The 72,089-nt window shown below is 42.2% G+C and overlaps 3 pseudogenes; 1 reads left to right on the top strand and 2 right to left on the bottom strand.

Moving 5' to 3' along the window:
- Positions 1 to 2,374: 2,374 nt before the first annotated feature.
- Positions 2,375 to 7,252, bottom strand: LOC124975200 (epithelial membrane protein 2-like; annotated as a pseudogene).
- Positions 7,253 to 34,611: 27,359 nt separating this feature from the next.
- On the top strand, positions 34,612 to 55,407 carry LOC124975201 (uncharacterized protein C11orf98-like; annotated as a pseudogene).
- A 5,457-nt stretch (positions 55,408 to 60,864) lies between these two features.
- On the bottom strand, positions 60,865 to 62,501 carry LOC124975206 (polyadenylate-binding protein-interacting protein 1-like; annotated as a pseudogene).
- Between the last annotated feature and the right edge of the window lie 9,588 nt (positions 62,502 to 72,089).

A 72,089-nucleotide genomic window follows, 5' to 3' on the forward strand; every position in this document is an offset into this window, starting at 1 on the left:
GTCCTCACGGCCAGTTAACACAAGGCATCCTTGGGTCAGCCTGGCCACAGGAGGCGTGCACAGGCCCAGAACCCAGGCAGAGCGGGAGCAGGGCCGTCTCATTCTCCTGTGTTCAGACGTGCACGGCGTCCACGCAGAGCGACACGCCACGCGTGCTCCAGACTCATTTGAACAGAGACCCGAAATAATTTTAATGCAAATAACAAGTTAGTCTGTCCCCATCACGTGCCCCCTTGAAAGAATTACAGTACTTTATAAAAATGTCGTAAGATGCGCAAACTACAGTTCCTTCAAACACAGTCATAGATTTGGTCCTAATACTTGCTTCTTGGATGTCCTAGCTAAGTTTTTGTTGTTCTTGAGCAAATGACAGCGAGCACCGGGTGGGGGCTGCTTCTACCTGCGGGAGGATGGCTGGCGGCCTCAGCTGGCTCCCCAACGTCCCTCTCACGCCTCACGACAGTCGGTATCACAGGTGGATGTGCACACTGGAGCGCTGGACCTGGTGGCTGCCCGCTGGGGAAACCCGGGGCTGCTCCAGATGGCGTGTGACAGATCTCTGTGGCCCCCAAGTTCTTTTGTGGAGGGATTCATGCCTTGCATGGGGGTTGGGCTGTCCACACCTCTGGTTCTAAGGCATTTTGTTTGTTTCTTTTGTGGCTATCAGAAAATTCTAGAAAAGCCACGTGGGGAGAAAGCGTGGAGGAGGGAGCCCTAGACCCCGCTTCCTACAGCATCCTGCCAACCGCAGGGTGTGGTTCACGCTCTTGCCCACAGTGAGCCTGAGGAGTTTTCCATGGGGTGAGGAGGTGACCGTTAGTCCTGTCTCTGGCCCCATGTCCCTGGGCTGGTGACCTCCCCACAGGCAGGGGGTCCTGTTTCAGAGTCAGCAAACTCCACAAGGGGGTCTGATTGCCTCTCTGCTCTCAGAGCCTCATCCAGTGCCTAGGAGCATGGAAAACACTTAATACTATTTGTGGAAAACCAATGAATGAATGAGGAGGCGCTGTTCTGCACTGAAGAGGGGTCCATGGTGACCCTGGAACTACTCCGCCAGACGTCTCCCTGGCTCCACTGTAGCCAAGCTGATGGCAGACCACGCCGTCAGGAGCAAAAGCGTTTAAATAGCCCAAGGTCCCATGCACCATCCCAGGGTCACCTCCCTGGCCTGATGCTGAGGTACACAGACGGGCTGTCCTGCGTATTTCCCAGGCCTCCGGATGGCGCGGCTCCACCCCGCATCCGTGCCTCTGGACACACCAAGTCGCATGGGGTGCTCGTTCACCCAGACCCTGATGCCCAGGAAAGCTTAAAAACTACGTGGGGGATGCGTCTCTGCCTCGTTGACAGGCACAGCCCGAGAAGCCCCGTGTGTCTGAGCTGTGTTTTCAATAAGCCGAAGTCCCGGAGCGTTTAGAGACAGGCGGGCACCAGACTGCCTCCCGCCCCTGGGCCCGTTTTGAATCCTCGGTGGTGTCTGGAGCTCCACCACGGATGGCTTGTAATTAGTGCTCCTAATTGGTTTCTAGAACCACGATCCCTGTGGGGAAGCAGGTTGTCTGGACAGGGTGTTCCCTGCACCTGCCACGCGGCAAGCATGCCCTCATTTATGTGGATGAATGAAGGACCAAATGGTGGCAGGGCCTCTGAGCCCTAGGATAGGGGTCCACGGAGGCCAGCCAGCCTTAGAATGCAGGGCAGGAAGGGAGAGGCCTTCAGAGGGAGGCTGGGGAGGAGGCTGCACAGCCTCTGGAGGTGTCGGTGGCCTGGGAGTGGGGCTCTGTGACCCAGATGTAAACAGCTGTGGAAGAGAGTGACCAAGAGCTGGTGGAGGCTGAGGCCCGGCCTGCAGCTGGGCCGTGTGGACGCGACCAGGCTACTGACATGTCCAAGGCAGCTCTCCACCAGCTCTGGGATGGACGTCCCCGCTCTAGCCTATCTAAGCATCTTTGTGGGAGCTTTCTAGAAATGCAGATTCCCAGGCCCGACCACTGACCGCTGACTCCACGGGCCGGGGGATGGATCAACAGCCTGCACTTGAAGATGCTCTAAGGAACTTCTTGCAGAGATTCTCTGCCTAAGTCTGACACCCAGTTAAGGATCACTGTCCCTGAAACAAGCAGAGGTGCTATCAGCAAATCTGGGCTGCGACCCGGTGCGCTGCAGGGGGCTGGGCCTGGTTCACCTATGGACAGAACACCAGCGTGGGGACGCTGGTTTCCCACGCAGAGCTTGGACCCAACACTGAGGACACAGTCGCCCCTCACCTGAGCCCCTGCTCAGCCCTCCTGGAAGGAAGCTGGGAGGAGCCCAGCCGCCCCTGAGGAAGGAGGTCCCGGGGCTCCCTTTCTCCCTCCCTGGCCACACCCCACCCCGCCCCGTTGAGGAACACCCGCCCGCGTCTCCTGGGTGTCTGCGGCTGGATTTGGCCTTTGTCTTGCTTGGCGTTCGGGTGGGCAGCAGTTCTGAATGCCAGCCGGAATGCCAGTCTGTTCTCTCATCCCAAAAATGCAAAAACGCTTCTCTCTCTCTCTCTCTTTTTTTCTTTTTTGGCTTTTAAAGGAAACAATATGTTTGCTAGAAAAACCACAAAAAAAATGATTATATACAAAATGGTTATCTGAGTGTGGATTCTGCACCGCAGGGAACGACGGTGCCGGGAGTCTACTTGCGCTTCCTCAGTATCAGGTACATGAGGCCACTGACGAAGGTGAAGGCGAAGGCCACCCAGGCCAGGATGAAGGCATAGCCGTACCTGCCCTCCGACGTCAGGGAATAGAACTCTAGGTTGCTGTGGTGAAAGTCCTGGCACCGGTCTGTGTAAATGGCAGCCGCGATCATCACACACAGACAGGACATGAGCTAGATGATGGAGGTCAGCACGAACCTCTCTCCCTGCTTCAGGCGGAAGAGCTGCAGCAGGAAGATGAGGAAAGCGATGCAGCAGAGGATGGTGGACAGGATCATGGTGGCCTGCACCGCCTGCAGCGTCGAGTAGCCTGTGGACAGAGGTGCAGGGCTAAGGACCGCGGCCTCCAGTCACCAAGGGAGCTGCAGAGTGGCCGGACAGGCTGCGGCCGGGCCTCTGGGCCTAAATAAAACTTTTAAAACTGCTGGAAGTGTTGGTTAGTGGTTAAGTGCCCCTGGGTTCAATCCCCTGTACAAAAAAAAAAAAACAATGTGTCTAATTTAAAATCCCAAAAACCTCCACTATACCACATGACTCATACAACTTTTCTTATTATGTTAGAACTTGGTTAGTGGCTCTTATTAAATAAAAGCAGAATTTCTAATGGTGTGTGTGTGTGTGTGTGTGTGTTTAATTTTATTACACTTTGCTTGCTTGCTGTTATCTGGAATGGAATGGACCATGGCCAGCATTTGGAGGGAGAAAACCTAACTCTGGAAGCTTTCTGCTTAAAGCTCCCTGCTTTCATTCAGGACAGTGTCTCTCCAGTTTTTGAACCTGAGAAGAATTACAGATAAGGAATTTTATTACTCACGTGAAAGAAAAGCAAGTAAGAGAATTGCCTGAACCTTTGTGCATATATAGAATATACACATATATTCCATATAAAAGAAACCTTTTTATATACCTGATTGTTTTGGGAGCCCTTTTCTAGGACCTGGGAAAATCCTGGTTCAGTTTATAAGAAGGAATGACTCCAGCAGAAGAAATCCAAACCCTCCTGTACAAATCAGCAAAAAATACATGTTTCTATGTCATTTTCTAAACATAGCTGATAGAGGCATGCATGGAGCACACAACCCTTTTATTGGGGACATAAATAAAAGCAGTGCAAGGAAACACAATTAGTTGTACCCCCTTGAACTACCAATGAATTGGAAATTGGAATTCAGGCAAGAAAGATAAAACCTTTTATGCTGGGAATGTGGATGACATTGGTGCCTACAGTGAAAAGGTTATTACAAACTTTGGAAATAAAATTCAGGTGAGTGGCAAATAATGGTTAAACAATTAGTATTCACAGTGTTTTCCAGGTGGTTTGTCAACTTTGGTCACAGCACATACATGTATAACTTGCCTCCATGAAAACTATTTTCATCTGTGTTCTCTAAAATTATTTCTCATTATAGGGATGAGTAAACACAGGTTTCTGGATATTAAATGGCAACTCAGTTGCACAAAGAGAGCTACCCAGAGACAAAACTATATGAAATCACTTCAAAGTTCCTCAAAGGCTGATTTGCTCCTGATGTGGAGGATGTGTCTGAAGAAATATTTTCACTCCATTTTTAAGAGAGTACCTAGGGAATACATCCCAATACCAATACAATTTTTTTTCTTACTTTCATTTTAAGTAAATCTTCAAAAACTGAGCTATCAACCTAGGTTCCTTATGAGGTAAGTGTGTGGAGATTCAAGAGTGCAAAAAAGCACATCACAGGTGCAGAGTCTGAGTATGACTAAGAAGAGAATTAAATCTAAAGAATCATAAATTTTAAAGAAAATATATGTAACTGTTTCAAAAAATAAATGTCCATTTATTGATATCTCTACAACATATCATTCAGATTATATCAATAGATTATAATGCATATTTATTGGAAAGACAAATCTTATCCTATTATGATTTTCTATTAAGATCCAGATTCCAGATAAGACAATCCATGATTCACTGTTAGAAACATTAAAAAAAATCTTCAAGGAAGGAGTGGATGTTTTTGTGAATGTGTCATTCAACATTTACTTAACAAATGATGTTGAGAAAATATATTTATTTTCCTGCAGCCATAGGGAAGTGAGATTTTTCTTATTTATATTTTCTGTTAGAATTTCAAAAGATAAGCCTTAGAATTCCATTTGAAATAATCTCCAAATACAAAACATATAAGATATCTACAATACAAACTCAGGGGAATAAAAATGTAAAATTTTTTTACTAATTAAAAGCAAAACCTTTTATTTCTTGAAATCCAATTCTATCTGCCTTTTTAATACATTTTCTTAACTTTGAAGACAGAAACCACAAAAGAAATTCAGGCAAATGCCTTAAACTGCCAATTAATACAGTGGATATCTATGTCTAAGCCTTCAATAATCATAAAAGTATCAATATCTAAAGGAATATTAAAAATATTTAGAGAAATATAGAATTTCATCACAGGCATAATAATATTGATGATGATATAAAACAAATGAATACTAATAAACTCAAAGGGTTTATTATTATTTGTGGAAAATCTTGCTATTGAAGATATATGATGCTCATTGTCACAGACTTCCTAAAATTACAGCATTTGTAACCATGATAACAGGAAAGAACACAACAGTACTCATCCAAACACCAACCATACAACCCCAGGGGCATGGTTCAAGTGAATGTAAATTTTGGAAGAGAAAAATAATTTTCTGTGGGAAAAATGATTACTAGGAGCCAGTCAAATTTTTAGTTATAGTATAATCAGATTAAGAAATAGTATAAAACACTATGCTTAAGTTTTATATGTGTGCAATATGCATGTGATATTTTACATGTACACATGTTTAGAAAGAAAATATGTAGAACTTATGAGAAAATAAGTATCAGCAGAAGCACATGAAACACTTAAATATCTCATGTGTAGATGATAAAACTCATCATTACAAGGAAGACAATTTTTCCCTAAATTTACCTACAATATACCCAGTAAAACTTCTATCTGCCTATATGAATATATCACAATAAATTCTACTTTTATGTGTATCTATAAAGCAGTAATATATAAAACTATAAATAAATGGAAGAGAGGAGAAAGTAGGAGGAGAGGAAAAGAGAAACTACTGGGTAATAAAGAGGAGCAAATTAAATTTCATGCTTCTGAAGCCAGAATTAAGGACAGGTAGTTAGTGTAGAAATAGGGAATCGGGTCAATTCGAGGAAACGAAGCCATGAAGCCATCTGCCTTTGGAAGTTGGAGACTGCCCCTGGAAGAACAGAATGTCAAGGATCTCCGGAGCCCATTGATTACCAAATTTACCTGCCTTTATCAAGGACTGCAAGCAAGGAGATGCTAATTAATGCCCCCTGGGCCCTTACCTACCTGAATCACCTTGGCCCTCCCCCTGCCCATGGTTTCTCAGTAATGCAAAGCCAGGCCTAGTCACGTAGGCAGGAAGGAGAGAGATAAGGGAGGAGAGAACTGGAGAACAAAAGAGACTTTAACCTATAAAAGATGTAGGGTGCACTCACTTCTTGGGACTTTTAGAACATCAGCCATGGCCCCCTTCTCCCTGCCGGGAGAAGTCTGTATTATTCCCTTTAAATAAACCTGCTTAATATGCTTGCCTTGGCGTGCTTCTCTAGTGTTCAATCTTCAACATTAGAAGGAGCAGAACTCGTCACCGGTAAATGGCGGCATCAGATTTGGAGGTCCCACTGAGACTTCCTCCAAGGTAAGTAAGGTTCTCTCTCCATGCACCCCACATCTGTTTGAGGTGCATCTTTCTTTCTGTCTCTTTATTTTTGGAGGGCAAAATAGGTACCCGTCGGCTACTTAAATGCAGTTAGTGCAGCCGCCATCCTTAAGACTTGGGTGAGAGGTTTCCCGGCCCAGGCAAGTTTCCAATCCCCTGCTCTGCAGGCATGTTGGGGCTCTGCTGAAGCCGTTTCCTACTTTTCTGTCCAGGCCCGGAGCGCAATTGCCGCGAGTACACAGTGTCCCTAGTCCTGATCTGCCCAGAATGCATGGAGGTGGAGGAAGGGTTGGAGCAACTGCGGGGTTCTCGGCCCGGGCTACTCTCGGGTGGACCCCAAAGGTTCCTTCTCCAGATGCCCCCTCCCGACAGCCCTGAAGGGTATCCAGGGTGATCGGTAGACAATGGCACTGAGGGAAAGCGCCAATCACCTTTGCCTCCATATGGGCCATACAGTGCACAACACTCCCGCACATCCACTCCCTCCTGGATGCTCCCCTTCCCTTGCCGGTCAGACATTAGGAATTCAAGCTGTAGGATTAAGGCCTGGAATGATTAGTATGAAAATGCCCAGGTTCCCTTTGTTCGCATAGTTAGCCTTCACTAGTCTAGACACTAGAGTCTCCCCATTACTGTTCCCATGCTTAAATGTGCTCACTGTGTTCTCTTTAAGCTGCAAGAGGGAGGCATTTAAAAACCCCTCCCGTGAGACCCTCCAAGCGTTATACGCCTAACAACCAATAGATGTCCCCTCACCCTCCAGAGATTCCTTTAGTCTACAGGGTAAAAAGATAGGCAAAAGGCACACTTTTTACTTTCGTCGTCGCTTTTCATAATTAGGAGTTTATAGTGGCAGGAGGAAAGCAGTAATGCCCTTAAGTCTGAATCCTCCCAGGGTCTCTAGCACAGGGCAAACTAAGACCCTCGCACTTTGCCAAAGAAGGCCAGAAATAACTTTGGCAAAGCCAGGTGGTGAGAGATGGGTTTTTCTGGACCATAAGGAAGCTCAAAGTTAGGGAGACATCCCTAATACTTCTAACTCAGAAGGGAGCTTCTCTCTCAACAGTATTGCCAGGTTCACCACTAGCCTGCATACTGCTAAATTGCAAATGATCAAGAAAAGTGCTTTTCATATGTTACCATGCTTGACAGCAATAATCTCTACCATAAGAGGAGAAAGCCTTGAGGAATCGCCCACTAAGGGAGGAAAATCGAGGGAACCCTCCCAACTTAAGCCCGACAAAAATAAATTTAAGGAGGCTTTTGGAGGATCCTAATAAATATTGAGATGTTTCAAAACTTATGCCAGGTATTTGATCTCACCTGGAAAATTATGCTATTAACCATCTAGAGAACAGGCAGTTCCCAGAAACCATCCTAACTGGGATTTGAATAATGTGTAGGATGCCTAAAAAAACTATTATGCAGCCTTCAGGAAAGCCCTGCTATTTTCATGGAGAGACTTAAGAAAGCAATAAGAAAGCACACCACTCTGAATCCTGAATCCATAAAGGGCCACCTACTTTTAAAGTATAAATTTATCATTATTCAGCCCCAAATATTTAGAGGAAATTACAAAATTGGCACGTGGCCCTGATCAAACCTCAGATGATCTTCTCCAGCTTGCATCTTCCATTTTTAATAGACATCAAAAAGAAAGAAAAGGGAACATATAGGCAAGAAAAAGGACTTATTAAAGATCATTCAAACTGATAGAAACTTTTAATGCCTTGTAATAGTCCATGCAATTTGCCCATTTTAGGAGCTAACTGCCTAGTCCAAGACCTTAGAATAATGAAGCAGTAATTTCCCCCATCCTGTAGTTCTTAATCCATACGCTTTTATCTTGGATTCCAACTGCTGCTTGGTTTACTAAGTTAGATTTAAAAGATGGCTTTTCCTGTTTATGCTAGACTCTGAATAGCAATTTGTTTGCCTTTGAAAAACCAGATACTGTATCTCAACTAACCTAGACTGTATTGCCTCAGGATTTACATGGCCCTCACCTGTTCTGGACAAACCTTTGCTAAGGACTTAACAAAATTCAAAGATAAAACATTCTGTGATTGTTCTCCAGTAAGTAAAGTACATCCTTTATGTGCCTCCACCCAGGAGGAATATCAAAAGGCCATTGCAGAACTCCTAAACTTCTTAGCTAATAGGAATTAAAAGATCTCAAAAAATAAAGCTTAATTATGTCATCAACAGGTTCAATGCTACAGGAAATAGTCACCATAGGACAATATTCTGCCCCAGGAAGGGGCCTTACTTCAAACTCCTGTCCTCAGCTTACCTATGAAGCAAGATTTAACCTGTTTGTCACAAAGGGGGAAAATAAATCCTGGATAAGCAACCATAGACAGCTCGTAACCAATGGCATATCTCAGTGAGGAACTTAGCAAAGTAGCTTCATTCTCAAAAGTAATGGAGAATAAGGTCTCATAATTTTCTTTGACATCCAACCTCTACTGATGAGATGATTAAATGCCCTAGGCACAAGGTTTCTGTTAAAACCTGTTAGGTCCTTCCAGATCTCAGACAAGTCTTACATTGAAATGTAAATAAAAGAAGCCTAAAGGCTCAGTAGGAGACCGGTCTCAAATCCAAGGGAAAAAAAGGTTAAAAAGAGTCTTACCTAAACTCCAGCAAAAGTGAATTTTATGGCGCTTTACTGAAGTAATTAACAGCCGTATCATTTTTCCAGGACTCTTGTTTTTTTTTTAATTCTATATTTTTTTGAGCTCATGATTTTTTTGATCAGTTCTATTTTTTATTCAACTAGAGTTTTTGAACATCAGTTACATTGCAATGGAGATTCACCTATAAAGTTACAAGGCCTTTGATTTTGTGTTATTTGTATGTCGTGCTGTCTGGTGTCATGTTTTGTCTGTATCAAAACTGAGCACTCCTAAAATTAAAATTTAAAAATGGATCCAAATACTTTTAATTCACGTGATTTAAAGGTTCAATTAAAATTGGGTAAACTAATGAAAGTAAAATGTCTTTGAAAATAACTCACAAGTCTCTAGGTGGTCAAGCTAATAAAATAGTGATGTTAATAAAATGTCTAATATCAATTGTTTCTAGGACTTTTCTTCAACAGGAAAGAGACAACAAAAACCGTTCAGGATATTTGTTTGATATCTTGGTTTTTGCAGAATAAGTGAATTAGAGTTAACATGTATGGGATTACTCAAATGTGTTTGTAGAGACATCTGATTAATTTACAAAGTTAAAATGCTAATTGTTAAATAACAGCAAGTACTCTTAACTCCTTAAATTCCATGACATTATTGGTGTTTTCATAGGTTGGTAAATAAAAGGGTTTAAACTTGCTTTGTGTCATCACTAAACTAAAAACAAGGTTACTAAGAGTTATGTCCTAACAAGTGGAATTCTATATACAAAGGGTCCCAAAAGTTTCAACTGTGTTTCAATTAGAGTACTATAAACAACAAAATATTTAATCTTATTAAAATAGAGTAATTTATTTAAATTCAGAAATTTTATAAGAGTTGTTTCAGAATGTGAACAAAAAGGGGTCAACAAATAGGAAAGAGAAAATAAAAGGTTCTGGGTATGGAAATATATTTAGTAAAAGGGAAAAAGGAAATGTTTCTGGGTAAGAAAGTGCTTGTGTGATGAAATACATGAGGGTCTAAGTAAGTGCTAAGAAAGTCTGTGTAAGTAAAGGGCAAGTTTCAACAAGTTTGCGTTTAACTAAGTTGGTTGTATGTATGTGAAACAGCTAAAGCTATTTAAGGTTTTTCCTAAGGTGAAATACTAATGTTCTGAACAATTAGTCTTAAAAATTTTGGTGTATACAATTATGGTTAAACAACTGTTAGAGTATTGTACTGTGTTACAGAGTCTACATTTTTCTTTAAAAACTAAATTTGGTAAGATAAAAGTGTCAAGGTAATTGTGAAATGGTTTCTAGTTGTATATTAAATGTGTTCATATTTTCCAGGTATACAAGTTTTTAAAGCAGGGAATTTATCAAGCTGCTATTCTCCAGATTAAACTTGCCTGTAATGGTAATCTTAAACTTATAAAGAGTAAATTTTAATTGGGGATTTATTTCTATCATTTAATGTTCTATTATAGGACCTGCTATCAAAAAGGTATATGTAAAATTTGTTACTTTTTACACTAAGATAAAGAATTTCAATTATAAATGTATTTATAAAAGTTAGAGCCTGACTTGTTTAAAGGTTAATTTTGTGAAACATGAAGGTATTTTGCCACTTTATCACACAAAAGGAGAGTTAAAAGCTCTCTCAGCCTTTCTTTGATTCATGTTTTAGATACAATGTTAAATTGTGTTAATAATAAAGTTCATATAGACCCAGGAAACAATATATGTAAACTTCTTAAAATGATATTTAAGAAAGAAGCAAAGATCAACATCAAAATTAGAACACTTAAGATTTGTAAGGAGCCACACCTTACCTGAGATAAGGCTCTGCCTCCCACCTTACTGATTGTTAGAGTGACTCCAAAATAAGTCAGACTTCAGCTTATTTAAAGTTATAATCAAAAGATTGTTTTTGTTGTAAAATTACTATGATCTCAAATAGGGAATATAATGTGGTTCTCAGTCAAAATTCAAGATAGCTATTATACAAGCTGAATATATTTTTACTCTTGCTAATTTCATTTTGTAAAACTGTTACCTGTTAATGTTTTGCAGAAGTAGCTGCTTCAAGAACACACAACCTAGGTAACTTTTGATAATAAGCCATCACCTATAGAACAGATAGTGGTAACTTCCAGTACTAATGCAGACTCCAGTTAGATAAAAAGGTAAATAATCATAAAGTTATGGACATTGAAGTTAAAGCCCAGTACTCTTACTTTATGACTGGTGAGACTGGCTTGCTGGATGGTTAAGATCAAACTTAGAGATTGGAATTAAATACAGAAGGCAAGATAGACCAGTATTTGGAACTTTTGCCCTCAGTCAGCCTGAACCCAGGGAATAAGAGGACTTCTCTAAGGAGCGCTGCAACTCTGGGTCACACAACCTCCTGATCAAGGAGATTGTTGAGACTAGAGGATGAAAAATCACTCAGTGCATCTGCTGCAAAGGAGGGTCATGGAAAAAGGGAGACATCCCTTTATGCTTCCAAAGGATGTCACCTCATCAAGGAGACCCTGCCTAACCAATGGCACTGGTGGAGCTAAGAAGCTGCTCTTAAGTTCTCTATGAGTGGCCCCTGTGGGAAATCAGCTGACTCTTTAACAAAACAGGAATCAGGTCAATTTGACCAGCTTGATCTTAGACACCCAGCAAAACAGTTAAAACCAAAATATAATCATTCTTGGGCATTTAAGAGAAATAATAGTTAAATGTAACTTAAGATGTACACTTGTATTAGCCCACTAGAATAAAGACTGGAAGCTACAAATAAAAGATTCTTCAGCAAATGTGCCTGATAACTATCAAGAGAAACTGCCAGAGTCAGAAGTTTTTAGTCAGTTTAAGGCCTGCAGACCTTCCTGAGCTACACAGGTAGACTTAATCTATGTTTGATCATATGATTATCTAGCCCTAAGTAACAGAAGTATAGAGCTCTCTACTAAACACAGGTTATACCAATAAAGGGATATTTTACAAGAATCAAATGACATTAAGTAGCTTAACTATATTTTCTGGGGACCCCAATGACATTAAGAGTTAAATGTTGTGTTTACATTCCTGATAACCTGGACAATATTAAAGTTCCCAAATAAAGGCCTTGTCCTTTCCAGCCTTTGCTAGGTCTAGTTATGGGAACAATTTCTCAGTTCTTCCACCGCCTGGTGAGAGATTGACTTCTGTCATTTTCATGATACTCAGTGGCATGCTCCAGATGCTGCAACATTTACTTTGTACTAATCCCATTTCAGTACTCATGTCTTTTTGTTCTTCTATCATAGAAGCACCCACCCCCAGATGACTTTACAACTTGCTCTTCCCCAACCAGACTTCTACCTTGGACCCCTCGATTGACCTGATTTTTAAAAAAAGGAACTCCAAACTGCTTTGCCCCTCGCTGCCCCCTTTCAGCTTCGAAGCAGCCAGAATGACCGACGCCCCCTTTTCCCTAAAGCAGTTAGGAGTTCCTAAAGCTAAAGGGGGGAATGAAGCCAGAATTAAGGACAGGTAGTTAGTGTAGAAATAGGGAATCGGGTCAATTCGAGGAAACGAAGCCATGAAGCCATCTGCCTTTGGAAGTTGGAGACTGCCCCTGGAAGAACAGAATGTCAAGGATCTCCGGAGCCCATTGATTACCAAATTTACCTGCCTTTATCAAGGACTGCAAGCAAGGAGATGCTAATTAATGCCCCCTGGGCCCTTACCTACCTGAATCACCTTGGCCCTCCCCCTGCCAATGGTTTCTCAGTAATGCAAAACCAGGCCTAGTCACGTAGGCAGGAAGGAGAGAGATAAGGGAGGAGAGAACTGGAGAACAAAAGAGACTTTAACCTATAAAAGATGTAGGGTGCACTCACTTCTTGGGACTTTTAGAACATCAGCCATGGCCCCCTTCTCCCTGCCGGGAGAAGTCTGTATTATTCCCTTTAAATAAACCTGCTTAATATGCTTGCCTTGGCGTGCTTCTCTAGTGTTCAATCTTCAACATTAGAAGGAGCAGAACTCGTCTCCGGTAAATGGCGTTATCACTTCTATGATTATGTAAAAATGAACCCCAATATTATGTATAACTATAGTGCAATAATAAAAAAAGATCAATATGCTTTACTTTTAATGAAATACAATACCATAATGAAATACAATAACTTAATGAAATACAATAATTTCATCTACAAAATTATATATAATTTTAGCCAGGAAATTTTTCAATTATAAGACCAAAAGGAGTACTTCTCATTACCTGATATTCATGTATATTGTGAAACTACACTACTACAATAATCAACAAGGAATCATAATATAAACTAAATCCATATATGAATCCATATGTATGTAAAAATCATATACTTAATTGCAATAAAAAATCTAGATAAATCAGACAAGACACTCTTAGCAAATAAGCTATACCCTGTCTTGAAATAAAAAATAAAAATTACTAGAGATATATCTCAGGAGTAAGGTATCCCAAGGATCAACTTCCAGCCCCCCACACACAAAAATAAAGAAAAAGAAAAAAAGAATGAAAAGGAAAGGAAGGGAAAGGAAAGGAAAAAGAAAGAAAGGAAAAATGAGAATTAGCTAGCTCAGAAGGAAACATGGTCCCTACAGACCACAGCTGCTCTCCTGCAGGAAAATGGCATGTGGAGATTTGATCACAATAATGGGACCCCCTGTCAAAAACCAACATCTGGGAAGATGCTGGGCCACAGGCACACACCTGTGAGACAGAATTTGAGAATATCTTGCAAGGCAGTGAGCGTTCTCTGCCACTGACATGTTATCCACCTGCATGCCTAGTAAAATGGAGGGTGCACTGCCCCACAGGAGGGCTAAGACCTGCAGTCTCCAGAGACTGTGGAGAGTTCCAGTTTGTCAGGCCTGGTTTCTGCTACAAGAAGTCCCATGGTTCCAACAGCCTCCATCCCCAGGCTCGTGATGCCACTGCCCACTCACCATTTCCGGATGTTCAGGAGCCAGTCCTTCTCCCTAGGGTTCTTCAGCCCCTGCACAGTAGGGCAACCTGGGGTTCCTAAGGAGGAGAGTGAAGTCTAGATTCAAATGACCTATATGGCGGACTCAGGAGAAAAGGAGAAAACAGTGGAAGCCCACGCCCAATTCCCTGTCAGCACACAAGATTGGACCATGGCTGTGGGGTATGAGACTAGGGAGCCTTCCCTGTGAGTGACAGTGAATAATAGCCAATGCACAAGAATAAGAACAGAATGGTAGGTCCTTTGTTGCAGCTTTTTTTTTTTTTCTCTTTTGAGGTCTCAGAATTGCCCTGCAGAGCCTCAGGCTGCTGCTATTTTAAGACAATATTTTCTTCTAGAAGTTGGATCTAGTCCAACCAGCAGAACATTTGCATTAACCTGGTGCACTTTGCCATTACATTTTATGGATTATGTACACCTGTATATTATTCATGAATAAAAATAATATAATGACTAATAATATAAAATGTTATTTAACTATTCTGCTCTCTGTCCTTGTTAGGAGACAGACTAAACTTTGAATGGAACGACCCCTTAAGGCAACAATATCTGATGAAAACAACACCTAAGGTGCATGGGTAATTTAAATATTTCTAATACTCATGTTGATAGCATAAAAAGAAACAGTTGGAATTGATATTAAAAAACATAATGCAGCCTTTTGAGTATATTACCTTCAAGTGCTTTATAAAATACTACCAATGAAGAACATGTGCTTTTGGAACTACACCCTAAAGTTTGACTCTCTCCAGCATACTTTATTTTATCCTAGCCACATGCCAAGTTTGAAGGATATGGGTGAATCCAGAATTGGGGACAGGCAGTTAATGTAGAAATAGGAAATCGGGTCAGATCAAGAAAATGGAGGCCATGAAGTCATCTGCCTCTGGAAGTTGGAGACTGCCATGGGAGAATGGAATGTCAAGGACCTGCAGAACCTATTGACAACCAAATTTACCTGCCCTTGTCAGAGACTACAGGCAGGAAGGTGCTGATTAATGCCCCCTGGGCCCTTGCCTGTCTGAGTAACCTTGACCCTCCCCCTGCCCCATCTGCTTTTCACTTTTTACATCTCACCTGCAAAACCAGGCCTAATCCGGTAGGCAGGAAAGGAGGAGATAAGGGGGAAAGAATGGGAGAATGAAACCCATAAAAAGGACGAGATTTGCTCATCCCATGGATTCCGCCTTTGGGTCCCCTTCTTCCACCTGGGAGAAGTCTGCTTTTACTTTTCTTTAATAAAGCTGCATTTTCCACTCTACATTTGCCTCGGCGTGCTTCTCTGGCGTTATACTTCAACACCTGAGGAAGCAGGACTCGTCACCGGTAAAGAGCGGTATCATGGGTCCCCTGATGTCAGAAATTTAAAGGGCCTGGTCTATCACTTTACTAGTTTTGAGGGATAGTGTTCCCTATAATATTTCTCCTCAGGTCCAAAATTAGAAGAAACAATACCCTGAATGGGAGCAGAAAATTTCAACCAGGAAGTGTCAAAAAGTAGATCATTTATTCCACTCCATACTGGCCACAGGTTTTTCACATTGCAGACATCATACAGGAGAAAAACGAAGATGCCTAGGGGTTACAGACACATAGCCTGCAATTTTTACAGCCCTGAGTGTTGTTTAAATACATGAAATGCAAACTTATTTGGTAATTTGAGGTCAGACCTATTGACCAAATGTAATATATTTTACCTTCTGTGGATGTATTTCCATAATTAATAAGTAGGTGCACTGGGACTCAGAATAAGCTGTATCTGATTCCAAAGTCAAAATAGCTCCACCAGATCACAAAACTCTTGTGATATTTCTTATTCTCATCAGACTTGAAAAGTGACAAAAATGTAAAAAAGCAGGATATGTAATATATGTATATAAAATCCACTCCTGTGTATTACATAGCACAACACAAAGGGAACATTCTCATATAACTGTATTATCTTGGGGCTCCCATTCCAGAATGCAGGGAATCCTGATTCCGTTTACCTCAAGGGCAAACACTGATAGAGCCATTTACCGGTGACAAGTTCTGCTCCCTCTAATGTTGAAGATTGAACACTAGAGAAGCATGCCAAGGTAAGCATATTAATCAGGTTTTATTTAAAAGTAGTAATAATACAGACTTCTCCCAGGAGGGATAAAGGGGCCATGGCCAATGTTCTAAAGTCCCAAGAAGAGAGCGCACCCTGCATCTTTTATATGTTAAGGTCTCTTTTTTCTCCAGTTCTCTTCCCCATTATCTCTCCTTCCTGCCTATGTGACTAGGCCTCGTTTTGCAGGTAAGATGTAAAAAGTGAGAAGCAGATGGGGCAGGGGGAGAGCCAAAGTAATTCAGCCAGGCAAGGGCCCAGGGAGCATTAATTTGCAACTCTTTGCTTGCAGTCCTTGACAAGGGCACCTAAATTTGGTAATCAATGTGCTCCAGAGATTCTTAACATTCCATTCTCCCAGGGGCACTCTCCAACTTCCAGAGACAGATGACTTTCATGGCCTCCATTTCCTTGATTTTACCCCATCCCCTATTTCTAAACTAACTGCCTGTCACTAATTCTGGCTTTAACCCCAGCTAAATTTTATCTCAACACCTCTTTACATATCAAAATACAGGTTGATATTAAAGATGTGGGAAGTTAAATCAGGGTTTATTATCATGAAACAGGCTGATTTAGAGGAATGTAAAAGACCACCAAGCCCTGTTTTCAAAACAAAGAGAGGCATGCACTATAGAGTCATGCAGCAGAATTTTTTTATTGAGGTCTTAGAACAAAAGGAGGTCAAGGAGGGACATAAAATTATTGGAAGTACTATAAAATATAAAAGAAATGGTATCTGGATTTTATACATGAAAGAGTTGGTTTATTGCATCAGGGCATGTGGATGACATGAGTGACCCTGATGAAAAGATTATAAGATTTTGATAAAAAAAAGTGGTGATATTTCATATAATGATTAAGCACTATCTACACAATAACTTCAAGGTGTTTTGACAGTTGTGGGAGCAACTTATATCAATTCTTCCATGAAGCCTTGATCCAAATGAGTCCTCTAAAAACATCCAATTGAAGAGCTGAGAGAACTCAGGCTTCTATTTAGCAAATGGCTTCTCAGCATCATATGTCAGACTGACAACTGCCCAGGACAGAACTGTATGAAATTCCTTCTAAGATTCTGGAAGTCTGGTATACTCCTGCTACAGGGGATATTTGTCTACAGAAATAATATTTCTTCTACATTTTAAAGAGAGAGCCTTGCAAAAACATCCTAGGAGTTCCATTTCAATTGAGAGACTATTGTTTGCCCTTTTTTTATGTTAAGGAAAGCTGTCAGTAACAGGTCAACCCAGGTTCTACATTGGGGAAAATGCTTCAAGACTACTTGGTGCAAGAAAGCACAATATGGGGCCCAAAATCTGAGTAGGACTGAGGGAAGAAAATAATCTATATGACTGATAAGTCAACTAAGAAGTAACTCAGTTAGTCAGTTGGGAAACTGAAAAAAATGGAACAATGTGATCTTATTTACTTCAATGACAAGAGATTAACCAAGAAAAATAACTTTTTAAATGTCAAAACCAAGAGAATCCTGGCTGAGAGAAGCTGCTACAATCAGAGATTTCTTGTGCCAATTAAACTTCAGCAGCCCATCTGTGATGCTATCTGCCTGTATTTATTAAAATGTTGCATGTTCACATCCCTTCATTCAGTGTTTCCTTTCCTGGGAGTCTGTTTTCTGCAGCCCACTAGTATATATTACCACTCGAATTGTATCCTCACTCTAAATCTCACATGTTGATGTTCCAAGTACCTGGTGCCTCAGACTGTGACTTTATTTAAATATATGGTTTCTTTTTAATTTTTATTTTTATTTTATGTGGTGCTGGAGATTGAACCTAGGACCTTGGGCATGTGAGGCAAATACTCTACCAACTGAGCTATATCCCCAGTTCAATTATGGTTCTTAAAGTCATGGTTAATGCTAATCCAGTTAATTGATATAAAGCCTAATCCAATTAAATTTTTCTCCTTATAAAAAGCAGGAATAAGGATACAGAAGAATAGAAAAAATCATGCAGAATCAAAAGAGAGCAATATAAATGTCAAAGTGTGAACCTCAAAGGAAACCATTCCTGAAGACATCTTGATATAGAGACTTTGGAATTGGCACAAATAAATTTGTTTCATCCCATCTGTGACTTTTTCATGACAGCCCAATGATATTGATGGAGCCCACTAGAACACATGTTCACTGTCCCTGCAGCATGGGTAAATTAAGGTACAAATGAATCACATCACATTTCAACAGCATTGAAAGGCTGAGCTGCTGCAAGAAATAATTTTTTTTTCTGGAATATTATAACAGTGGTGAAGATACACTAATTACCTGATGGGGCTATAGAGATTTGTGGCAACCCTCTGCTTTATTAGAAGAATAACTGTTTGGACTATATTTATCTGACTTCAGGACTTGGCCCAGGTAATTTGGTGATAGTGGAAAGCAAAGAAAAATAAAAATCTGAAGAACATGTGATGAAGACTTACTCTTTAACTATAAAATGAAAACTTGAGTTGGGGCAGAGCTGCTGAAAATTAAAGGTGTGAGAAATGGTATAGTCACCCTGAGTTGAACATTTCCAAATAAACACATTCAGATTAAGAATATAAATATTCTTTATTTATACATTCTCCAGTCTCATATAGTAATATGACTTTAAAAACTGTACCAAACAAAATCTAAATTTGATGTTCATTGACACATTTCTAGATACCAAGTCAAAACTGGAGACTATTTAAAAAACTGAATATTTTTTAATATTTATTTTGTTTGTATATGAAAAACCATTTTGTTAAAAATACAAATAGTATAAACTAATTATTCAAACTCAATGAAATTTGCCTCAGTTAAGTTCTGCCTTAGTAAGTTATAAAGAGTGTGAGGTCTAAAAGCTCAATGTGTTAAATAAGGAACAATCCATTAGAAGAGGGATGCAGAGGAGGCAGATTCCTAGAGAGCCTACCATTCTATTTGATATACATATTTCTAAAATTATCCTTCAGACAAATTGGTTTGTCACTTTAAACCCTTTTAAAATCACTGTAGAAAACTAAATATGTGACTGAAGTGTTTCTAACATTGGCACAAGAATTTCATAGATATTAATCCCAAGGTCTGTTGGAGAAAAGAGGTGCATGAGTGTTTTTGTTAGGTGTGTGTTTCAAAGGTATTGAAACAAAATCAGAATAAAATGTTTCAAAAATTATAGCAACAAAATTTGATTGAATCTTTCCTTTTGTTTATAGGCACTATTACAGTGGTTAATTCAAGCAAATACAGGAAAAGTAACACTTCATACCTAGAAGTGGCCATGTAGTTGACTGTGGGCCAGCCCAAGACAAAAAAAGTTACAGAATTGATGTTGCCTTCTACCATTTCATCCACAGGGCTTGCTGTTCACATATCCATTAGTTTTATTCTCTGGTTCATATGTAAGTTATTATTTCTTAAAAGATAATAACCAAAGAAAATTATTGATATTTTATTTATTAAATTTTATAGGAACTTCTGGATTTGTTATAATAAAATATTTGCAAATAACCATGGTCAGAGAATGTCTCTGGTGTTCATCTTCAGTGTCTAGAAGAGTATGTTGTAACATGGTTGAATACTGAGACCCAAGAAGGCCTTTGAAATACTTTGGGAACTTTTTCAACCTCATTATTCTGTTTATAGAAGTTTTCTTTTTATTTTTTTAGCATAACTATTTTAGTCTTCTGTATGTAATACATTTGGATCAACCATCTAATTTAAATTTATTGTGGTTATAAAAGTTCATAAGTTAGTTCCAACTTGCTTACTTTCTGAAGTCTTAACTGTTTGGAATTACCAAGTTATATTAAATTGTTTACAAATATATATTAAGGTAGATGTTCTAAAATATCTTCAGCTTAGAGAAATTGATCATATCATTTACCATGATAAATAAAATTTATCATATCATTTTCAGCTTCATTGTAGTGAGATATTCTAATATTTACAAGTGTAGGTAATTTTAAATTTTACTTTTTATGATTTTATTAACTTTTACATCCTATATTTTGGTAAAATTCTGAAAACTAATGGCCTAAAACAGAGTTTAAACTAAGCTAGCAAAGACAAAAACAGGAAGAATACAGTTGACAAAATCATCTTTCATCTCTATGAATGTTGATGGTAGATGCCTTTTGAAAAGTCATCATTAAAGCTGCTTTTTGAAAATTTCTACTGAATTTCCATTATGCCATTAATACAGGCAATTGACTTTTGGACAGCTTTTATTCTCATGATGGGTCTGAGACTTAAATACTTAGAAGACAATGAGATGGACAAAAAATCTTACTTCTTGATGAAATCTAGGTAACAGAAAAAAATATATAATTCCTTTGAGAAACTTTTTTTCTATTTACCTTTTATTCAGGTCTCTGAATTGTATATCATGTGCAAATGTGAATATTTATTGACCTAGAAACAGTCAATTCAATAGTCCTTTCTCTACATCAAAATGTGCAAAGGGTACCCATTCCTGATGTCATGAATATTGATTTTAGCAAGTTTAACAATATTTTCTGTTCTCAACCAAAAATAATAGCTGGTGTTTACTGAAAACCGACCAGATGCCATTGTGTAAAGGACTACAATGTTATTTAGTTTAATTTTCAAATATTATTTGCATAAACAGTCATAAAGAGATTAACTTGCCAAAATGAAATAGCTTAAATCAGAAGTGCTAGAATCTGAGAAGGCAGAGAGTAAAATTCTGAGCTTACTTGTGTTCTGAATTCTTACACACCTGCAAAAAGATCTGAAAATTGTGATCCCTATGTACCAAATGAATGGAAGTCACTTTTTGGTCTTAGGATATCTGTTTTTGGCTACTCCAAGATACAAGAATTTCTGACAAAATTATTTTTATTATGGGTTTGGAAGAGAAAAATCGTAAACAGTTATGGATATAAAGGTAGAATGTCTATCTCACAAGTGCTAAAACAAGTATTCCAATAAAGCTTTAGAGTAAAGTGAGCAGTACAGTGGTCATAGTGTTCTTCTGTCAGGGACCAAGAAGAAGTTCTCATTCTGAGGACGTTCTGACCTTTATGATAAGCAGCAGCCCAGGGAGCATTTTGCAGTTGCCTCCCCTGCACAAACACCCTGCAGCTGACTCAGGCACCCTGCAGCTGAAGGCTGACAGATTCCCAGAGCGTGCCCCCTCCCCACTCCCGGCTGATAGTTCTGCCTATGGCCCGCCAGCGTGAACTTGCACTTTATCAGGAGCCCAAAAGAAAAACACAGCCAACCAGCCTGTGTCTCATCATACCCCTCATTCCCTCAGCATAAATACCCTTGAGAACAATAAAAATTTGCAGCTTGATCAGAATTCCTGTCTTGCTGTCACTCCCTGTGTCTCTTGTCCCTTCATTCCTTCTCTCTTAGGTTTGCCATCCTGCGTTGATGTCCCGCGGGTCGGGACATTCTTCTTCAAATTTTAACTCTCAATCTGACATAGTAGTATGCTATAAACATTAAGAAACATGAATCTGTCTTATGGCTGCAACAATATTGCTATTATTATCTGGAATTGCACTACACTAAAATAGATAAAATTCTAATATTTTAGTTTTATGTAATGTCATTACATTTTAATTTTACATAACAGTGGTTCTCATTGTGACATATTTCTCCTTGCATGTATTATCATTTACTCTAATTCATTCCCTAGTACTTCCCTTGTCCTCTTTACCTCTCTTATCCTGTTCCCATTCCTCTACTCTTCTGGCCTTACTTTTAATTTATTTACATTTTTATTGGTTGCATTATAATTATACATAAATATGGAATTCACAATGGTATCTTCACAATTTATACAGTATATTTTTTTCAATAGTATTGCCCAGTTCTTTCTTTTTCCCTCCCTACCTCCATCTTGATTCACTACCTCTCCTCTACTGACTTCCCTATTTATCTGAGATGCTTCTTTTTCATTCCTTTTTTCTAACTTATGTATTTGAGGATAAACTGACTAAATTAAAGAAAAATAATCTCCCCAAGTAAATTACTATTTTCTACATGAAGTTTAATGCTTCCAAATTTTAAGAAGATGGGTAGACTAGGACCTGTATCATGGAAGGAAATCCCATGAAATATTATAAAATAGTACTCTCCCTCCTTTTTTATATAGAGAGGCATTATGGTTACATTTTGTGATAGAAATTGCAAATTTTACTCAAATATCAATAAAAAATTGTAGTGAAAACTAATAATCAGAAGTTTATTTAAAATCTCTCTTATGTACACATAATTTTTTACTGTTAATTTGCTTATTGAAAGAAATATGAGACTAGTGATGACTTCAGTGGGTGTGAGGTTGTTTCCAGAAGTTCAGTCCTTGGGCCTGATGCCAATCCAATAATGAGGATGTTTTTTGGAAGAGGAAAAAGATGATTTATTGCCTTGCTCACAAAGGAGAAGTGCAGGGCCACCTGTTCCAATGACTGTGATTTTGCCCGTAATCAGAAACTCGGGGTTTTTGTAGAAGTGAATGAGAGAAAATGAGTTCAGGAATGAGAGTTCAGGAAGGAGAAAATCAAGGGAAAGAAGATCAGGGAGGAGAAGTTTAGGGTTAAGAACAGGGAGAAGTTTAGAGAAAGGATTAGGGAGAAGGTCAGGGAAATGGTTAGGAAAAAGAAAAATATATATCATTTTGAAGTGACAAGGGATATACTCAAAGCATCAAGTGATCCTCTGTTACATTGCCCCACTGTGAACTTCTAGCTTCTATTTCTATGGAAAGTGGGCAACAATATCGCCAATCTCCTTTCTCCTGAAAGCAGGAAAAATTAGGGGAAGTATCCCAAAGTCCTTGTTCTCTATCAAGTGGGACATGAACAGTTGAGGACATTCAGCATCAGAGCAGTCAAGAGGTTCAGAGTTGCAGATGGCATGTGACTGAATAAGGCATACATAGGGCAGAGTTCATGCTAAGTTCACAATAAACAGGGCAGTAAACCATTATTTTTGTAAATATTAAGCACAAATAAATTAGTATTTCACTCAGTCTCTGAAAACCATGTGAACTCTAACTCATAAACTTATCAATGAAAACCAGATCAAGATCATCAATGTAGGAGGTTAGAAAGATTTGTAGGTCTATGAAATCAGACTGAAATTAACTCAGGAGAAATTTGCAACTCTTGCATTATTATTAGGCACTCTTAAGAACATTTCCATGATAACCTCCAGCTTTTCTTACTTTTGGTAGGGCACACAAAAGTGTACCTCTTAAGTTATATTAAAAACCATTGCTTTTCCTTTTAAATGTCCATGTAGGACTGTACTCAGGCTTTACTCTCCTGCCTGGTGTTTGAGAACAAGTTGGTCAAATCTGACCTTTGTCCTATCTACTCTTAAATGTCAGCTGAGATTCCTCAGAGCTCACTCTTGAGGACAAGGTGCCAAGCATCCTGGCTTCTTTAGTTTTCCTGTACAAGATATAACAACTGTCAGGATGCGTTAGGCCTGACTGATCATATATTGCTTCTCTTGGATGCATCAGGGTTATTTTCATTGCCATTGACACATCTCTTAGTAGGATGTATACTGGTTAGCTTCCTATTCTCTAGGGTTGTCTCAATATCTCTTATCAGCAGATTAGGTGACTCACCAGAGGTGCAAGGCCCAGAGAGGGATCCTGTCATTCTTTGAATCCTGGATGACTTTAGATTGAAAAGCAAAAATACTAGTTGCTTTTTCCTTGGTCCTTTCACTTTTTTGCATTGTTCATCATATTTTTGAATTTAAACAACAGGCAAGAGAGTTTCACTTGTTTAAAGAGAGAGTAACAGGTTATAACAGGTATATATAATTGAACAAATACCCCTTTTTCAATTGGGGTTAGTATTAGTACTGGAAGTAAGCATTTTATGCTCTACAGATTACATGGAAAATACAAAATGAAATTAACAGAGCAAAAAAAAACTTCAGTTTTTTGATGGCTATGAACAAAGAAAAATGACTTTTATACTCTTGAAACTTTAGGTATATATTATATTCCCTGTATGAGATAAAAATGCTCTTTACAAAAAAATCAATCTTTTGAACACAACTTTAAATAAGCTGACATCTAGGCTATTTTGGAAACATTGTAACATGGAGTAAGTGGGAGGTAGATTCTTATCTGGTAAGATAAGACACTCTTCACAAAAAACACAATACAACATTACATCTGAAAATATAAATCAAAGACAGACTGAGACAACTTTTAATTTTACTTTTACATAAAAAGTGGCAGAATCCTTCCATGTTTTACAATATCACCTTTGAACATATCAGGTTCTCTTTAATAGCTTCCAAAAATGCATTTAAATTCCAATTCCAGTGTGAAGAGTCATACAAAATTGGACATATAACTTATTGACAACAGGTTACTTTAGCTATAAAACATCACATGCATGAATAAATACCAATCAAATTTGTTATTTCCATTCAAATGCGAGTCTTTTGCTACACCTAATTGTACTTTGGAGAATACCAACTGTAATACAAAGTTGCTCCCTGCCCTCCCCAGTGCAGCCATTTTCCCTGCCTCCTAACTACTGTCAGTCTGTGAACATACTAGCTAGCTATTGGTTCATCAGTCAGCTTGCAAGTATTCTTCTCCATTATTGGTCCCCTGTTAGCCCGGTGGGATTCTTAAAGATAGCTTCACCACCATATTTTCTCTCTTGCTTTTCTCTCCCCCTGACTCACTTTCTCTATCCTCCTTGCTTTCACACTCTTTCTTGGGCAAGCCCTTTCTTTTTCCTTTCTCTTTCCTTTCTCTTTTCCTCTCATTTTCTCTCTTATCCTTCAGGGAGATGCTCTGTTTGCTTAATGAACTCCCTTATGTGATTTCCCATGTCCAGTGTGGTTTCTATGGGATCCCTTACACCAACAATGCAAAGTGATCTCTGAAGAGAAGACTTTTTACATTTGACTAAGTTTAAGTATTAAGGTAGAATTTAGAATACAGTGTATGGTGACAATAATCACAGGTCTGCATGGGTTAACAAAATTCAAAAGATAGCCTTAAATCTCTTATACATTTAGAAAACAATGTTAATGATCAGAAATTGACTTAGTCAAAGCAAGCAGATATAAGACAGGTCCTCAAATGCTAGTGTTGCCTTTATATGTCAGATACAATGTATCTAAGAGAGCACTTATTGGTGTCTTGCCATTAAGCTTATGTAAGCCTACATTTTATAAATTTTTACAGAAAACTTAGACAAGGTTTAGAGAGATAGAGTTCACAGATGCACATATATACCATGTCACATATGTTTAGGGTGTCTACTATGTTGTTATAAACTAAGAAACAGTTGTTTGTTTAACCAGTTATTGATCCTGCAACTCTCTCCAGGCATTTAGTTGGATGAGAAACTGTTATAGCAAGAATTGCTTTGCTCCAGTAATGAATATTCCCTGGCAAAATGGGGTCCCCTGTTAGATCTAAAAAGGGGAGAACATTCCTGTCCCCAGTTCCAACAGACCAATTCCAACTGCAAGATTATACAAAAAAGAAACAGAGAGAAACAACCAGAGAGGAACCCCAAAACCATGGCTCACAGATGGAAACCTTTAAATTGACCAGAAAAGATCTTTTCCAAGAGAATTACCATAGAACTAGTGAAGTACAAGCCATATCTTAAAAGGGGCATACAAATAAACAGAAAGCCAGAAGTTATTCCAAAGACCAAGGCCAACAAACAGATGAAAACCTAGAACTGAAAAGAAGGGAGAACTTATCTCTAGGTTCTTGAGTCTCACTGATTCATGACTCCAACACAGCTGGAGCCACACATGTTCCAAGAAGAAGCAATCATATGTTCCCACAAAGAAGAATTAGATGTATGGAATCAATGGTCTTGGTGTGCACACCAAATGGCCAAGACCAAGACCAAATGGCAAAGGTGCCAAAATTTCTTGTATTTAGTTTATTTTTTCTCAAAGTAAAGCAACTTATAAAGCAACTCGTGCAGTTCAGGGGAAAAAGACAGGAAATCCCCAAAACTAAAAGATCTTCAACAGATCTTGGGACAGTCCTTAGGTCTGGAACAGCTCTTCTTGTTTGGTCTGAGGCAAACTCACACCATCACCAAATTTCTTCAGCAGTCTGCTCTCAGCAAACTCAACAGTAATCTTGTACTCTCTTCATGGTTTTGGGAGTCACTTGAAGGTGAAGCCTGATCAAGAAAGTTGGAGCAAGTGCTGCCCTCAGGTCCCATCTTGGGTGCCAAATTTATTGCCAAAAGCCCAGTCCTTATTCCAGATGACAATCTAATAATGAGGACACAGTTTTGAGCAAAAGAAAAAAGATGATTTATTGCTTTGTTAGCAATGGAGAAACAGGGGACTGCTGTCCTAAAGTCTGCAATTCTCCCTATCAGCAGGAACAGGAGGCTTTTATGGGGGTGATTCAAAGAAAATGAGTTTAGGGAGGAGAGTTCAGGAATGCAAAGATCAAGGAAGAGAAAATCAGAGAGGAGAAGGTTAGGAAAAAGAAGATTAGGGAGGAGAATTTTAGGGAAAAGAAGATCAAGGAGAAGGTCAGGGAAAAGGTGGGGGAAAAGATAAAAATAAGTTTTGAAGCTACAAAGATATAGTGAAAGTATCATGTGATGTGTTGCAAGGATAGTAATCAATTCTTCTCTGTTAATCCTAAATGATTTCTCTATGATTATTATCAGAGAAAACATTAACTTCTTTCTAAAACTTTGTTCATTAAACTGCCTGTTTTTTAATTAAAATTTCAATTTTTTAAATACTGTACCTTTCTAACATAGTAAAAAAACAACTGTTTTAAATCCTTTTTTCCAAATTAGAATGGAAAATACTGAAAATAAAATCAAAATAATACTCTGGAAATACTGTCACCATTAAGCATAAAATGGAGAAAATATATTATTTTAGCCAATTAGAAAAACACAAATCCTCTGTATTGTACTTACTAATACTCATCTACTTCAATTAAATAAATATATGGCAGTTGGTCAATTATTTATCCCAATTTAGTTTATTTCTTTGAGCTAATCCTAATGACTGAAAGCAGTTTCCTAAAGAATCTGAAGAACAAAAGACTGCCATTTGCCTTTTATGACTGAGAACAAATAACCTTAATACTAAATCCTAACTGCTGGTCTCAGATTATTTTAACAAATTAAATGATCCAGTACATCACCCAGGCTTTTGTCCAAGTGTGAGACATAAAAGACACACGTTTGGTATTTCAGGAACTGTTTCTGTTTGGTTGCTGCTTATTTTACAAAATTATTCTTTCCATTAAGATGGTTTGTGAATATGATTAAATGTTTCTTATGAGATCAGACATGTAGAAAGCATTTTGAAAAATTGTGGTCAGAAATTTTGCAAGATAGCAGCATTTAATAATTATTTCATCAAATATTTCTGTTTTAAGGGTTTTGGGTTTTCAAAAATAATAAAAATTAAGTAATAATAACAATTATACATGACTCATATTTTGAAATATCTAATAAACATAAAACTCTTGAAAACCTATTAGGAATTGATTACCTAAAATAATGTTTACATCAATGGATATAGAATCTGTGACTTCATGAAAACATTCAGGTGACCTAAAAATTCATCCCACAAGCAGTATGTGGAAAACACATGGCTTCAATTTATTTGAGATCGGTAAGATCAAAATTAAAAGTCATCTATAGAAGTAGATGGTAGGCATATTTTCCCCAATGTATCTAAAAATAGCAATTTTCATGTAGAAAAGAATGTATGCAGTAGAATTTTAGCAAAACATATTAACAAAACAGAAACCCATTTGGATTCTTGCAATATTCAGAGCAATAGACACCTTTAGATAAAGAAAAAAAAGTCTTCTATTTTAAAGATTACCATACTTGCAAAGAAACTAATCCAAAGAAGATGAAGAAAAATGTATTCCTCCCTAACAACTGAATGTAAGTTTTGAGCAAATAAACTTTATGGTCCTATAGAGTTCAGTAATTTGAATATCATAATAAGTCTTGTCTGCTTACTAGCCTCCAGACTGAGCACAGACAAAGCACCTGAGAAGAATGTGATCAAGTAGGAGGATTTAGTTTTTGGAATTTAGTCCTATGTTCACACCTCATCTCTGCCAAGTCCTAGGATATGATGAACATCCTGAGCCCAAGTGTTCAATATGTAAAACAATTTTCCTTGGGACATTGTTAGAAAAATTAAATTTGAATACATCTGGCTTTTTTAGTATAATACCTAAGGTATAGAACCCATTCAAAGTTTTTACATAAGTTAATGATGAATATTCTATATTTAAAAAGCAAGGACTTCTTCCTATTGAAATAGCCTCCCTAGTTAGAGCTTTACTTTTACCTAATGCAAAACCTTGGGTAGAGAGATTCCTTTTCTCTTTCCTTTTCTAACAATTTAATCAATTACAAAGTTGCATTGTAGGTATTTCTTCCATTGAAATACATTCTGAATGTTTTCTTCAATTGTATTTTAAGAAATTCAGATGTGCAGAGTAGCAATTTTCTATAATCCTGACTATTTATAGGCTTCTGAGGGGGGAGGATCTCAATTTTGAGACCAGTCAAGGAAACCTCACGGGACTGTCAGCATCTTAACAAGACCCTGTATCAAAATAAATTAAAAAATAAATAAATAAAAAGACTGGAAATGTAGGAAGGTGTTAATATGCACCTGAGTTCAATCCCCAGTTAAAAAAAAAAAAAACCTTGAATTATTCAATACACCTTGTATTACAACTTTTACTCAATGAAATTTATTTTCTCATCAAAAGTAAATGTGAGCCAGGTGTGGTGGCACATATCCATAATCCCAGCTGTGGGAGCTTGGGGCAAAAGGATCATGAGTTCAAAGCAAGTCTCAGCATGTTAGCAAAGCCCAAAGCAACTCAAGAGGACCCTGTCTCTAAATAAAATAAAATAAGGGCATGGGATATGGCTCAGTGCTTATCCCTGGGTTCAATTCCAGATACCAAAAAAAAAGAAAGAAAGAAAAGATGGTTAAAAAAAACCTACATGGTTGAAGCATCAAGAAATTCAGACGAAAAGAATGCAGTAATAGAGGTAGCAAACTCCACATTGATTTATAGAGTAGGATATAAAATAAAATGAACCTGTTTTCCAATGTGGACTCAACTAACTACTATATTAGTAATCTAGAAAGCACTTAATTTCTCCAAATATCATTTTTTATATAATGAGGGAAATAATAACTTTGAATAATTTTAATGTTTAATGTCTTTAAACTAATGCCTAATATACCACGAGATCCTAATAAATGCTAATTTTATTTGTACTAATGCCTTAACACCATTCATAATAATTATAACATTTTGCCAATTTTGAACTTATCCCTACATGTAACTTATTTATACCATGACTCAATCTTTGTGTGAGGGTATAGATAATAAAATTAAAGCATTTACTATTTTCTAGTGATTAAATTCTAATTGTGCAGAATAAATTTTTAAAATACTCTTACTTGATGATGATAAATAACAAGGCTGGGTGTTATCTGCATTGGCATTTAGTGTGGAAAACAAGTGAATGCTCTTAGGAATACCTAAAATATATTCTAAATATGTCTTTATCCAAATTTCTGTAAACATTATGTACCCAGCTATAGTTCTTGTTATTTTACTGGAACAATGACAATAACCTTGTGTCTATCTGCTTATCTTTTGACCACCCTGCAACTTGAATAAATTTGAGTATCTTGAGTAGATATTATTTTCTAACTTGGGTAAATGTTTTAAAGTATGAATTATGCTATAACACTTTCCAATGACAACTCTGCAAAAAAAATCCAATTTTCTTATGATAGTCATTGTGGTTTCAAGCTTCAAAGATAGCCCTAAACAACACTTGCTTCCTGATATTTCCATCCTTCTGTGTATCCTTCCATGCCATACCATGGTTTGCTTGTCTAACCAAGAACACACATCAGAGATGGTGGTACTTTGCTTCAGAAAGATGTTTCAGTATAAAGAAAGTGACCTACCATGTTATAAGAAGAACTGTGCAGAGGCTCACATGAAAGAAATTAAAATGCCTAATGAGCAGCCAGTGAGGATATGAGGTGGACAGCACATTTATCCATGAGTTTGATATACATCCATAAGTTGATTCTTGAATTGACTACAACTTCAGCTTGCCTCTTTAGCCAGAAACACCCCCTAGACACTCCCAATTCCTGATTCAGAAAATGTACAGGAGATGGTTAGTTTTAAAATATTATGTTGAAGGACAATTTGATATTGTTTTTTCTCCCACTTCCTGAGTGGTAAACTGCTTGCAACCTAGAGTAATTTCCCCTTGGCTCTCCCTAATACCCTCTGTTTGTTTGTTTTTTTTATTTTACATCCTACCCTATTTCTCCACAGTGCTAATCAAATACCCTCCATCTTTGTTTTACATGGTACCCTATTTTTTCAGAGTGCTAATTAAACATCTGTATTTTCCCCACACTCATATAAAAAATAAAAATCACATGAAAATATAACATCCAAAAGAACAGAGAGAGATCATCAATTCTTCATTGTATCTCCTGTATTTATTTAAGGCATGGCAAAAAAAAAAAAACTCAATAAATATGTGTTGGACACTAACCAATTGAATCATTTTTTGCAAAAACCAAACGGAACTCCAAGTATGAACTACAATGATAGAGGAGAGATATTTTTAGTGAAAGCATTGAGTAGAAATGGTATCTTTGCTAGCAGAGATAAAATATTTAATGATAACTGGAAGAGAGTGTGCAGTATACTTACTAGAGTTTGGTCATAATAATTGGGTAATTGTAGAAAAAGAGAAATAACTTCTCCCTCTGCAGAGTTCTTTTCAGTTTTAACTGTCCACCAATCAGCAGAGTACTATGGGGCAACTTTTTGCATTATTATCTCTCATTTTCTGAACCATACTTCTGAGCTCAGGAAATAACTGACTCCATCCATGTGACAGGTGACCCCAGTGGTAGACAAAGAATGAAATTTTATCTTCCTGTTCCCAAGTGAGAAGATTGAGTGTGAGTCTTACAGCAGGTTAATTTGTTCTACATAACCATACACAGATAAATGTGGAAAACAGGCCACAGGATGAATATTTTAGACAACCTCCCAACTGGGGTTTCTCTGTAGAATTCTGCCCCCACCCACACACACTGTCACACTCTCACAACATCACAAATAACCCAAGGATGCTCCTCCAGGTGTCTATTTTATGGCACCAAGATCTCTTTATAATTGGTGTCCTTCAAGTAATAATGATGAGATTTTGTGGATGAAGAGGCATAATTTAAAAAGCCCATTTTTGCAAAATAATTACTTGATTTTTCTCATTGGACACATTTTATAACTTGTGAAAAATTCTTGACATTTTTGGTATAAAACAATTCTAAAATATCAAAGTTTTATGGTAAAGCTAAAGCTGTTCTAATATTTACCTGAATGTTTGTTTATGAGATAAATGTGCTTTCAAAAGTTTCATTTCTTCATTTCTCCAAGGATTTGTTTTGCTTTCTAGCCAGTTTTAAATAGGTCATGCTAGTACCACTTCAAATGGAGCAATTCTTGTATAAATGATAACATGTCAAGCTTCACTTTCCTATTTCTCTCTATGGATATCAGTTCCCTTTAAGAAGACTCCGGCCATGACAGTCAACTAATGCATTTTTTATTGCTTCATGGCAAATCTAAGATAAGGTTGGAGCTATAAAAAGAACTTTATATATTTATTTATTTCAGTGTCATCAGTATTCCTCTTACAGTGTGATTTCTAAGGGTCACAACACTGTAGCCAGTATATCAGATAGCAAGCATCTCCAGTTTTCCTGCCAAGGGTGATTCTTTATCCCATGTGATAAGATTGGCAGATTGTCAGTGATGAGCTGTGAAGTGCTTCCTGTTTTCTCCTATTGTAGAAGTGTTTAAATGGCATAGATGGGTAACCATCAACCTGGAAAAAAATTTGCTTTTTGAGCACTGCATAAGAGCAAACAGAGATGTGTATGCCTGGAATCTGAAATCAAAGCAAAGCAAGTAAGTAAATATAAAATATCTCATTTAGTGGATTGTTGAAAATTCTGTTTCAAGGCATCATTTATATAGTTGCAGAAATGCTCCTTGTACTATTTTGGGTACCAGTTCTATAAAGAGTATCTGTGAGCACAATTTCTCTGATACTTTCTACAACTCCAAAGCCAAACAATGGCCCCTGAGGGAACACTCACCTTGACCAACAGTGTGTGATGAATGTAAGTAGTTCTCACCCTGATTTGGCATCAGGCCTTGAGAGTTCCTCAGTTGAAGTGAGTTTACATGACTTAATTGGTAGAATTATCAGTACATGCTCTATCTGACAAAACCCTAGGCCTCAGTGACCTAATACATAATTACCTCTCATTTTCCAGTAGTCCAGAATGGTTCTGGCTGCCTTTCTCCATAAGAAATGGGGGTTCCCTAGATGGATTCTCAACCAAGTTCTTCAAGATCTTCAAAGTCTTGAATGTTTGTGGAGTATTGGTTTTATCCACCACTACTCCTATTTATTCAATGGAATAAGAGCTAATCCTTTCAAACACATTCTATGAAGCTATTATCACCCTGATCTCAAAACCAAAGAAAGACACATCAAGGAAAGAAAACTTCCGACCAATATCCCTGATGAACATACATGCAAAAATTCTTAACAACTCTGGCAAATTGCATACAATCAAATTAAAAGGATAGTGCACAATGATCAAAGTGGATTCATCCAATGGATGAAAGGTTGATTCAACATACAGAAATCAATAAATGAAATTCATCACATCAATGGACTTAAAGGTAAAAATCATATGATCATTTCAATAGCTGCAGAAAAAGCATTTCATAGAATCCAACACCCCTTCATGCTCAAAATACTAAAAAAAATTTGGGAATAGTAGAACATACCTGAACATTGTAAAGGCTGTCTGTGCTAATTCATCATTCTAAATGGAGAAAAACTGAAAGCATTCCCTCTAAAAACTGGAAAAGTCAGAAATGCCCTCTTTCATTGCTTCAATTCAATATTGTCCTTGTTACTCTAGCCAGAGCAATTCTTAGCAGGAAGAGTAAAGAAGGAGGTATCAAAATGCCAGACTTTGATCTATGCTACAGAGCAATAGTAACAGAAAAGACATGGTTTCATCACCAAATAGGCAGGTATACCAATAGTACAGAAGACACAAAGACAAACCCACATAAATACAGTTACCTCATACTACACAAAGGAAACAAAAATATACAATGGAGAAAATATAGCCTCTTTAACAAAATGTGCTGTGAAAACTGGACATATGCAGCAAAATAAAACTAAACCCCTGTATCTTGCCATGCACAAAACTCAACTCAGAATGGATCAAGAACCTAGGAATTAGACCAGAGAACCTGCACCTAATGGAAGAAAAATTAGGTCCAAATCTTAATCATACTGGTTTAGGACCAACCAAAGAACTCCTTACCAAGAAGGAGGAAGCTGTAGGGATCACAATGCAGACCTACAGTGCAATAGTAACAAAAATGGCATGGTATTGGCACCAAAATAGACAAGTAGACCAATGGTACAGAATAGAAGACACAGAGACACACCCCCCTATGTACAGTTATCTCATACTAGACAAAGTTGCTAAAAACTTACAAAGGAGAAAAAAAATAATGTCTGAAACAAATGGTTCTGGCAAAACTGGAAATGTATATGCAGAGAAATAAAATTAAATCCTTGTCTGTCATCATGTACAACACTCAACTCAGAATGAATCAAGGTCCCAGAAACTGAAAGATTGTAATTCTGCCCATCATGAGGAACAGGGGAATTTTAAAGTGGTGATTCAGAGAAAATGAGATTATGGAGAGAGATCAGGAAGAAAATTGGGACAAAAAAGATCAGGCAGGAGAAGTTTAGGAAAAGGAAGATCAGAGAGAAGTTTAGAATAAAGAAGATCAGGGAGGAGAGAAGTTCAGGGAAAAGAAGACTGGGGAAAAGATCAGGGAGGAGGTTAGGGAAAAGATCAGGGGAAAAAATTCAGGGAGAACTGGGCATGGTGGCACACACCTGTAATCTCATGGCTTGGTAGACTGAGGCAGGAGTATTGAGAGTTCAAAGCCAGCCTCAGCAATTTTGCTAGGCCCTAAGGAACTTAGTGAGACCCAGTGTCTAAATAAAATACAAAAAGGGATGGAGGATGTGGATTTGTGGTTAATTGCCCCTAGGTTTTTTCCCTGATACAAAAAAAGTAAATAAAGTATCAGGGAGGTCAGGAAAAAGGTTGGGAAAAAGAAAAAAATGTAAGATTCAAAGTGACACAGGATATAGTCAAAGCATCAAGTGAACCCGTTACATTTCCCCACTGTCAGTTTCTAGCTTCCATTTCTATGAAAAGTGGGCAAGGACATCTCCAAGCTACTTCCTACTGAAAGGGAGTGAAGTTGCTGGGTGGCCTCCAGGTGGAGTAGACTTCATCCCTCCCATGAACGGACAGCACTGTGAGTCTGTGGCACAGGTGTGCCAGCAACAGGGCACTAGTTGGTGTACAGTGTGCTATGCACTGAATGTGGGCCCCTCTGTGTGGTTCACAGAACCAGAGCATAGTCCAGCTGTCTCTAGATTATGGCCAAAGGGTCAGTTTCACCATGGTCTGTGTGAGAGGTCATCTGCTTTTCTCAGGGAGATTACTGGCTCCTGGCAGGCTGTGGTTGTCTGGCACACCACTGGGCCTGTAGTGAAGGCAAGTGCTTCCTGTCATCAGAGTATCTCCTCTTCCACTCTTGTTCACTGCATCTTTTAATCTTGTTATTAATGTGTGTCACAATTTGTTCTGGGTCTCTCACCCTTACAGCAAGCCTGAGTGCAGAGACAGGGCACCCTGGTCTGCTGGACTTGCTGGACAAGGAATACAATACAAGGTACTCGGTGCTGGAAAGCCAGATGCAGCAGGGCATGGAGGAAATACAGCAGAGGTCAGTTTTTGGGGGAATGAACTCTGAGAAATGCTTCACAGATGATGATGAGGATGATGATGATGAGGATGAGGATGATGATGATGATTTTTTACTGAATGACAGACTCCACCCAGTTTCTTATGCCCACTTTTATTTTTAAATGAGGTCTTGCTCAGTTACAAAAGCTGGTCTCCAACTTGAAATCCTCCAGCCTCAGTGATTGTCATGGATAAGCATGTACCTGCTCACCTCTACAGGATTTTGATGTGATGTATGGCCTAGCACATGTCCTGCAGTTGTAGATTCTTGGCAGGGGAACTGTGGGGCAAAAGTGTTCTTCTTGGTCAACCCAGCTCACTGGGGTCCTATCCTTACTGCTGAATGAAATAACAGCTGGTTCACTTTGGTTCCAGCTTCCAGTTCCCCAGGATGAAGATCATGAGCACTGTTTTCCTTTGTTCAGTCTGACCAAGTCAGGGTCCAGCCAGTGCAGAGGCACTTACTACCTGTGACTATGGGTCAGGCTGGGTTCCATGGTTCTTGGCTGCCTTGGACCCAGGTAGATTTCCATTCTGACCAACCTCCCACTGGTTATGATCATGATCCAGGCACTTTCCCTTTAAACATTACAGAACCAAGGCAATTTTTTTATCCTGGCTCTCTGCAAGATATTGCTATGATTTGTGGCTAGTTCCCCTCTGCTGCTGGATATCAAGACAGTTTTCCTCCAGAACAGGTTACACACAGAATGTGGCTGCAATTAGAGGGACAGTACCTCTAGGACTGGGGCAACTACTCACCCACCTCCCTCCACCATTGGTGGCCAGTGGCAGCAGCAGTCCTTAGACTTTCCCTTTTCTCTGTTCAGGGTCAGAACTGCCTTCCACTTGTATCTGAGATCTGACTTCTGCCTCCACTTACTGGAAATCACATGGTTTCTGCCTGTTCCTTAGGAAATTGTGTGGAGCACTCGGCTCACACTTCCAGGGTTGGATGTCATACACACTATTGCCCTTATTTGTGGTGAAGGAAAAGGGCTTCAGGGAATTTAGAGATCCATCTTAAGTTCTTTCTAGACTGATTCTCAAGAAATCCACAAAAGAAATGCCTCCTCTGGTTTAACATGCTGTTTTCTAAAGGGAGACATATGCTGGGATGATTTAAAGGGTGACTTCTCAGCTCTATGTTCCACAAGATTGCTGCAGAGTCTGCCACAGCTTTCTGCTCACAGTTTGGTTTTAAATGGCTTGATCTACTTCAAGGACACTGCTTCTACTGTCATGTTTTAGTATGCTCTGTTTTTCTTTCAGATGTTTTTAAGGAGGTAAGATCGTGTGCTTTTCTGCTCCCTCTTTCTCTCTCTGTTGCTCCTTTCCCCTTCCCCACCCTAGCCTGGGAAGCTCTGCCTTTATTTTCTGCTGGATCTTCTAGCATCTGCATGTCTCAGACTTTGAAATATTAGAACATTTGTTTTGTCTCCTACCTGCAAGATAAGCTGATTCTTACCTATATTCATTGTGCTGTGGAGAGGTTGGTAAACACTGTCAAGTTCCATTTTGTCTTATTCTGCAGTCTCCTTAGTCCAGTTTTTGGTACATGGATTGAACTCAGAAACAATCAACCACTGAGACATGTCTTGAGCCTTCATTGTTTACTTTGTCAAGGTCTCATTGAGTTGCATGGAATCTCACTAACTTCCTGAGGATGGCCTTGACCTTGCAGTCTTTCAAACCTGTCTCAGTCTCCTGAGTCACTGGGATGACAGAGAGGTGTGAACCATTGTGCTGTGCTGGTCATTGCTAATTTTTTTTTTTATGTGCAGAGCTAGAAGCATTGGGGGTATATATCACTTTCACCCCTGGTATCTGATCAGATTTCTTAGCCTGAATCATGCCTGCATCTAAGTTTCTTAGGACCATGCTAAATTGCTGAGGATGACTTTTAACTCACATCTTCCTGCCTCAACCTCCTGAGTCAGTTGGTTGACAGGTGGAAGGAAGTCCAGGGCCAGGACCCCAGAGCACCATCCCAGGAAGGCAGTCATAGTGGACACCATGGAGCATTTGCTGGTTTTCAGTATATTGCAATGATGGTCAAATCAGTTTTGTCAGCACTTCCTCCCTGGCAGCAGTCAGGTGCCCACTGTTCAGCATGGTGTCATTCTTTGTCTTCTCAGACCAGCTTTGCATCAGTTGCCAATCATCCAGGCAAAATGTCCTTTGCTGTTCTCTTCTGTGGGGTGGGTAAACCGGTGTGGTCATGGAGGATGTTTTGCTATACCCTCAGAGTCTCAATTCTGTGGGTGCAAGTTAGAAATGTCAGGGATCACATTCAGATTCCATTCACTTTTAAAATTTATTCTAATTAGTTATACATGAGAGTAGAATGCATTTTTATGCATCATAAATAAATGGAGTATAACTTCCTGTTCTGATTGTACATGAGATGTAGAAACACATGGGTCTCATAATCAAATTGGTCATATAATCATATATGTGCATAGATCATCACTTTCAACATGTTGAATTGTTGTTTCATGTTCTAACAATCTCTAGTGACTGGTTTTGGTATTCTTCTTTCTTGAACCCTTTGAGCTCTTCCTTGAGGTGTCAATCATAATCTTATTTTTGCCATTAATGTGACAAAAGGGATGCTATGGAAGATGTATTAGACTTTCTGGTACCTTGAGTAGTGGAAACCAGTTTTGTGGGAACCACAAGTGAGGATGGGTGTGGAAACCAGCAAAAAAACAGAGAAATGGAATAGGACTGGGTTTGGTGGCCAGGATAGCTTCAGGAATCCTGAACTCCCAAAGGCACAGGGAAAATTGTGTCAATCAGATGCAGGAGCAGATCCTAGGGTAGTTGTTATGTACAGGCCTGTGTTCCACCTGTGGAGATGTTCTTGAGTACATGATCATGTTGTAGGCAATATATGGGAGGAAAAAGTGAGATTTCTCCTGCCTATGCTGTTTGACAGTAAGAAGTGCCCTGATTCATTTCCTTCAATATCCAGGGAAGATACTGTCTCAGGTGGGAATTGATGTTTGGGAAAATCTATTGTGGTGGTTGTGTACAAAATGAATAACAGGTGTCTAATCTAGTAGGTAATAGAAATATGCAAGTCTGTTATGGTGAACCTTGAGCAAGGTGTTAAGAACTCCTCCCTTGTACTTCCACCATGGCTTCATCTGCTCTTAATCAGTCTTTCTATTCATTTTTTGGTCAGTGTATTACTTTGAGCCTTCCAGGTGGACTCTACCATCTTCTCCTTTCTCCAACTTCTGATATTTATTGTTGTGCCTGAGAATTTATCTTCTGAGACTTGATCCTCTATCTTATTATGTATCTACTGTGTGTGGGGTGTGTGTGTGTTGGTGTGTGGGAATGGAACCTGGAATCTTGCACATGGTAAGCAAGTGCTCCACCCCAGTTCTTCCTATTTATCTCATATTCTTTACTTTGTTTTTATGTTAAAATAAATATCTGCCCATCCTGTGCCTTCTACTCTCCAATCCCTAAAAACAACCACTTTACACTCTTAATTATTTCTACTGGACTTTCTACATAACAGCTTATTCTTCTGCATCATGAGTTTCCTACTTTTGAGTACTCATTACAGAGGGATAACTAGATTTTTTTTATACTCCTTGCTGCAAACGTTACCATCACATAACACTGCTCTCTTCCCTTGTCCCCATAATTTAATTATAATAATTTTAAAGTAGAAATGCAGATCTGTAAATGCATCACATGAGGGGAAGCCTCATCAGGAAGGGTCAATTTATCAGGTATTGAAAGTTTTATTCTAATATGCCTATTATTTCATTTAGTCTGGAAAAATAGTTTCTTTTAGAAATAAATTTAAGGGAAATTATTTTGTAGGTGTTCAAGTTTTATGAGAAGATTGAAGAAAATACATCTTTAATTGGTAAGAGAAGAGGAATCCTAGAATATGGTAGAGGGCTTGCCTCTGATGGCCATGGATAACATGGCAACCAATGAGCTCAAAATATCAAGGTGGTGTGTCAATCCAGGGACTTTGAGAGGTGGTACTGCTGTGTGTGTGTATAGCTGTAGAATCAGGGTGTTGACAATCAGTTACTTTCAGAATCACTTTTCTTCACAACCTTAGCATATACTTTATATGGATTAACATCAGTGTGGAAAATGTGGATCCCTGACCAATTAGGCCTATCTGGGAAGAACATGAGAATTCAGCACTGTAAATGTCTTGAATGCACCTTCTATTTTGTACTGCTTATCTGAGAAGGCAACCAAACAGCTGCTTGAAGAGGAGGAAGCTGTTGCTTTCTTAATGCCCAGTATTTGTGGTGTTCTGCTCATTGCACAGAGTTCAACCTCAGATAGCCAAGGTGAAGAAAAATGAAGTGTAGAGGGGAAAAACTGCATCAAGAGTTGCAGATGTTTGCTTAAGTATGTGTTCTAATTCTGATAAAACATGTAAATATGTGTTTTATCATTCATGTACCACATAAGGCAGAACAAACTTCTAGGGAAAGGTGCTCATTCAGGCAACTGCAACTCAGGCTTAGATTTCAGTTTTCCATGTCATCTAGTGTAAATATACTTGCAATCTTAGTGTATAGAAGGCAGAATTTTTGCATAGTTTGAAGGAAAAATATTCTCAAATGAAAAATTTGTCATAATTGGAACTTGCCAGAAGTGAAGACTTTTTCTATAACCAGTAAAAATCCTGGATCTGATACAAGTAAACAAATAATTCAATCATTATCTTGTAGACCTACCTAATCCCATTACCCCTCTCTAGATCCAGAAAAGACAAAGATTATAGAGACTTCAGGAATAGTTAATAAGTGTAATGAATGTGCTGCTTGTTTGTTACATTTGTGTCCTGTTCTACAATTCTCTGCTGAGTGGAACAATGATCCCTTCTGTAACAGAGGCAGGAGGATTCCCTGAGCCCTGGAGTTTGGTGCCTGACAAATAACACAATCCCCCACCTAGAAATAAAAAATGATCACAGAACTTAAAGGCCACATTCAAGGGAGGTCAAGGGTCCAGGGTCTCTGGGAAGTGTTTTTACATCAGCTCAGAGACCAGATAGACTGGTCAAAAAAACAATTTTTATAATCAGTTACCTCTTTCTGAGGGATAATTTGGGTGTTCAGGACATTGTAAACAACAAAGTAACTGATTTATATCAATGAATTAGAATAATAAAGTGCATTAAGCTCATTTGAATTTAATAATGTAGGTGGTTGGATGGTTTAGCTTGTAAATTTATTCATGCTTAAAGGCAACTTGTAGGTGAATGCTTCCTTGGAAAATCTTCCTCATGAGCAAGAGAGAACTTCACAGACTCTGATTTAACACATGTTCTTCACTAAGTCAGGGTCACTCCAGCCTCAGAGACTGGGTCAGTCAGGACTGCCTCTCCCAAATCTATAGTCCTATTTTCTCTTTCTATGTCTTGAAAGTAAACCTAAAAATAGAAGAACAGAAAAAATGTTATCTTATAAAAATAAGAAAATGCACAGAACAAAAAGATGAAAATAAAAATGACTAATAGAAATACTAATACAAAATAATTGTATTTCCCACGGGCAGCCAAAGTGTACTGATATGACCTAAGTAATCTACCTCTGCATATCTAAATTATTTCATATGGATACACTGCATATTGCTGTCCTGGAACACATCATTTAACTGTACCATGGCAACAATAGCCCTAACCTAATTATAACAAACTTGCAGCAGCTGGTCCTCGGAACCATGGTGTATTTAGTGATCATTCATCAGGTGCAGGGATTGCATCCTGATTGTCTCTGGAGTGCACATTACTGGTCTATCTCTGCCCAAGGTTTTGGCACCTTTCCTGCACATGCTCCAGGTGCCAAGGTCTCAGGACTTCAGAGTCACTCCAACAAACAGCTCCAAAGTATGTGGCCCCTGTGTGCACCACATGCAAGGGAGTCCTCAGGTCTGTGTGGATGAAACCTGCAGGAGGGCAGACGGGCCAGTCCAACTTTGCTTCTGTTCAAGGTGCCTGGAGCAGGGATGGCCCATAACATGGTTTCCTCTTTCTCCTCCCGCATCCTGGCCCCAGGTTTCCAGGCCTGTGTGGATTGACTGCAGCTTGGTAGCATCCGAGCCATGTGCTGCCCTTCTCATGCCTCTTTCCCTGCAGAGTGTGTCTGACTGGGCCTGCCAGTGGAGGCTGGTAGGTTTTGGGTTTCTGGGGACTCCATGAGTGGGGGATGGTCTGGCATGTGGAGTGGGGCCAAGGGGACACTGCCTCAGGAGCCTCAAAAGAGCAACTTGGTGGTAATCCCCAGTGGCTTGGGAATTGGACCTAAGGTGTGAAGAGAAGAACCTTCCCCATGTGTGGACATGATGCTGTCACCTGACCTTGCTTCCCAGTGCAACACATCCCAAAATGTAGGAGCACGTGGCAGGGTTTGTTGCAGTCAGGAAGTCAAACAACCCAACCGTCTCCACCCGGCCCCTCTTCCCTGCATATTCCCTCAGAAAACTTAGCCATTTTCATTTCTTGGTTAAGGATCCCATTCAATCTGCACCCAGCCCCGTCCTCCCCAACAGCCAACAGTGGAGCACTGGAGGAAACCTGGGTCCTGAGAGAGCTCTGTCCATGGCCCTGGAAACTTTGGAGTTTCCTTCAGTCAAGGGGCTGGGGGAAAAGGATTAAATGAGAGTGTGCCTAGTTCCTGCTAGGGACAACCTCACCAAGCCAGACCCATGGCCAGGGAGCCCAAACAGGGAGAATTCCCTGCCTCCAGAAGGGCACATTCAGGACTCATTTTCAGAAGAGTATTCCCCAGAAGCAAAGTAGGCAGTGAATAAGTTCTTATGTCTCAAAATACATCACCAGCAAACTCCCCAGCACCCAGGTGCTCTGGAGTAAGAGAGTTTGATCCAGGAAATGTGTTTATCATACCAGTGGGACTGGTGCTGGCAGCAGCTGTGTCTTTGCTGTGAATAGGGTGTATGCATGTGAAGTGAGGTGGAACATTACTCCCCATCTGGCAGCCCAGGGCCTCTCGTGAACCAGAAGCCACACCAGGAGTGAGAGGAAAGTTTCAGCCCTTGGAGGAGAAGGAGTCAGGAGAAAGGAGATGGGCAGACCAGTGGACCTGTGGATAAGTGTAGGGGACAGAGGAGGAGCTCAGACCCCAGGTGAATGATTACAGACAGCACCCAGGTCAGTGCTTTGTACCACAAACCATTAGGGTGTTTAGAAGGAAATTCTAGAGGGTGTGTGATGTAGGTCTCCTCTCTCAAGTTCACTCTTACTGTCCTGTGCAAGTGTTGCTGCCCTTAGGGTCATACACCACACAGACTTGGTCTGAAAGTGGATAGATGGGTAGAACAAACTCTGTGATGGAAAGAATGCAGAGATTCATGGTGCAGCTGAAGGAGCATGAGGGCTGCTTACAGCTCCCAGCAGAACTGCTGACCCTGGTGGGCATGCTGTGTCAAAACATGTAGGATGACCTTGGAAAACACAGCCATTGATTGCTACCATTCTGGAGATCCAGCTCTACCTGCACCTCCTGGACAATGTGGATGTGGTCCTGCTGTTTGCCTGTGTCCTGGTCTAGCAGGAGAAGCTGCAGGCAGCCTTCTGGCTTCTAGATGTAAGCCTGAGTGGTGGGGCAGGGTGCAGAGGGAGGTGGAGGCTGCTTCCACTACACCCAACAGGACATGAGTTCAGTCAGGGTGACCTACCCTCACTGGATCAACTTTAACTTGATTGGAAACAGGAAGTAAACTACCTCATCAAGTCCATGTTCAGTGGTCATCCTGTGCCATACTGTGTTAAATAATGAAAAAAAATCAGTGGATAACACATGGTCCACCTTTGGAGAGCTGTGTCCTTGTCAACAAGGTGGTCTTACAAACCTAGGATCTCAGTCTACAGTAAGTTTTGTTAGAAATAAGGAAGTGCCACACAAAATGATACTATGCCCAAAAGTGAGTGGGCAAGGCAAACCTTTACTTCTAGTAGAAGGCTATGCTACCAGAACCTGCCTAGCAAGTACCTGGGTGAGTTGTCCATCTGCTTTTATCTCTAACCTAATGCAGTGCTGCCCTTCACTCTGACTTAAGGAGTTTGGGGTTACAGTCTACTAAATTGACTAATTTTAGAATTAGGGCAGGGAAAAAGAAAGGGTTACAATTGGATCCAATTAAGTCTGAATACTAGATTCTGAAAATGAACTACCAGGTTTTCTATTTCTGAAAACCAGAAGTGTTTCTCCAGCCATCTGGTGGTACAATGGATCTCAGCATGTTTGGCATTACCACCTGACCTTATTGATAGAAAGCCACTTGTAATCTTTATTTGCCCATCTACTATGAGGATTTTGCTTCATGCTCCTCTCTAAACAGTGGTGTTTATAATTAGTGTGTCTGGGTGATGCAGGGCAGGTTCCAAATAGTGATATGTCTGGCCCAAAGGGGATATTTTTGGTACCAGGGATTGAATACAGGGACAATTAACCACTGAGCCACATCCCAAACCTTTTTTATTCATTTATCTTTATTTTTAATTTTGAGACAGGGACTCACTAAGTTGCTTAGGGACTTGCTAAGTCTTCCCATCAGCCAGAGGAATCTCTGTAAAGAGTACAGAACCCCCAGGGACTGTCTCTGGGCCTGCCCACTTTTCAGTCCTGTGTCTGGGGTCCCAGATGCCTTAGAAGGTAAGTGAACTCTTCCTCATCCTAGAACTCCCAAGACATTTCTGTCTAGGACCTATTGATATTTTTCTCCCTCTTCCAGAGACTGCAGCCTGTCTTCATCTTGCTGAGGAGAAGCCCCAGAGAGGGTTATAACCTCAGTCATGATAGCTCACAGGTATGTCTGATGATGTAACATGGGGCTGCCACACCTAACATGGGCAGAACCTGTCCTGTGCAGGAACTTCTTACCAGAGTCAAGTCCTGCATCTGGGTCAAGGCAGGCAGGAGTGTCCTGAGGTGGCAGAAGTCCATGGAATCACAACCTCAGAAAGCAGGGCATATGATTCCCAGTAACTTCTGCCAGTTCTGTGGATATGGTACCAGAGGTAACAGGGTGGCCTGTCATGGTTGAGTAAATGGAGGGACCGCACAGAGTACTGGAAGTGCCAGCTTGTGTGCCATTGATTGTTAGTCATATCTGGCTCAGGATGAGTGAGCTCTCACTGGGCAAGGATAGGGTCACCTTTATCCCACTCAACTTTGAACATTCCTATCATCTGAGGGTCTGACCCTACTGAGTGGTCATTCACTTAAGGTATGGGTCAACAACTGCCCCCTTGGGTCTAAAACCTGTAGTGCTGAATGTGATATCACCCTAGCTATGCACCCAAAAATGATTTGTCAGGTCTCTCTCTCCATGCCTTAACTTCTCACCTGTGCAGCTGATAACCATCCTCTGTTAGGAAATGTGAAGGTTGTCAAGGTGGGTTGACAGGTCTGGCTACTTGGGGGGTGAGGTGAGGTTCTCAGCACAGCTTGAAAAGTGCCTGGGTGTTCAGGACAATTCCTCAGAGACTTGTGGGCACTGTAGTACCTGCTGTGCTGCACCACACTGTGGATTTGATGATCATTGTGTTCAATCCAGGACATTACTCCCTTCTCCAGCATTGGTTTGCAGGGTTGGCAGCCAGGGAGCTGAGGGCAGCAAGAACTGGGCATGTTCTTCTTCCAGAATTTCCAGGTGCCAGGAAGCAGCAAGGAGCTAGTGAAGCTCTGGAGTGATATCCACTACCACATGGATGTGAGGAGGTTGGGTGTGGTGGTGCTGAACAACCTGTAGAGATACTGCTGCAGAAGAGGTTCTGTGGACATATGTCTGCACTGATTCCAACAGGGATGCCAACGGGTTGGATGTACCCCCAAGGCACCAGTGGGGGACTGGTGGAAGGAGCAAGAGTTTACAGCCACAATATCATAAGCAGTATGGTATCAGTGTTTCTTGCTGGCAGTGAGCCAGGCCCAAGCTGCACTCCCCCTGCCTCCTCAGGCCTAGGTGGCTGAGGTCATCTTTATGACCATCTCCTCCTCTCTGCTACCTGAGTCTGGATGGGTGATAGAGCCTGTGGCCAGTGACAGTGGACATGGATGGCAAGTGTGTCTCATATCTGGGCCTCAGGGAGCCTCTCAGCATGATAGAAATGGAAGTGTGGCAAGGACTGAACAGGAGTAAGTCATGAAGGGAAGTACTGGGAGGTAATGGGAAGGCAAGACAGGTTGCAACTGGGTGAACAGGAAGTAAGTCTCAGGAGAAAAAATAATTATCAAATATTTAGAACTAAAGGACAGTCAAACATGGGATATAGCTAATGCAGTAACAGTAATTTAAAACACTTGTTAGTTAGCAAGTTACAGTGGAAATTCATAAAGTAAGCATTTAATACAAGAAATGGGAAATTAATATTAGAGAAATGGAAGGACAGAAATAATAAAGACAAGGATAGAAATTCAAGGACAGAAAATAGACAAAAGAAAGAACTAGCAAATGTGCAGTAGATTCTTTAAGAAGGCAAAGTAGATAAACTTTTGGAATTAAAGATCATAAAAAAAGGCAAAAAGCACAAGTGAACATTATCAGGAATTCACAAATTCACAGTAGAATTCATTAGAAAAATTTAAAAAGCCCATGAGCAACTTGATGTAAAAAAATTTACAGCAGATGAAATAGACAAATGTATAAAAATATAAACTATCAAAACTTTCAAAAAGTAATAGAAAAAAGGGAACCTGTGTGTGGTATAATAAAACTAAATATTTGGTCTTCATACCCAGATCCAAGCTCAGAGCTGCTAAAATCTTTGGGATTTTCCTGAGTGAAAAGAATGTCTCTTGTTCTTCTAAAGTTTGGGCTAATAAGGTGAAGCCTGGTGGTGCCCCTGTGGCTTGGAGATGCTTGCTGGTCACTGGGAACTGGGGCCTTCCAGCTCCATTCCCTGACCTCCAGTGACATCCAGTGATTTATCCATCATTGTGAATAATGAAATTTCAGTACCACCCTCAAGGAGTTCCTGGGTTGGACAGCATATTCGGGTGTTGGGACAGTGGCACACTTGGGAAGGGCCTGGAAGCTCCATGCCCTCCTCCCCTCAGGCCTCACCTCTATACATTTTCCATTTGGCTCTTCTGAGGGGTCCTTTGTAATTACACTGTATAATTAGAAGTAGAATACTTTCTTCAGTCCCAAAAGTCATTCTAGAGAATCACTGGATCTGAGGATGATTGCAGGAACCTCCAAGTTTGCAATCAGGGGATGGGGGTGCAGGCAACCTGGGGCACCTGTCTAGCCCCATTAGCATCTGGTATTGGGTGGGAGCTGTTGTATGGGACTGTTCCTTAACTTATGGGATCTGCACCAACCATAGATGTCAGAATTGAATCAAATTGTTGGGCATTGTCCCCTCCAAATTCACATATTGAAATCTGAGACCCAGGGTGATGGCATTAGGAGGTGGACTTTGGTGAGGTGATTTTGTCATGAGGACATGAAAATAACTCAGACTAAAGGCCTAAATGTGAGAAGGCAAAATGTTTAAAAAACTATGGACTTTTTAGGAGAAAATATAGGAGAATGTTTTTAGGACATTTAGAGAAAGATGTGGTAAGATTCCAACAGCATAATATACAAAATAAGAAATAAATTTAACTTTGAAAAATTTAAAGTTCATAAGCCAAAAAGATATTGTGACAAAGTAGAAGGACAAGCTGTACTCTGGGAGATGTTTAAAAACTACCACACTGCTCAGTTAATATGGGATGGGTGGAAGGAAGGAAGGAAGGTAGGATGGATGGATGGATGAATGGTTGGATGGGTAGGTGAATGGGTAGATGGGTGGATGGGTAGATGGAAGGGTGGATGGGTAAATGGGTGGATGGTGGATGAATGGATCAGTGAATGGATAGACAAATGGATGGGTGGAGGGATGAGTGGATGAGGGGACTAAAAGAGAGGTACCTATTTAATTATTCTGCCTGTCCTGGTGATGGGAAGGAAGACTGAGTGGGCTTTGTTTGTTTTTACTGTTTTTACATAGGGTATTAATATAAAATCTGAAGTAAAGTAAGACAGATCAGGAGACATCTGCCATCAGAAAGACAATTTTATTCACAGTTTCCAGAGAGGGAGGACACACACCACAGGGAGGGGGTGAGGACATAGGGGGAGCACCAGTGTCTGCTGTGAGGCAGAGGGAGGGAAGAGAACTGTGGATGAGTGTCTTTATTGTGGTTCTCCTACAAAGAAATGGAAAAGGCAGGGCATACAGGCTTAGAATGGCTAGTTTGAGTAATTTCTGGGTGGTGTGGTGCATGTAACTCTACCACCTCTCTTGTTCCTGGCCCTGAGATGACAAGGGCAGTGTCAGTTGTGGCCTCCATGTGAGCCCAGTAAAGGAGATGGTGGGAGTGCCGGCCCTGGGCAGGTTGTTGTGTATTTGGGAATCATGCCTCCTGAGTGGGGGTGTTGTGTGGAGGAGAAGAGGGAGGTAGGAGGCCATGGCAGGTGACCCAGGCAGGTCATGCAGTGGTCCATGACAGGTCACATCCTGTGATCAGATGCAGGGCAGGTGTGGAAACCAAGTTTGTAGAAACCAGAACATGGTGCCCAAGCCCCTCCCCTCCCTGTCTCTTTATCTCTGTTTCCCAGTGAATGTCTGCCCCGTCTGTAGCGTCAGGACACAGGATGGAATCAGAGTGCCCAAAACAAGGGTTCAGTTATTGGCATACCTTATTTTTGGTGCCTGGAACACAAGGCCCAGCAAAGCCTTCCCAAGCCATGGTTCCTGCCTTCACCTGCTGTGGCAGATAAGGGACAGACTTAGGGAGGCGATGCCCATGCTCCACCCCAGCCTCTAATGTGGATCAGCCCATCTCTGCCCACTTGCCTCACAGGCCAAGACCAGCTTGTTTCCAGAATACTTTTCAACAAAGCCCCCTACATGTGCAAATTGCCTCTGGATTGGGTGAGTGAAATCTAGCCTGGAGTGATTTTTGATTATTCATTTGTGGTGCTGGGGATGGAACCCAGGGCTTTGCACAATGTCCCAATGTTGCTACCAGCCCTATGGACTGCCTTGTAGTAGCAATTTTGTGACATTCAAATGGCAGCCCAGCTGTTAGGTTTTCTGCTGGGAGTGGTGTTCTGACACAGGCACTCCATTAGCCTGTGACATATAATGCCCAGACCAGCATAGGGGTGCCTCAGCCCACTCTGCCTCCAGCATCCATTGTGCAAGGAGTCAACCTGGATGGAGTGGCTCCTCCTAGGCTTCAAATCAGGGAGGTTACTCCCTCTGGATTCACCCGGCCAGGCCTGGATTCACCCACCCAAATCTGGAGCCACTAGGAAGCCTCTGCTTCTTGGGAACATTTGCTTAATCACCTAGAGAGCCCTTCTACACAGCAGGCACTTCCAGGGAGCCCAAGTGTAACTAAACGAGTCCCCATTCTCAGCAGCCTGCAGGCCGGAGGATTATAGAAAACCAACCACCCAACATGGAAGGAGCAGGACCAGCTCTGTCATTTGCAGCCCCTGGTGCAAAATGCAAACCCAGTGTGAGTGATCAAAAATTACTGAGAACTTCAAGTCCATGAGGGTGGACAAGTGAACCCAGCACAGGGTCCCTGCTTGAATATAGTTGGCTTTGGGGAAGAGGCAGGAGGCCAAGGTGTGTGAGAAGTTGTATCTACCCAGGCAGGGGGAGAAGGGACAGGGGTGAGGGCCTCAGGGAGGAGAGGGGAGGCACTATTTAAATCCTGTTATTGCAGAGATAATATCAGAGCCTTGGAAGATGAAAAGTTGTTGCCAGGTGGGAAAAGTCAGGACTGGGATGGAACAGGTGAGTAATGCAGGTAGACAGTAGCCACTAGAAGCACAGGACGTAGGAGGCTCTGGCCTCCTCAGATCTGCAAGCAGCTCAGGCCAACCGGAACAGAATGCAGAGGGTCTCGGATGGCAGATCAGTTACCTGTGCCACCTGACAATTTTCCCCTTCCCTGAGCAGCTAGAAGCTATGCTATTTTCTCAGAGCTTCTAATTGTCAGGAACAGGGTGTGGCTCAGCTAGGTACTTTGGCTCATTGGTTCTCATAGGTTGCAGTCAAGTTGATGGTGGGGTTGGAGTCATCTCCAGGTTGACCTGAGGGAGGGTACACTGCCAAGCTTTCTCATGTGGTTTTTGGCAGGATTCAGCTCTTTGCTGCCTGGTGGCCAGAAGCCTCCCTCAGTTCCCTGCCCTGTGGGCCTCTCCAAAAACCTACCTTGCTCCAGTATGACAGAGGAGAGAGACTGGGGTCAGGGAGAGCCACAGTATTTTTATGACCTAATATTGGAAGTAACAGTCCATCACTTTTGCTCTATTTTCTCACAAGAAATGTGGTGTCAGGTCCAGCCCACACTCCTGAGGTGGGGGATCATCATGCTGCTAATGGGGCCAGACTGTAGCACCGAGTGACTATATGAGATTCAAATCCAGGTGTTTGTCTGGGGAAAAAAAAAAGGTTACAGGTGTGGTTAACACTTGTAGTCAGCAGACTTTTTTTTTTATTGTAAACAAATGGGATACATGTTGTTTCTCTGTTTGTACATGGCGTAAAGGCATACCATTTGTGTAAACATAAATTTACATAGAGTAATGCTGTTTGATTCATTTAGTTATTTTTTCCCTTCCCCCCCACCCCTCCCACCCCTCTTTTCCCTTTATACAGTCCTTCCTTCCTCCATTCTTGCCCCCCTCCCTAACCCTAACTCTAACCCTAACACTAACCCTTCCCACCCCCCATTATATGTCATCATCCACTTATTAGCGATATCATTCGTCCTTTGGTTTTTTGAGATTGGCTTATCTCACTTAGCATGATATTCTCCAATTTCATCCATTTGCCTGCAAATGCCATAATTTTATCATTCTTTATGACTGAGTAATATTGCATTGTATATATATACCACAGTTTCTTTATCCATTCATCAATTGAAGGACATCTAGGTTGGTTCCACAATCTGGCTATTGTGAACTGAGCGACTATGAACATTGATGTGGCTGTATCTCTGTAATATGCTGATTTTAAGTCCTTTGGGTATAGGCCAAGGAGTGGGATAGCTGGGTCAAATGGTGGTTCCATTCCAAGTTTTCTAAGGAGTCTCCACACTGCTTTCCAGAGTGGCTGCACTAATTTGCAACCCCACCAGCAATGTATGAGTGTACCTTTCTCCCCACATCCTCGCCAACACCCGTTGTTGCTTGTATTCTTGATAATCGCCATTCTAATAGGGGTGAGATGGAATCTTAGGGTGGCTTTGATTTGCATTTCTCTTATTACTAGAGATGTTGAACATTTCTCCATATGTTTGTTGATTGCTTGTAGATCTTCTTCTGTGAAGTGTCTATTCATTTCCTTAGCCCATTTGTTGATTGGATTATTTGTATTCTTGGTGTAGAGTTTTTTGAGTTCTTTATAGATTCTGGAGATTAGTGCTCTATCTGAAGTATGATTGGCAAAGATTTTCTCCCACTCTGTAGGCTCTTTCTTTGCATTGCTGATAGTTTCCTTTGCTGAGAGAAAGCTTTTTAGTTTGAATCTATCCCAGTCATTGATTCTTGCTTTTATTTCTTGTGCTATGGGAGTCCTGTTGAGGAAGTGTGGTCCTAAGTCGACAGGTTGAAGCTCTGGACCTACTTTTTCTTCTATAAGATGCACTGTCTCTGGTCTGATTCTGAGGTCCTTAATCCATTTTGAGTTTATTTTCATACATGGTGAGAGATATGGGTTTAGTTTCACTCTGTTGCATATGGATTTCCAATTCTCCCAGCACCATTTGTTGAAGAGGCTATCTTTTCTCCATTGCATGTTTTTGGCCCCTTTGTCTATTTTCTTTTGAGAAAATTGTATTTATTTGGGTTTGTGTCTGTGTCCTCTACTCTGTACCATTGATCCACCTTTCTATTTTGGTACCAATACCATGCCGTTTTTGTTACTATTGCATTGTAGTAGAGTTGAAGATCGGGTATTGCGATACCCCCTGCTTCACTCTTTCTACTGAGGATTGCTTTAGCTATTCTGGGTTTTTTATTCTTCCAGATGAATTTCATAATTTCTTGCTCTATTTCTGTAAGATACATCATTGGGATTTTAATTGGAATTGCATTGAATCTGTATAGCACTTTTGGTAGTATGGCCATTTTGACAATATTAATTCTTCCTATCCAAGAACATGGGAGATCTTTCCATCTTCTGAGGTTTTCTTTAATTTCTTTCTTTAGTGTTCTGTAGTTCTCACTGTAGAGGTCTTTCACCTCTTTTGTGAGACTGATTCCCAAGTATTTTATTTTTTTCGAAGCTATTGTGAATGGGGTAGTTTTCCTAATTTCTCTTTCTGAAGATTCATCACTTATGTGTAAAAAGGCCTTAGATTTATGTGCATTGATCTTATACCCACTACTTTACTGAATTCACTTATGAGATCTAAAAGTTTTCTGGTGGAATTTCCTGGTTCCTCTAAGTATATAATCATATCATCAGCAAATAGGGATTTTTTGAGTTCTTCTTTTCCTATTCCTATCCCTTTAATTTCTTTGGACTGTCTAATTGCTCTGGCTAGAGTTTCAAGGACTATATTGAAAAGAAGTGGTGAAAGAGGGCATCCCTGACTTGTTCCAGTTTTAAGGGGGAATGCTTTCAGTTTTTCACCTTTTAGAATGATATTAGCCATGGGCTTAGCATAGATGGCCTTTACAATGTTAAGGAATGTTCCCACTATCCCTATTTTTTCTAGTGTTTTGAGCATGATGGGGTGCTATATTTTATCAAATGCTTTTTCTGCATCTATTGAAATAATCATGTGATTCTTGATTTAAAGTCTATTGATATGGTGAATGACATTTATTGATTTCCTGATGTTGAACCAACCTTGCATCCCTGGGATGAAACCCACTTGATCATGGTGCACTATCTTTTTAATATGTTTTTGTATGCGATTTGCTAAAATTTTGTTGAGAATTTTTGCGTCGATGTTCATTAAGGATATTGGTCTGAAATTTTCTTTCCTCGATGTGTCTCTGACTGATTTAGGTATCAGGGTGATATTGGCTTCATAGAACAAGTTTGGGAGGGTTTCCTCCTCTTCTATTTTATGGAATACTTTGAGAAGTATTGGAATGAGCTCTTCTTTAAAGGTTTTGTAGAACTCGGCTGAAAACCCATCTGGTCCTGGACTTTTCTTTGTTGGTAGGCTTTTGATGACTTCTTCTATTTCATTACTTGAAATTGGTCTATTTAAATTGTGTATGTCCTCCTGGTCCAGCTTAGCAATTCATATGTCTCTAGAAACCTGTTGATGTCTTCGAAATTTTCTATGTTGTTGGAGTATAGATTTTCAAAATAGCTTCTAATTATGTTTTGTATTTCAGTCGTGTCTGTTGTGATATTTCCTTGTTCATTCCGAATTTTAGTGATTTGGGTTTTCTCTCATCTTCTCTTTGTTAGTGTGGCTAAAGGTTTATCAATTTTGTTTATTTTTTCGAAGAACCAACTATTTATTTTGTCAATTTTTTGTATTGTTTCTTTTGTTTCAATTTCATTGATTTCAGCTTTGAGTTTGACTATTTCCTGTCTTCTACTACTTTTGGTGTTGTTCTGTTCTTCTTTTTCTAGGGCTTTGAGCTGTAGTGTCAGGTTGTTTATTTGTTGAGTTTTAATTCTTTTATTAAATGCGCTCCATGAAATAAATTTTCCTCTAAGTACTGCTTTCATACTGTCCCAGAAATTTTGATATGATGTTTTTTGCTCTCATTTACCTCTAAGAATTTTTTAATTTCCTTCCTAATATCTTCTGTTATCCATTCATCATATAATAGCATATTGTTTAATCTCCAGGTGTTGGAGTAGTTTCTGTTTTTTCCTCTTTCATTTATTTCTAACTTCAATCCATTATGATCTGATAGAATACAAGGTAGTGTTTCTATCTTCTTGTATTTGCTAACATTAGCTTTGTGGCATAATATATGGTCTATTTTAGAGAAGGATCCATGTACTGCTGAGAAGAAAGGGTATTCACTCTTGGTTGGATGGTATATTCTATAAATGTCTGTTAAGTCTAAATTATTGATTGTGTTATTGAGATCTATGATTTCTTTGTTCAATTTTTGTTTGGAAGATCTGTCCAGTGGTGAGAGAGGCATGTTAAAATCACCTAGTATTATTGTGTTATGGTCTATTTGGTTTCTAAAATTGAGAAGGATTTGTTTAACATACATGGATGAGCCACTGTTTGGGGCATAGATGTTTATGATTGTTATATCTTGCTGATTTATGCTTCCCTTAAGCAGTATGAAATGTCCTTCTTTATCCCTTCTGACTAACTTTGGCTTGAAGTCCACATTAACTGAAATGAGGATGGATACTCCAGCTTTTTTGCTGAGTCCATGTGCATGGTATGTTTTTCCCCATCCTTTCACCTTTAGTCTATGGGTATCTCTTTCTATGAGGTGAGTCTCTTGCAGGCAACATATTGTTGGATCTTTCTTTTTAATCCAATCTGCCAGTCTATGTCTTTTGATTGATGAATTCAGGCCATTAACATTCAGGGTTATTATTGAGATATGATTTGTATTCCCGGTCATTTGGTACATTTTTAAAATTTTATTTATTTATTTATTTTTTTGACACAACTTGGTTCCTCCTTTATTTGACAGTTCCTTTAGAATAATTCCTCCCTTTGCTGATTTGCTTCTTTGTGTTTTATCTCTTCCTCATGGAATATTTTGCTGAGAATGTTCTGTAATGCTGGCTTTCTTTTTGTAAATTCTTTTAGCTTTTGTTTATAATGGAATGATTTTATTTCATCATCAAATTTGAAGGTAAGTTTTGCTGGGTATAAGATTCTTGGTTGGCATCCATTTTCTTTCAGAGCTTGAAAAATGTTGTTCCAGGCCCTTCTAGCTTTTAGGGTCTGGACTGAAATTTCTGCTGATATCCGTATTGGTTTCCCCCTGAATGTAATTTGGTTCTTTTCTCTCACAGCCTTTAAAGTTCTGTCTTTATTTTGTATGTTCGGTATTTTCATTATAATGTGCCTTGGTGTGGGTCTGTTGTAATTTTGTGTATTTGGAGTCCTATAAGCCTCTTGAAGTTGATTTTCCATTTCATTCTTCAGATTTGGGACATTTTCTGATATTATTTCATTGAATAGATTTTTCATTCCTTTTGTTTGTTTCTCTAAGCCTTCCTCAATCCCAATAATTCTCAAATTTGGCCTTTTCATTGATATCCCATAGTTCTTAGAGATTCTGTTCATGATTTCTTACCATCTTCTCTGTTTGTTAAACTTTGTTTTCAAGGTGAAATATTTTGTCTTCAATATCTGAGGTTCTAAGAAGAAGAGCTTAGAAAATGTGGGCGGGTCTCATTCAATCAGTCCCAGCCTCAAGAACCAAACTCAGCTTTCCTGAGGGAGATAATTCTGTGTCTGCTCCTGCTTGAGTCTCCAGCATTTGCCTGCCTGTGACTTCCTTAAAATAAATCTGTTAATATTTACACATACATATTCTATTGGTCCTGTTTCTCTGTGGATATGGGCTCGTGACTGGGAGGAAGCATCATGGAGGCTGTTCTGGAGGCTGCCCTGCTGGTTCAGCTCCCTGGGGCTGCTGTAGCAGAGTGCCACAGACTGGAAGGCTTGCACAGCATACATTTATTTCCTGTCAGTTCTGGAGGACTCAATCCTGACATGGTACTGTGGTCAGCATTGGTGTCCTTGATTTGCAGATGGCTGTCTACCTGTGTCTTCCCTCACAATGTGTCTAGAATCCCTATTTCTTCTCATGAAGACAGCCACCAGTCAGGTTGGATTAGGGATGTCCTGGGTGACCTCATTTTGACTTGGCTACCACTATAAAGACAGTATCTCCAGGAGGACCACAGAGGAGTGAGGGGCAGCAGCCATGGGTGGTCCAGGGGGAAGATTAACTGGCCCCAAATGGAACTGAAGAAGAAACCATTCAAGTGCTGGTGAGTGTCAAACAGAAAGAAGCAACTGATGCATCAGATGGTCAGGGCTGTGATAGATGAAGGGCTGATCACACAGCATCACCTCAAGAAGCAGGCATCCAGTGCATGTGCCAATATTACTCTCTGGAAAGAAATGCAGAAAACTCCTGCAGCAGATCTGGCTTGCTCAGAAAGAGAAGGCAGCAATGGAAGTGGAAATCCCTTCAAAACCAGCCAGGACTAGTAAACCACAGCCCAAATGACAAAAGAAGATCAAAACCCCCCAGGATGTAGACATGAAGAATCTTGAGGATGAGAGTTAAAGCCCTTACCTCTTCCACCAGATTTTCAACTGGAGCCAACAGGATTTGGTGGCTGTTTCAGAGGGTTTTGAAGAAAGCATTACCTGCTTTCACTCATCCCTGTTCCTCTTTCATGATGGATTACTGACTTCCCCTGGAGGGATATGTTGGAAGGAAAAAGGGTAGAAAAGAAAGATTCAAGGGGGCCCAACTTCTGTTTATAATAAATTCCTAGAGCTTTGACTGATGTGTGTAATAAAGTGTAGAAATGGTGGATGGGCCATGAAAAGGTCTATGGGTGTGGATGGAGACAGTATAGAAACACAGAATTACTTGAGCAAAAATAATGAGGAGCTAGTCTTTGATGACCTGGTCTCTGTATCTCTCCAACTTTCCATTTCTGACAATAATAGAGATTATTGTAGGAATGACACAGGGGTGAGGATCCTAATCCCAGTCTTGCCTTGACCCCTGTGTGACCAGGATGGGCAAGTCACTTTACTTCACATTCATCTTTCTTCCTTCACTGGATTATGTTTTTAATAAAATAAATACCAAACATCAAAAAAAAAAAAAAAAGACTATCTCCAAATACAGTCAGCCATAGGTCCTAGGGTTAGGATTTCAACATATGATGCTGGGATACTCAGTTCAGAATACTCACAGACACATTGCCTGCTTACCACAGTCTGTATGAGTCAGTGTGAACTTCCACAACAAAACACTATAAAGAAGTGGCTTAAAACACACATGCACTTAGGTTCTCACAGAGCTGGAGGCTGAAAGTCTGAGGCCAGGGGCGAGCCTGTCAGGTCTGGTGAGGGTTCTCTTCCTAGCCTGTTCATATGGAGGAAAGAGAAGGTGATAAACTTCTCGGGTGTCTCCTCTCTGGGGACTAATTCCATCATGAGGGTCACACCCTCATGCATTCATCTAACCCTAATCACCTCCCATGTTCCCATCTCCACATAGCATCACCTCAGGAGCTAGGGCTTCCATGTGTGAATTTGGGGGCAACCTGGGTTTGCTGTGGCTCATGCAAAGGTGAGCTGTCATTGAGAGTTGCCCACCAATCCCTTCCAGGACCAAGAATCTCCAGACTGGGGATACCTAAGCGATGGCCACTGGCACTGACACGTCTGGTCAAGCTGCCCTGGGGCTTGGGTACCATCTGCTGCCTAGACTGAGAGAAATGCCTATCACAGGAGGCCAAGTTACCTGGAAGCTGGGAGTTTGTTAATGCTTCAGTGTTGGGGGGAGGGGATTCCAGGGAGACCCCACTGATCCTTTTCAAAGGTTCTTGTCATTGATCCCCAGTCCAGGGTCTTCTCCAGCAACTGAGTTATCAGGTTGCACAAAGAAACCCCCCAGAACATTCCTGGTCTTTGGCATACATGCATTTCCCCAGGTCCACTGGCACCTGCTGCCTTGTGCTCCCTCCTGGGGACTCTACCCACCAATGGCAGTGTTTGAGAACCTTCCCTGCCTTCATCCTTGTCCTCATCCTTGTCCTAGCTGTGTTTCGTACCCCCAGATGAGGAGATAGGCAACCCTGGTGCTGGACTGGCCCCTGTTAACATGTACAGCCCGGGGCTGGCGAGGTCTTTAATACCCCCAAGGTTACTCGACTGACTGGGGCCAGCTAAGCCACAAGCAGAAATGGCAGCCCTGTGTGTGGAAGACTGCGCTGATGGATTCAGAGTGCTACCCCATGCCACCACCTGACCTGGGATTCCTTTGGTCATGTCTCATGGAAACTGTTTCTGGGCATTCCCTGGTTAACACCATCCCGGCCCTTCCTGGAGCACTGCATGTCCTGCTGTCATTTTGCACTCTTCTCTGGAACCGGTATTCCAAGAAATGCAGAGACCTTTGAAAAGAGAATCAAAGCAAACCTCAGGCCCAGGCTAAGCAAACCCCAGTATCAGCATGTTGGATCAGGGCATGAAGCCCAAAAACAAAACACACAGATGATGTGCATACATTGGGATATTTAGATAAAATCACATATATTTATTCACATGCCAGGAATATGTGCCTACTAATATCACATGTTTTGAAAGCACACAAACACACATCGATCAAAGTTGCAAAAATCTGAAGTGTAGAAATCAATGCTGATTAGGCTCCTACTTTGATTAATGAAAATAAATATCAAATTTACAGAGAGGTGCCTAGGAGGGACACTGGCTGAACCTGGTATGAGACTGCTCTCATCTTTGCTGGATCTCAGATCAGAATGGTGTTTCCTGGGAAGAAGGCCCTGCAGTGGACAAGGCTGGTCTGCCATTTACCTGTACCTACATGTTACCTGCAGGTAGGTGGCTCCCAAATCTACAATGGCAGCCCTGACCCCTCATTTTCCATGCACCCCCAGCTGGTTGCCTGAGCTTAGGCACAGTGATGCCTAGTGGGGTGGAGGCTCTGTTCAAGGTCAGAGGGTGTCTGCCATGTGGCCAGCACCTGAGGATGGCCCCTTCCTGCCTCCTCTCATCCAACCCTGTGCTCTGGGCTGCAGGTCTGGTCCACCCTGGATGAACTTTCTTCAGAGCATTATCCAAAGGACTAGAAAAATGGGTCCCTCTCTAGCCACAACTTCATGCCAGGAGATGGGCAGGGGCAAAAGACTGTGGGGTTCTCCTGGGGTGGTCACAACAAAGTGCCACAAACTGGGTGACCAGAGAATGCATGCTCTCATGGTGCCAGAGGCCAGAGGCTGGAAAGCAGGAGTTGGCAAAGTGAGCTCCCTCGGGGGCCCTGGGAGAGAAGCTATTCCAGGCTGTCCCAGGGACACTCCACCTCACCAAGCCACAGCTAAGCTATTTACCTGTCCTTTCTAGAAAGGAGAGGAGAGCAGAGCAGAGCAGCATTCACAAACTGCTCTGGGTCACTCCATCCTGCAGGTACCCCCTGCTTCTTCCTGTGATTCCCCTGTCCCAGCAGCACAGATGAGATGGAGGACAGTGGGGAGCCCTGCAGCTGCACTGAGTGCCATCTGTCTGAGGATGGCTTCCTTGGGCTGCCACATACCAGGAGCACACAGAAGTCCCCAGGAAGCCTTGGGGGCTGACAAGATGGGACCACAGGAGGCTCAGATGTGGCTCTGCCACTGGCCAACTGTGAGGCCTGGGTCAGGTGCTTCTCCTACACAGCCTCAGCCTTCCAGAGTATCAGCAGGTTGGAGGGATGCTTCTTGCCAGGTAGCATGGATTGAATGTGCGCAAGTGTCCCCTGATGAAGCTCCCTGGGCAAGAGCCATGATGACCTTGTCCATCAGTGTGTCCCTGCAACTACAGTCAGGGTCTGTTCTTCAGCAGGTGCCCAGTCTAGGTGAACAAATGAAGAATGGCAGGAGAAGTCTGAAGTGGAACAGCAGTGGGAGGGAGGGACAGCCCCATGGGAGGATGAGAGGACAAGAAACTATGAGGAATTACCTAACATCTGGGTAAGTGTCCCCTGGAGTCAGTCACAGCTATAAGAAATTTACAATTATTAATTCAACAAATGCTCACAAATGCCTTGTGAAGTTAGTGTCATTGTTATATCCATTTTACAGGTGGGGAAACTGAAGAACAGAGACTGAGAGACTTGTTCAAAGTCCCAGCAGATGACAGGGCAGAAGACAGAGGCCAGGACTAGACCTGGCTGTGGACTCCAGGCTCTTAACCTCTGCAGTCCTCTGTCTTCTCGCATTCAAATTGCCCAAGCTCCCCACCCCAAGGAGCAGAGGAGGAAGGTAGAGTTGAGCTGGGATGAGAGGCAGGAGAGGAGGGCTTCATCACACTGGGGACCTGATCCTCATCGCCAGCCTGGTAGCATGGCCCAGACTGCAAACCCCAATGGCCCCATGCACCTGTGTGTGGCTGGCCACAGAAGCTTGTGAAGAAATGAAGACAAACACTGAGGCTTCAGAACAGCTGTCCGGAGAGACCAGTGCTCCACACAGAATCCCAGTGTCTACACATGAGAGAGGTGGGCACCATCTCAGGGCCCCCCTGGGACCCTGCAAATGGGGGGGCAGCAGTTGGTTCCCACAGGAAGTGGCTGGCAACCACTTTCCCAACCTCCCCTTAATTTAGACTAAGTGGGATTTAGCTCTGTCTTACTAAGGCCGAAATCTGAATCATAGATGATGGGGTGGTTTCTAAAACAACTTTGAAACTACATGCAGAAAAACATCTAGCAAAACAGAATTTTCCAAGTCAAATTTCTTGTGCTTCTAGAATAAAGGGAAGGAGACAATTTGCAATCAACACTTCCATCGTGTGTGAATGAAGATGTTTGAGGATAATGGAAAATTTAGTGCTCATTCAATTCGGGACCCCACATGCCAGCCAAACCCAATGGTGCACTGACCCCAGACACTGCCTGCCTTTCCCACCAGGCACCTCCCAGCCATGCTTATGGACCCAGGCTGACCTGGTTTCCCCTTCCCTGCCCCTCTGCCCATCGCCATCTCCCTCTCCTCTGAACTCCTGCAGACCTTCATGAACAGCACCTTTCTGATTTCTTGCTGTCTTGGAGGAACTGGAATCTCTGTTCCACTTTATTGAGCACTTACTGTGTACCAGGCACTTGGTACACCTTATTTCTCTTAATCCTTGCACTGCATCCATGCAGATAGTTATCTCTCCTATTTGTTTTTCAAAGTCTAATTTTAATTCAGACTGAACAAACAAGCAGAAAAGTGAGAAAGCTGTGTGTATTAGCAGACACAGATATAGCAAGTGTAAAACAGTGGCTTATTAACAGAACTATTTACATGCATATTTACAAGCAACCCTTTTATATACAAGTTTCAGTTAGTTGGAAAAAGATTTGACATTAATTAAAAATACTACTTAAATAGGGCTGAGGTGGTACATTATAGAAGTATTAGAAAAGTGATCCTCAAGGTATATTGATTACAAAGCAGATGAAAACTTGAAGGACAAATATGTAGTAAAATTCTCTAACTTAAAATAAAAAGGTCAATGTAACTCATGCTACAATGTAAAAGTGAGAAAGTCATATAAATAAAACCAGAATAATATTCTAGGTCTTTGGGCAATGAAGTTAATGAGGAGAAACAAAAGAACAATTCTTGAATTAGAATGAATTATCAGTGAAGGGTGAGTCTTGGTTGTTTAGTAGGGGAGTTCTAAGATTTTTTTTCCATTAATGACATTTTTAAAGCCCTTGGTATCAAATAGCATCTACATATGTAAATCAGTTGTTGATATATTCCAAGACTTTAAAGAGTTCATGATTGTGATTAGTATGAGACATGTCAAACTGAAATAAAATCTATAATAGTCATACCTAAAAAAAGAATGCTACATTTTTGCAGTAATATGTATTTATAGGCTAAGAACTTAAGGTATAAATATATAACCAGTTAGCAAAATTTACTTTCAACATTTCATTTATTTCAAAATCAATTTTATTGCAACCAAAACAATGGAATTAACTGTACATGATAAACTATTTTATAAATATAAACATTTTAAGTTATAGAGAATAAAGTTTATTTTGGCAGAGAGTGTTAAACAAAATTAAAGTTGCATACATTAGTAACATAACTCAACATCCTTAATTTGGTATAAGTGTGACACATTTTCTTGATTTCCTGCATTCTGCTAAATCATCATACCTAAACAGTTTTATAAAACTGATATGTTAAAATTTAACTTTATTGTTTTTGCTTATGCTCTGATTCCAAACAAAACTTTTCATAAGCTTCTTCAATCTCTAGGTCCATCTCATCATTAATATCATCCAAATATGGATCACCACCCCTGTTCCACCAAATCTGTTCCATTTTCTTCATAATCAGGAAAAAAGTCCTCTCTTTCAAGTAATTCTTGATATTTCTCTTGGTAATCCGAATCAGCTGCAGTGAAAGGAACACCATCAGTTGTATAAAATGTTGGTTCATTCATAAAGTAGTTAGGATCATTTTCAGGTGTTGCTTCTCCATATGTTGAAGTTGCATGAACTCTACTCCAATTACTTGACTGGAGTTCTACAAGCTTCAAGAGCATCTGTTTTATATCTCTGCTGCAGTTTGCATCTAGGACAACATTTTCAATTCTCTGAATAATTTTTTCCATATCAGTCTTTCCTTTTTCCTTCCAGGCATCTTCCAAAACTGACCCTGTCAACTTCAGTAATTTTACTGCACAAATTAAACTGTCATTCATAGGATTAGAGAATAGGGCATTCAGCAATTCCCAGAGACCAACCTGAAGGATATCTGCTCTTGTAACCTGTCCATTTGTTCCCTTGATCTCCAAGTTAAGATAAACTTCTCCCAGAAAGAGTACAAATGCATGAAATCATTTTTGAGTCACTTCATCTCCTTTTGCAACTTGATCTTTAACTTCATATTCAGTCCGACATCTTTGAAGTAGCAATTGGCAAAAGCCCACTCTGTGGGCTTATTGTCAGATGATGTGACAGGTAATTACACAGGCGAACTCCCATATAAGGGAAATTTGGGATAGATGTAGCCTGTTGGTAGATGATTTCCACAAGATCTTGCAAAGCATCATCTGTTGTAACCCAGCCATTCAGGGTCTCTGCAAACTGTTCCTTTTCAGTTTCAAAACTGCCAGCCTGCTCTGGAAGATGATTAAAAAAATCCTGAACATATTCTAATAGAGTAGGATAATCTTCACAACCATCCTCGTAGGATTCTGTATAATTAGAAGAATAACCTGATGGGTAAATTTCAGGGGCATTCGCAGTCAGTTTAGACATTAAAACAGGAGACACAACCACCTGGGGTTTAGCCATTGCTGATTCAGAGTTCTGCGGTGGGATTTTATACTGTGGAGTAGGTGGAGCTCTCTGGGGCCTCCTTTGTTCTGGAAGCGCCCCGGGTCAGGGAGGCCTCTGGGAGCCTGCGCTGGCCCCGCTCTGGGCTCCTAGCGGCGGGGCCGTCCTGGGCTGGTGCAGTGGCGGCGGGTGCAGGAAGCCCGGGGCTTTGGGCTGTGGCTGCGGCTCTTGCCGCCACCGCTGGGCAGTCCCCGCTCCGTTGGGGAACCCGCCGCCCTCAGGCCCGTCCCCTCCGTGACCCAGGCCCCGGCTCCAGCCCGACCAGAACCTGGAGCCCAATCGAAACCGTCCGACATGCTTCTCCTCCTCCTCCTCCTCCTCCTCCTCTGAGGGCAACTGCGCTCCTGGTAGGACGCGGAGGAAGGCGCCCCGGGCCGGCTCTAGCCGCTGCGCCTCACTCAGGCCTTATGGAAGAGCTGGGCAGCAGACCGGTTCCTCCGTGGTTCGGGAGGAGCGGACCGCAGGCTGATCCCCGCGGAGCCCGCCTCTCTGTAGCTCCTCTTTTGCAGGTAGACTCTAAGGGCTAGAGAGTTCGGGCAGTTTATCACAGACAGTTCCAGAGGAGTCACCCAAGAAACCTTCACCTGCACTCCGCAGCTTCCAGACAAGTGAGTACGGATGGAAGAGGACCCAGGGCTTGGTGGAGGGCAGGAGCAGACTGCTTGGACTCTGCAGCTGTTTCGACCCGGTTGGGTCCTGTGTTGATTTCCCTCGACCACTCCACACACTGGTGACATCTACTAAGTGTAGACTGTGTCAGGAACCATGTGAGTGAACGGAGGCAAATGGGGTGGTTGTGGAAAAGGAGAGGGAGTCATGGAAGTGACCGCTGCTGTCTGGGGACATCCTCTGTCCCATGTAAGCTGGGTTATGAGGGAGAGTAGACTCCTGGAAGGAAGGAGAAAAGACTTCACTGGGAAAGGAAATGACAGTCGGCCGCAGCAAGTTCAGAAAATGGAGTGGGTGAGGGGAGGGGTGGGCAGGTGAGGGCGAGCTGGCTTTCTCTGGCATCATGCCAGAGGTACAGGGTTGAGTGTGTGGGTGGACACATGTGCCCATCTTCAGGACAGTGGGCATGAGCTGTCCCCTCCAGCACCTCTCCAGGCCTGCCTTCCAGGCAGCTGTCCACAAGTGTCACCCTTTCCTGCCACACCTGCCCTACTGAGGGCCCTGGCACCTCTCCATGATCTGATGTGACTTGGACATCTCCAGTCTGCCCCAAGCTCCCCTGCCACCCCAGAATTCCTGATCTTCAGTCCCTTCTCAGAAGAAGATTTTAAAACAACAGAATAAATTTATAGAATCATAAGAAAACCAACTATATTGAAAGACAGTTATTGAAATGTTAAATAATCAAATCTGTGATGTAGAAAGCCACTTCTCACTAACGTGTTAAACAGCAGGACATAGAGAATAACCTCACACCCTGGTGAATTCGCAATGGTGATAAGTGCAAAGGATGTTTCAGGGTCTCTGCCTGAGAGTCACCATGGGGACACAGCTATGCTTACAATAAATTCGAAAGTACAAGTCATACTACTGAGACTTTGTGTTTTTGTTGACTACATTAGTAACTGAAGGAAATGCGAGATGTCACATAGAAATTTGTGAAAATAAAGAAGTAATTTTTTTCCTGTCCAAAGTCACAGATTCCCTAAATTCCATCCCCAAATCCCATAGGGATCTCAGACACTCCAGGTCAAAGCCCCAGCTCTGCACTAAGAACCCTCCCCATCCTTTCCTATGATTCTCCCCAGACCATCTTCAGAGGAAGGCCCTGGAAGAATGGGATGGCCTCCTTCTGTCTGTTATGGATGTCTGCCCCCTTCAGTATAAAGCAAAATAAGAGGAGAGAGTGAGTTGAGATCAAGGAAGCTAAGCCAATCATCACCAAACCCAGGAAAGAAAGGCATGGCTGCTTCTCTCACCCCTTGTGAGTTCCAAGACCCCAACCCATCACCCCAGAGTATGGTCACCACCTCAGCACATAGCTGAACACTTAACACTTGGCCAAAGAGCAAAGACCCGGAGCAAGATGAAGGAACACAGTGATACCTGAGAATGTGTGGGTACTTCTGCCTTCAAGAGGTGAAGCTTAGCCAGGCACAGTGATGCACATCTGTAATCCCAGTGACTTGGGGGCTGAGGAAGGAGGATCACAAGTTCAAGGCCAGCCTGAGCAACCCAGTGAGATTCTCAGCAACTTGATGGAATGCTGTCTCAAAATAAAAAATGGGAAGGGCTGGAGATGTAGCTCAGTTGAAGATCACCCCTGGGTTCAAATCCCAATACCAAAAAAGAGTTGAAGCTTAAGTTCTTCCCTTTCAGTCTGGGCCAGACTTACAGACACTTCTGACAAATAGACCATGCAAAAATGATGATGTTTCATTTCTGAGATTAGGTCCTAAAAGGACTGTGCCTCCTTCCCTGCTCCTCTTGAATCAATCATTCCAGGGAAGTCAACTATCGTGTTGTGAGAACTCTCAACTAACCCTGTAGAAAGATCTAAGTGGCAAGGGACCCAAGCCTCCCACCCACACTCAGAGAAGAAAGAAAACTCCCATTTGGCATCCATGTGAGGAGCCATCTTGGAACCTTTGAATGTCACAGCCTTTGAAATTTTGAATGTCAAGGCCTTGACTGCCAGCCTGATGACAATCTCAGGAAAGACTGAGTCAGAACCTACCTCAGCTGGGCCACTCCCAGGTCCCTGATTCTCAGACACCAAGGTAGCAATGTTTATTGGTTTAAGCTGCTAATGTTGGAGCATTCTGTTAAGTGTAACAGATTGCCAATATAAAGCATGAAATGTAGTCCTCAGGGACTGGTGGATGAGGGGCCAGAAGAGGGGACCACAGCAGGAGTCACCCTGGGGCAGTCATCCAGAGAGTAAGACCTCACAGAGGGCATGGGAAAAATCCTCAGTGTGTGTGCTGAACTGCCCTGCTGCTGAGGCCCAGGTCTCCAGTGCTTCCCTGTCTAATGGCCTGTTCCCATGTGGCCCTGGCAGTTCCCTCAGCTGTGGTGGGGAGAATAAACCACCCAGAGCTGCTGCAGGATCCAAGGAAGTGGCTTGTGCAGTGCCTAGGGATTGCCAGGCACACATAAAGCACTCAGTAAGAGGTGACAAGGACATCTGGGCCCTCTCTCCACCTCCAGCAGGCCCAGACACACAGGCAAGGCTGTCCCTAAAGAAGCCCACCCTTCTCTGACACCCAGAAGGCCTGGGAACCTAAACAGATGCCAAGCTGAGACTGGGACACTTGTACACTGCTTGGGCCCTGAGCCGCATCCTGCCCCCACCTCAGTCAACGCCTGCTTGGGAAGGGGTCCCAGAGAGCACCTGACCTGGTCCACAATGAGGGGATTATGAACAGAAGCCACATGAAGATGGAGTCCACCAGAGGCCCCTCAGTGGATGACTGGATAAGCCCACCGTGTGAGTCAGAGCCCTCCTGGTGAATGACCATGTTGGGCTTATCCAGTCATCCACCGAGGGCCCTCTGGTGGTCTCCATCTTCATGTGGCTTCTGTTCATAATGTCACTGTGCAGAAAGGTGATGCTCTGTGCAAGAAATTGGTGACAAAGGGCCACTTGCACATGATTGCATCTCCATGAAATATCCAGAAAGGGCAGGTCCACAGAGACAAATGGCAGATGGGTAGTAGCCAGGGAGTGGTGGGGAGGAAGAGTGACCACCCAGTGGTTCTGGGGTTTCCTTGACAGACATGGCAGATGTCCAGCACAGTGCATATCCTCAGTGCTGCCAAAGTGCTCACCTTAAATGGCTGACCTGTGTTGTGCAGATTTCACCTCAACTTCACAGACAACTACATGGAGATACCACTCACTTTTTACCTGTCGGACTGGCAGGAATGGGAGTGTGACCCCCAGGCCATGTCAGGGAGGCTGTGGGGACAGGTCCTCCAGAAGTGGGATGGGGAAGTCGCTCTGCAGGAGCAACATGACCGTCAGACCCCTCCCCAAGGCTGGTGACCTTTGACCCAGCAACTTACCAGCAGGTGTTGGTCCTACAATCACCAGCACAGGCAAGGAATGACAGATGCATAGAACATGTCACAGCGGTATGTTGGAAGTAACAGAAGTGTCAGGACACTGGAAAGAGCTCAGGCATCTGGGGAACCAGCTGCAGAAATGTTGGTTCTAAAAAGGACAAGGCTTTCCCTGTGGCCTCACTAGGAAAGAAAGTAGGAGCAGATAGTGTGTGTGAACTTCATTTGCTTGTACATCTGCAGAAAGAGCTGCAGACACATGTATATGCAGAAAGCCCCTGGGGACCCACGGAGGGACTGGGAAGGATTCTCCTGGGGGTGAGGAAGAGGCCTTAAGGAGCCTCAGGAAGCTCACCTGCTGGCATGCCTGCCCTTTGTGGTCCCCTCCCTCACTGTGGCAGAACTGGTCTGTGTGGGCCTAAGGAGGAAGCACTTCTGGGGCTCCATTGGGCTGAATTATGTCCCCATGAATTCATAAGTTGAGTTCCCAACCCCAGCACCTCAGAATATGGCTGTGTTGGAGACAGGGCCTGAGTTATCATGAGGGTTGTGTGAAGCTAGTTGGGTAGGCCCCAATTTCATCTCCCTGGTGTCCTTACAAGAAGAGTTCATTCAGACAGACAGGTGCAGAGGGCAGACCATGTGAGACACTGGGAGATGGCATCTATATGACAGAGAAAGAGGCCTCGCCGAAAACCAGTCCTGCCAAAGCCTTGGTCCCCTTTGGCAATTGTCCTGAATACACAGGTGTCACTGGGTGGTCTGGGTGGTCCTCTGTTCCTTGCCCTCCCTTGGCACCATGCTTGTGGTTTGAGCCTCCTGGGTTTCCATGTACCTTGGTGCCAACTGGCTTCAATCCATGGGAAGTACCTGCTGGGGGCCTGGAGGGCAGAAGACTGAAGATTCCCTGCTCCTCTTCTCTGCTGTGAGCTGTGACTCCTCTTTGGGACCCTGCCAGTGACCCTCTGTGAGACCCAGCTCCAAGCCCTAGCATCTCCACTTTGCTGTGACCCTCCATCTCCACTGACAGTGGCAGCTTCCTGTCCTGGCCAAACTCTGGGTGGCCTCACTGCCCTGCACACTCTCAGTTCTTCCATTTTCCTGGGCAGCAGAGCAGTTGACACATGTGGCCACTTCCAGGGGAAGACCTACTTCAGGGAGGGTCCTGTCTGCAGGAATAGCAGCCCCAGGCCACCAGATGAACAGATACTGTATGGAACAGTGCTGTGGTCACCTAGAGAGGGACAGCACCACCAGCCTCCACAGCATTGGTGGCCCTGTAGCTGAAGCAAGAAGATGGTATAAACATGCCCCTTCTGGGCTTCAGGCAAAAGATGGTTTTCTTCCCACCAGGAACAGATATGGCAGTGGGTGGCCAGTGCCATGTGAGGCACACATATGAGCAGCAACAGTCCCTGTTGAGGCCAAAGCAGGGAATGACATCATGAGGGACATGCAGCACAGGCTGACAGAGCTCTTTGTCTTCAAGAGGAAATGCCCAGGCCCAGGTCTGCTCCTGTGTGACAGGGCAGGGGTCAAGGACTGTGCCCAGGACTGACTTTCCCAACATTCCCTGCATTGAATCCCTCTGACTTAAATACCTGGGGTGTGTTGTTTCTCTGCTTGGACTCCCATTGATATCAGAGTATAATAAGTGAAAGAAAAGGGTCAGAGAGGCCAACATACATTTGAAAAGCATCTGTCCAATGTGACCTCTGTCCTCCAGTGGCCTCCACAGCATTTTCAGCCAGAGTCACCGTTATGGCTGTCACATCTCTTTGCTCATCACCAACTCCCTGCTTGGCCACCTGAGCCACCTCCCTCTTACTCTCCTGCCTCTGCTTTACTCAGAGCTACCTGGACTTGACTAGTAGATGTAGGACATCTACATCACAGAGCCAAGTGGCCTGGGAGGAGGATTTTCAGTCAAAGTGTCTCCATTGCCCACCTCCCTGGCCCAGGAGCCCCACAGGGATATGAAGGATGGGAAACAGCAGCACACTGTTGCATTCATGAGGCAGCAGTGGGCAGTAGGGGCCCTGGCCCTCCCAGCAGGCCCCTGGTCCACAGCCCCAGCACTGGCCAGCTGTGGCCAGAAGGAAGAGTCCACAGCAGAGCAGATGATCTCCGCTCAGAGCAAGAGGGAGGCCAGAGACCGCCTTCTTGTTTTCAGAGACTGACATGAGAACTTTGCTAGGTGACCAGATTTTTCAAAGCTCAGATGGAGACAGATGGTGCTCAGAGATGTTTTCCTGAGTTAGCCATTTACTAACATAAAGAGCATGACAGGCAGCCTGCATGCCCACTCCCTTCCTCTGTCCATTTAGCGAACCCTCTTCAAGGAACAGAGGTGGGCCTCCTCCAACAGCAGGTTGGTGACAACGATGAGAGTGGGTGCAGGACCCCAGAGGGAAGCCCAGGTAGAGACGCCCTAAGGGGCAGCTTCCCCAAGCCAGCTCCCCCTGGGTCCAGCCCTAGGCCTTGACACAAAAGGCCTCATGTGTGAGCCCATCCTCCTGTAGGGCTGGTGGGAAGAGTGGGTGACTCTGGGTTGTGAAAGGGGTGAACAGCCACCAAAGCCTTGGGGAATCTCTGCAGCTGGGCAGCATTTGAACCCTGGAACTGATCTGGGAGGAGCTGGGGAGCCCACCCCCACCCCAGGACACAAATGACATCCCCACCAGTCAGGTGCTGTCAGGAGCAGTCTCAGGGCCTCCTCACCTCCACAGTGTTCAGGTGGGGACAGCAGAGGCCGGGCAGGACTCTGAGTGTGCCATGGATCCCTGGGCTCCACAGTCACTGGGTCACATCATTGTCAAAGCCAGGTCACGGGTTTGGACATTCACCTGGGACCAGCCCTGCTCTTGGCACTGCAGACTTGAGCACATTCTGAACATGTGGTATTGCCTGAGGCAGGGACATTGCCACCAAGGCCATGGGCAGTGGAGGAAGGGCTGCAGCGCAGGTGGGCAGGACTACTGGCAGTGTATGCTGCCTCACTGCCCTGAATGGAGGCCTTGCAAACATTCACTTCCTTGGTCTGTCTGAAGACTCTGCCCTGAGTGGGACCACAGCTGTCCCCACCTAGCCACCTAACCACCACCACCTTGGATTCCTACCACCCCCATTCACCATGATGTACTCTGCACAGGAAGCCAGATGGCAGGGTGTGCAGGGGCTCTGCAGGCTCCACAGGGTGGACCTGTTACCTTTGTGCCCTCTGCTCCTCCCATGCTCCTCTCACACTGCTCCAGTCACACTCTTGCCTTAGGGCCTTTGCACTGGCTGTTCCCGATACCTGAATGATCCTTTCCCAGAGGTACACAAGGCTAACTCTCTCCTCAGCTTTACACCATGTTTGAATGTCAACTCCTCAGCCTTCTCTGATGCCTACTCCAGATGGCCTCCATCCCTCATGCCCCACATGTCCCATACTCCTCCCCACTCCACTTGGCCACAGCACATACACCTTTCAAAGTTCTGTCTAATTCACTTGCCACCCTTCCTGTTCATCATGTCCCATTACTGCAGTGTAACCTGCAAGGACAGAAATCTTTGTGTTTAAGTCAGTAACACAGCCTAGAGAATGCCCAACACACAGACTGCATGCAATCAATAAAAGCTAATGATTGAATTTCCCACAAGGAACCCTCACAGGAGCCTTAATCTCCTTTTGCACATGAGAATACTGACACTCACAGGAGGTCAGTACCTAATCCAAGGCCACACAGCAAGGAGTACAGAACAGGGATCCAATCAGCTTCCTTCCCACACTTTTGTGAGGTAGATTGAGGCAAAAATGGTCACAATCCTCTGCCCTCTGCTTTACCTGCACCCTTTTTGGACAGGACCATGTAGCATCTGTGGCATCTGTGCCCACTCCTTGCTCTGATTTGCTTTGGCCAAGAGGATGAAGAAAAAGTAAAGTCATTCCAGCTGAAGCTCAGACTCCACCTTCAACTGGGACACTGTCCCCACCATGGAGCAAGCCACATTGTTTCCAGCCACGTGATGGCAGATGCATGCAAGAGTCCATCTGGTTCTCACCAAGCCACAGCTTTTCTGTGGACAAAAGAAGTGCTCGGTGCTGACAGCTCCTTAGGGATGGTTGTTTCACAGTGTTGCTGTGGCAGCAGATAGCTAATGCACTCAGACCAGAACCCATCTTTCCTGCGGTGTCAGTGGTCTAACTGTGAGTTCTTGCAATGGTACTTTATGGTGTATTTGGAGCAGAGGACATGCCCATATCTATGATGAGACAGAGGCAGGAGAGGCTCTGATTCCTCCATGGGAAGCTTGGAGCCTGGGCAGAAGTTTCTGGACTCTCATTTGCCCAGCGACCCCTTAGCCATGGCTTCTCACCCATTGGCTTGCCATGTAGGTTTCACAGAGCAGGCCCTTGGTCCTGTTCTTTCTCTTCTCAGGATATGACCAGGGAGGGCAGGTTGGGTGGGGTAGGTGGGAAGTGTGGCCTTTCTTCCTTAGTGGGGCCACCCTGAAGGCAGACATGGCAGGCACTATTTGGGAGTGATTCCAAGAAACAGAGAAGCCAACTGAGGGCATGCTGTAGCCTGGGACTCAACCCAGCGGGGACCCTAGGAAGCCCATGTATGCACCCTAGCATCACCCCCTTGGGACCCGGGACTTTGGTTTCCAGCATCATCTCTGGGGTGCTCTGAATGGGGGCCCATGGATGAGATGTATCCAGGTGGCAGAGGACCCCCAAGAGCCACACAGTCTCAGCTGACCTGGGGATCATTGAGTACTTGCTGTCTGTTCTTGAACAGCCCATCTACCCTCCAGCCTGGCCCTCAGCCTGCTCTGGACACAGCAGGCCTCCCTGCCTTGGTCCTTTTACCTTCTCTCCCTACAAGACCCAACTCCAGCATCAACTCCTCTGTGAAACTGCGCCTGCCTTCCAGGTAGCTGGTCACTCCTTCTCTGTGCCCAGTGGTCCTTTGCAGAGGCCTCTGTCATGATACCAAGGTCTACCCACTGGGAACCTATATTGGGCCAAGCACCAGGCTCAACAGTCCCTTACATGACCCACTTAATGGCACAATGCTCTGAAGTGTGGGCAGGAGGATGGGCTCTGTCCAGACTAGGAGCAGCAGCTCAGGGTCACAAGGCCAGAATTGCAGGAGGAAGGACAGAATGAGTCCTTATTCTCGCTCCAGCTGAGACACAGCCCCACAGCAGCACCACACTCTGGGTGCTGTGTCTTTCTTGCCAGGACATCAGACTAGGGAGGACAGAGCAGTCCCCTGGCCCAGCCACAGCAGGGGGCACCAGGGGTGCACAGGGTGGGCACTGTACCAGGTGCATGCAGCTAACAGATGGCATCCACAGCTCTGTTGCCTTCCAGACACACACTCCCGTGGGTCACCACCAGCAAAAATAGTCTCATTCGAATGGTGTTACAAGAGGAAGAAACACAAAGTCAACTTCAGACAAATGAGAATTTTCAGAAGAAGGCAGCAGTCAAACCAGGCAGAATACAGTCCAGCAATTTAACATGATTAACTGAAACTGCAGCCTGTCAATAGAATAGTGGGTGCATTATCACTTTTGCCACAAACCATTATTCATTATCTCCGGGTTTTGCTGGCTCACCTGAAGCAGGCTGCAGCATCCGCTTCTCTCCCAGTCAGCTATATTTTAATCAGTTACATTATGGGAAAAAGTCCCTAGAGAACATGGTGGCATCACTCGGTGTGTCAGCTGCTCTCAGATCAGAATGGGAATATTCTAGGGCACACCAATGTGGTGTGACACTGTGCAAGTTAAGTTATAGAAAAATTAAGCATCATTTGGGTCTGAGTAGGGGAGATGAGCTGCAGACTGGCTTGGCTTCAGAGGATGTTTAAATG

This window comes from Sciurus carolinensis, unplaced genomic scaffold (assembly GCF_902686445.1).
Source record: "Sciurus carolinensis unplaced genomic scaffold, mSciCar1.2, whole genome shotgun sequence".
NCBI classification, from domain to species: Eukaryota; Metazoa; Chordata; class Mammalia; order Rodentia; family Sciuridae; genus Sciurus; species Sciurus carolinensis.